Raw genomic sequence first — 72,089 nt, 5'->3', positions numbered from 1 at the left:
TTCCTACGAACATAACAATTTGTATCTTTTTGAAGACTGTTACACAATCCATCCGAATGTATGAGTACCAATCAGCTCTCTAAGACCTACAAGATTTCTATTATTCTCTGATGCCCCGTCATTTAGCAAATGGTGTGTACAATGTATACTTTCAATAAAACTAAACAAAAATCAACACATACTCTGGCAGCAACACAACCACCAACAAAATTGAAAGGCAAAAGGCAGTTTGTCATGAAGATGTTTGCTGAAAAAATAAATCCCATTGACATCTCAAAAGTACTCTTCAGAGAAAATAGTTTACATGCCTGTTTTTTTTCTAAGTAGTTTGCCATCTCTTTCACAGATAAAATGATGCTTTATGTTTCTTTTTACCCAGGTAAAATTTTTTCAAGAATTCTGCCAAATCCTTTGCATCTACAAGCATAATGATTGTTCAGTCGATGGTGGTACATTTCTTTTAATTTCATTGTAATCAGAAATACACGTTTTACTGAAAAAGCAGTAAGTAGGAGCACAAAAATGTCTGCTAATTAATATAATAATTATAATAATATCACTTATTGAGCACTTAGACAGCCCTGTGTTGTTTGTGTAGAGTGTCCTTGGTTGGTTGTTTTAGGGTTAGAGATTATTATCTCTATTTCACAGAGACGGTGGAGACTAAGAATGAATACATGACTTTCCCATAAACCTTAACCTTGCAAATGAGGAGTCTTGAACTTTCTTTAGTGTCTTTAGTGTCAAATCTCGTTTTCATTATACTATAGCAAATCCCACTTAGAAATAAACTTAGTTAGTAAATTTCATAATTTTTATCAGACTATTTTTCTTGATAGCATATATCTTTCTTTGGCTGCCTATTTTGAAAAGTTAGTATGAACTAGAATGCTTTTTTTTATAGAAATGTCTTTCAAATATTTCCATTTTGTTTTGCCAAATATTATTTTCAGAGTCTGTGGTTTACAAAGAAGTAAGTATCCCAGGGGTTTGGGAAACACCATTTTTCAACCATTATTTTCTCATTTATAAAAAGGAGGTAAGACTAGGCCATTTCTTATGGCTATACCTGGGATTAAGTCCATTGACAAATATAAAGCCCTTAGCACAGTGCCAGGGACACAGTATATACCCAACAATGTTGGGTTTGTTATGTTTTTCATGCAACAGGAGATAAAATGAGCAGATAAGTAAACTAATTAATATCAACCAATTACTTGGCTGTATGGTCACAGATTATTTAATGAGTGTTTACTGCAAGTTGTCCTATCTCATACTCACAGCAACCAATTTGGGTAGAAATGTAGTTCTATTTGGTAAGAAGTTGAGGATCCATTTAGGTTAACCCCAAATCCCATGACTAGTGTCTGCCAGAGCTGGCATATGAATTTCAATTCTGCAAACATGTCAATTAGTATACATTTTGTATCAAATAATAAAAAACCAAATCAATGGGCTAAACCATCAGGAAATATATCAGCAGTACACATCACTGGAATTCTGGAGGTAGGCCAGTTTCTGCTTTTCACCTAATCTAGGTGTTGTGACTCCATTTATTCATTTATCCATTTATCTACACATTTCCCACCTTGCCTGTCTTTTTGGTATCAGTACCATGTTCCATCAGAAAGTTGTCTGACTCAAGAATTTCAAGGGTTCATCTAGATGTGATAATATGCAAGGGAAGAGAACATGCTTCTCCCAGCCTTTCAAGCAATAGTTCACCAAAATTCAATTTATTGATCACTTGTCAGTCCCTGTACAATTATTTAATCCAGGAAAATGGAATTTTCTGATAGGCTTAGGACTTATAATGTACATATCCACACACATACAGTAGCAAGTAGATGAAAATCATAAGATATTAAAATATTAAATCTCTGAGAAAATATATTGCATTTCTTTCTAAAATGGGTTTTAAACAGTAAGCAACCAAACTAATTTATTCAGTGCTTATTCTATTATCCTCTGTGAGTCCTTGGGCCAGACTCTTGCATTAGAAGAGTAAAACAGGGAGACAGGTTATTCACAGGACATTCATCGAGTGAACACAATTTTTTAGCTAGCTGGACTTTGCCCCCATAGCTTACCAATTGCATGACTTTAGTGAAATGGCTTAACATCTTTGAGCCTCTGTTTCTTCATCCATAAAATAGGTTTCTGTGAGGATTGATTCAGACAATCAAGCTGCTTGACAAATTTACATTGTTGTCAGGGAGCTGAAGTAAAACTCAGGTAGAGAGAAGGTTGTGAAATCTGTTGGACTGGGATCATGTCTAGGCTTGCACATATTCCTAAGATTCTGTGCAATCTGAAAACAAAACTAAACTAAACTAAGAAAAATACACAAACAAAAGCAGCATCACATTTGTTGTGAAGATACAATAAGATAATACACAAAAAGTATTACGTCCATCATCTCTCTCAGAGTAAGCAGTCCATGGATATTTTTGTTATTAATATTACTATAGAAGTTCAATTTCTTTCATCAAAGAGTTTACTGTCCAGTAGGAAAAAGAGATGGAAGAGTAACAAATAAAACATATCATGAGGATTTTATAGGGCATGAAATTGTGTAATTTTGCAAGTCCACAAGAAGTCGCACTGTTTCCTTGAGGGGTCAAACACTTCACAGAAGAGGTGAAAATAAGTTGAGCAAGTATTTATGCAAGGCGTTTCTTACATGCAGAAATATGCAGGAATCTTGGGGGTGTGGGGAAACAATACGCTTAAGTTAGACAACTCATAGCACGGATGAGAACACGGGCTTTCATAGCAAGTCTGCACCATCTTATCCAAAGCAAAGATGTTCTGGTGCAGACCCAGCTGAGAAAGAAAAAGTGACAGAGAAAACAGATTTCCTCCTTATAATGTGTCAGGGAACTTGGAGTAGATTAAATCCCTGTAGGAAGGCAATAGAGAGGAGCGGCAGCTACTTTGACAGAGCTGAAATAGAGCCAGGAGCCCATTACTTTAATACTCAGAGAAACCAAACTGATCGGCATCAAAGCCATTCAGGAAAGGTGCATAGATTGATGACATGGTCCCAGGTGACATTTTAGAGCAACAGCAGGCTTTCAATCCTGGGCACACTTCCAACTGACACCCAAATTATCTTCAGATACTGCAAGTTCCTTAGGTTTCTGCCACAGTATATAGTGACAAGAGGTAGCTACACAGTAGGCACTCAGTCCTACTTCTTTACTAACCTATTTTGTAAACATAACCCAAGATTTGTTGTTAATTTATGTTGGGATTTGAGGACTGGAATATTATGTGTTTGACGTAATGCAATATTTCCTAGGCAAATGTATAAGCTGGATGTGGATTACCTGGCTTTCATTCTACTCTTTCTTTTCCACTCACCTCAAGAGTAATAGAATAGAAAAAGATGCAGGAAATTTCATCTAAAAGGACAAAAATCTTCGGGCCAAGGAAATGAGATGGAATTTGAGTAATGGTAAAGATGGACAACATCCAGACACCTATATGAAGCGTTCGCAAGAACGCTGATGCTGTGCTCTGAAGTTTCAAAATGCAACCATCACGATCACAAAAAGGCTGCCATTAGCAAACAGAAGAGGCCTTGGCTGAAATGGAAGATTGTGCATCCCACCCCATTCATATTCCAGGAAAACAGAAGCCCACTCAAAATAGTTAAACATTTATTGGAAGAATATAATTTTTCAAAATACAAACGTGTAATGCCATTCCCTGTTTAAATTACTAGTGACTACAATGGCTTTCGGAATGAAAATCTGTATTCTTTAGCAAGACATATAAACCTTTTCAACGTGTTCTTCTCATCTGTTTTCTTAGGAGCACTCTCCTTACCCCTCAGCGCACACTCACACTGTATCCTGTGCTCCAGTCGTGCTGAAGTATTTACGGTTCTCAGAAGAATCGTGTGGTTTTACGCTTCCCTAACCTTGAACATGCTACTGCACCTGGAATATCATTTCTCTTCCCCACCTGCCTATTCTACACCTAGATCTCTCCGAATTGTTCTAACTTCATTTTCACATCAGGTTTGAACATTTTTCCTGTTGGGAGAAGGTTGCTGAGATACTTATTTCTTGTTTTATTTTACTCACTGATAGCCTTTTTTACGAATTCCCTGGTCCATTGGTCAACAAATAATTGCCAGTCACGATCCTACATCTAGGTGAGAGAGTGTTTACTAAGTCACATATTGTCTTGCAGTCTGGTATTTTATGATTTACTCCCTATCACATTTATCAATTAGCATCTTAATTGGCTGTTGGCACTGGGGGAAAAAACCATTAGTGAAGAATCTTGGAGGATGGGGGCTCTGTATTGTTCATTTTGGTACACACAAAGCTGTATGCCTGAATTATAGAAGTGGAATCCATAACAGTGTGTTCAGGGAATAAGTGTGTGAATTAATAAATGAAAACAGGCTGTATTTGCTTCCCAGGGCAGTCATGTAAAAGACGCCCAAACTGGGTGGCTTAAACCCTTTCTGGTTGAAGAAGAAATACATTGTCTCATAGTTTTGGAAGGTTTAAATCCAAAATTAAGGGGTTGAGAAGGTCTTGCTGTCTCTGAATGCTCTAGGGAAAAATCTCTTCTATGTCTTTCTCTTAATTTCTAGTGTTTGCTAGCAACCCTTTGCAGTCCTTGACTTGTAGTTACCTCTAACCTTTGCCTCTAAATTTACATGGCACTTCCTCCTATGTGTCTGTCTCTGGCTCTCTCCTTTTCTTCTAAGGACACAAGCCATAACAGCGTAAGGGCCCACCCCACTCCAGCATGGCCTCATCTTAACTAATTATATCTGTAATAAAAATAATTCCAAATAAGGTCATATTCTGAAGTTCTAAGGAGGACAGGGAGTTGGAGACATGTTATGCAACGCAATACGAAGGTCTTTGTCAAAGGATACTCAGTAAGGATGGAGAAATACAAAACTTTCTGTTCCTTATGTTATGCTGAATTATTTCCAGAAAAATAAATAAATATATAACAAAGTAAGTAATCTAACTTTAAAATTATTCTAACATACAGAGTTATTAAAATTGGTAGTCATTGTCCTGCCTTTAAGATGATCTATACCTGGGCAAGAAAAATGGATCTTGATGAAGTGGTTTAGAACAAAAGATGTGAGGTTCATCTATCTCACATATCCACATATCAACAATTGTGTATAAAAGTTATTCTCTGAGATAGTTTAACAAAGGCTACGTACTTTATATATTTATACATACATAAGACACATGCATATGCCTGTGGTAAGCATGAACATAAATATATTCTCATAAAGAGGAAGTGAGTTGTAATTAGTGGAAAGAAACAGAGTTGATTCGCTGTTCTGTTAAGGTCACACAAACATGAATTACAATTTGTCTCCAAAAACACAGCAATATTCCAAGAGAACTATTGTGGCCCAGGAGTTACTTAGGTAATAGGGCAGTCTGATTCAATATATTTAATTCAAGCATTTTCAAGGTACAGTTTGAAATCAATATACATTAGATACTTTTATCAGGTGCTAAGATTTTCCAATAATATTCTAATTCATAGCAGCTCATGATGAAGAATATGAAAGGGCACACTTAAGCTGTGCTCAGGGCTAAATTATATTGCTTGTTATTAGAATCAACACCTAAATATAACCCAAATAGAGATGATATTGTTTATTCTAAAGATGAATAAGAAACAGACATCATTTGGAAATGTTTTTTAAGTTCAGATTCAAGTTTAACAATTTTTGCCTTGCATTCAACTGGTTTGAAACATGAAAAAAATGCTCTTTTGATTTTATCTGACAAAAATAGAGAAGAAAATTTTCTATACACACTACAAAGGACAGATACTGTGTTTAATACAGGAAAAAAATATTCTGAAGCAATGGTCCTTAACAAATATGTCATTTTTTTTCAATTTTTGACCTTATGATTTTTGTCTGTAATGTCAATTGTTCTTTCAAATAAAGGATCCTCAAAATGTGGAGTCAAATCTCTGAGTTATAATGCAGAATAATTCACTGAAACTTTTCTGAATAATCGATGTTGTACCCTCACTATTCTGAATTTCTTTATTGCCTTGCATTTCTGCTCATTCAATCACAGGTTGTGCTTTAAAAATGTAAAGGTATATCGTTTGGTAATAATGAGAAAACTTTGCTCCTACCAGCTGGACTGAAAATTTTAAAAACACAGATACAAAAGTATATTACTCAGTTCATAAAAACCTCTCTAATGAGACAGATGAAAATATGAATTGCTTCTAATGAGCTCAGAATTGCATATACTTCCCTTGGTTTAATTTTCTAAGTGTTCATAGATATTTGTTGTTGTGCTTATTATAAAACAAGAAGTGGCCACTAGGCTGTGATAAACCAATTTGTGAGATTAAAGTGCTGAACTTGAACAGTTTCATTAAATTCTAAGTCATGAGTTGAAATCGGAATTTTAAAAGCCTCTTTTTCTTATTTACACAAGACCCACAGCATTTATGCAGGCAGAAAGTAGTGCCAATTAATGCTGACTCTGTTGATGAGGTCTAGAAGAGCTCCTTAAAAATGCTGTCTTTTTACCCTATCTCCCCTTCATCTTTACACACACCCTTGCCCCTAAAAATGCAAAGCTTGAGCTTTAATGACATTAAATCTCAACACCCCATAATATTCCACGCCTATTTCCTGACTAGTACTCATTTACACATGTTTAAAAATAAGTTCTTATATGCCTTATTTAATGTGTTACACCTGGGAACTACGGAAAACCCATTTATCAGTCGAAGGGGAATTGATCATTACAATGTGCTATTTCTTATATAAAGATGAACAGAATTACAGTAACTATTATTTGTATGCAAACAACACCATCTAGTTAATTAGCGATGCTACTTAGAAATTACGGGTTTCTCAAAAAACTGCAGGGTGTAATAAAATAGAATAAAAGATCATTAGCTTTCAGTAATGAAGTTCAAGGAAAATGAGCACCGCCTTTCTTTATCCTGCTAAAGCCAAATTAAAATGTCTATCTGAATATAAGCATATACCATTTAATTTAAATGTAATGTAAATTTCAGTACATATTGAAACACATGGATATATTTAAATTTCTATCAGGCATCATCAAAATATCTTGGCATTCTCAATTTCATCTATTGCCATACTTATAATAGGTGGCCACCAGAATATTAAGGGGACAATTATTTATATGACTTGAAATATTGAACTGTCTTGACATACTATTTATCATTACTCCTATAGACCTGTCTTATTACTATTCTTTTCACATATATAATTTTACATATGTTTATGTACATGTAGTATCTACATGTACATGTGTGTGTATAACTTATGTATATCAGAGACAGACTCTCCACAGGAAAAAAGGAACATTGATATAGGACCTTTCTTTAGGATTTTGAAGTCTGTTCACTTTCCATAATCGCTTTTGAGACAAAAAACCTTAAAAGTATTACATGCCAATAGTTTGTGACACAACTGTCAATACTTACAGGATGAGGGTTTTGCTGTGTTTATTGTTCTTTAACCCCAATGCTAACATACATTAGGTGTGTAGCTCTGGATCACGTGAATTAATTTCAATATGGCTCAGTTTTCTCACCCCCAAGATGAGACTTCTACAGCACAGAAATGAAGTGAGGATATAATTAAATGGGGAAATCAGAATAATTAGTACAGAACCTAAAAAGTTATAGGCATGGGATAAATGTTAATCATCATCTGTTTCCTTCCTTAACAATGATGGCATCTCACTCCTGCTTCACAATGTTGATGAAAGTAATTTGTCCTTCAGTTGTGAGTATAGCTAAAAAGCCTCTAGTGTGTTCTAACGTACGGCACACTGCTAATTTTTCACAAACATTTAAAATAAGAATTATCCTTAGGAACCTGTGCAACCCAAAGAAAGACCCATGGTGGTGTTATTTTTACGTTATTTTGTATTTCAAAGGCATATAGTGGTATTTGGGTCCCCAAGTATCCTTTAAATACACACCACAACATGTATTTTTGGAAAATGGTTCCAGAGGAGACACAAATAGTTTAGAATGGCAAATGTACTCTCCGGGCAGGGGGCCACAACATGATGCCCAATGCAAAATATCTGTGTACCCTCCCTCCTGCTTCTGCCAGTGTTGCTAAGTCAAAGGCCCTTCACGTAATTTCGACGCTTGAGGAATTACATTCGCACCTGGAGACCCACTAATAAGCAGGATAAAACACCAGAAAATGTATCTACAAAGTCAACTCTGCAACACTCCATCAGGTTATGTTATAATAAGCTCCTGCTATCAAAACTGCTGCAATGGGAAAACACTTTCAGAGGGAAAAATTGGATGGCCTAGAGTGACTTTCAAACTTAGGAACCTCGTGATGTATGTTTTAAATTAAAGGGAGGAGGGGCACATGGAGCATCGCTGTACATTTCTCCTATGCTGTGAACCTAAAATTTCTCCAAGAAGTAAAATTTATTTTTAAAATCTATATGTTTTAAATTAAATTAAGTGTGTGTGTATGTGTGTATGAAGATATATAGATACATATATATAGATTCATGTATATGAAGACTCGACAACTTAAGAGAAACAATTAAGAAAAGAAAAATAAAGCACGCAGCTATTGTGCCTGAAATTATAATAACTGGAAACTGTAATGTAAAAACAGTTCACTTTGTTTTCAATAAGCTTATAGAAAGCACACAGTCATTTCAGCTGAGAAAAAAAAATGACGCTTACAACATTAACCTATACGTCAATCTGTGGAGCCAAGTAAAGGTTTCATTAATGTAAAGGAAAGGGCTGGAGGAGACGAGCAGAAATAGGCCATAGATTTGTATTCTTCTTCAATTTGCTTTTACATAGTTTGTTGTAATCTAAGAAACTGCTCCTCTTCCCGGAAGAGAATTTCTATATTCAACCTTCTTTAGTTGTTTTTTTTTTTTTTTTTTTTTCCGTTTTTGTAATAATATCTTACTTGGGATTTCAGTTAACCAATAGATTTTTTCTGCGTCTTACACTAAATACTACATAAGCATGGCCTTTAACATTTTTGTAATTGAAGACTGTTAGCAGAACAATTAGCATTTAAAGCTAGAATGACCTTAGCTCTGTGCGTCACTGTGATTAGTTTGGACTCTAGTATCAGGTATATCACCAAGCTGCCTTAGATACCAAGATAAAAAGCTTCTAGCTCTAGCCCAAAGGACATTGGGTAATAGTGTGATACTTGGGCAGTGAAACATAAAGGACAAACTAGTGTGATTATGTTTGATTTGTGTTGACTGAGAAACTGGGAAAGGTCCCTCAGACCTGAGACTACCAGCAAATGAGGATAGAAATGGTCTGTCGGGCTTGTCTCCTTTGTAACTGCTGTGCTATTTAAAAATCTAATTTCAGCGCAGTCTTTCTCCCCAGTGAGATTCTCTTAAATTTTATCAGTTACAGGACTCATTTATTAGCAATGGCAACAAAATAGAATGCAAGGAAAGAAATATTTGTTTTTGCTATTAAATAGGCTATTGTTGGCTTTAATTTAAAACATACATCATGAGGTTCCTAAGTTTTGCCAGGCCCTCTGCTTGTCACTGGGAATACAAAGATGAAAAATATCTTCTGACTTTTGTATGTGGACTACACTGAATCAGAATACACCATAACCAGCCTATGCATTCGAACTCACATGACATATTATCTACAAACAATGGTACATATTTCATACTTTTGCCGGATTTCAAATCACATATTAAATCTTTTACAAAATCTCACATTTAGTGGAGTGAAATTGCTCTATGTGATACAGCAGTGGCTGCATATATTATAAATCTGTCCAGACCCACAGAATGTACTTCAGGAGTGAAACTTACTGTAAGCTGGAGGCTTTGGATGATAATAAGTGCCCATATAGCCTCATCAATTCTAACAATTGTACCACTCTTGTCGGGGTGTTGATGATGAGGGAGGCTGTACATGTAGGGGAGGAGGAGCACATGGAGCATCTCTGTACATTTCTCCTATGCTGTGAACCTAAAACTTGTCTAAGAAGTAAAATTTATTTTTAAAAAACTATATAAATGCTATAATCTGTACATTTCTAGGTCTGCTTGCATTATGCTTTGAGATTTAACCAGTTCAATATGTGTCTTGTTCATATTAACTCCTACGTATGTGTTTACTGTTTGCCTCCTTATAAATATTTACTTTTTTCTTATTATTACTCACAATGTGGGTGTGAGTACTTTGTGCATACCTTCTTGGGCACAATTCAAAGAGTTTCTTTAGAAGTAAAATTCTTGGGTAATAACTAAGTATGTCTTCAGTTTTACTAGATATGACTCAATTGTTCTAAAAATTGGTTATAAAATTTTCACTCCCACCAACAGCGTATAAGCACTTTACTTGCCCAAACATAATTATTAAGATTCTTAAGTTTCGCCAATATCAGGGTGTGAATGATGTCTCTGCTTTAATTTGTATTTACCTGAATACAGTGGGGCGTCTTTTCATATATTAATTGGCCATCCTTGTTTCTATTTCTTTGACTTGCCTATCAATACCTTTGCCCGTTTTTCCTATTGGGTTTTTCTTTTTATTGTTGTTATTTGTAGGGTTTCTATTTACGTATTTAAAAATTTCAGATATCAAGTTTCTTACTTGGATTTTTTTGTGTTGTAAATATTTTCTCCTGGTCTGTAGTTTTGTAAGTTTTCCACTTTTGAATTACTATGTTAGTCACAATGTTTTTAATATTTTAAATTGTCTTAATATTTTCCTTTATTGTTTCTCTCATGACTTCTCTACTTTGATTACTTATTTCTCATTTTTTCAAAAGTGATAAAGTTTTGCTTTTGCATTTGCTTTTTAATTTAACTAGAAGTGGTTTTGTTTGTGGCGTGAGGTAGAGATCTCAGTTCCTTTCTGTTTGTCATATAAGTGCCTACACATGTATGGGTGTCTTTTAAATGGCCAGTTCCCTCTCACTAATATATTTTTCTCACCCTGTTCTAAATACCAAACTCTGCTGCTTTAATGATGCTTGATTTCGGATACGGTGAGTCTCTCATCTAATTCTTCCTCAGGATTATTCTGACTCCTCTTGCACTGTGCAATTCTCCATAATTGTCTTACATATCTTATATTGAAATTATTCATACTTAATAGTTGTGTTCCCGTGAAAATAGAATTGCCCTTCTAGTGCATTAATGGTTGTTCTATTATCTAAATGACTTATAGAAATGTTGGCTTTTAAGTTGATTTTGTATTTAGCAACTTGCTTAACTTTCTTAGAACTAAAAACTTATTTGTACAGCATGTTGCATTTTCTCATTAGAAAATCATGCAATTTGCTAATGAAATTTTCTTTCTTTCTTTGTAATTATTCCTTCTCCCTCTCCTTTCCTTCTACCTTCTGGTTTTCCTCCTCCTCTTTAATCTTATTATTCTCTTATCTCAGTGTCTAGACTACCTGACATAATGTTAAACAAAATTTGTGAGAGGGAATTCTTAATGTGTTCCTGAAATAATGGAAACGCTGCTAAAATTTCAGTATTCAGTATTCAGTATTTAGTATTCACTAACCTAGATATCTAGGTTACTGTACACCCCTTATTAGGTGACACAAGCTTGTTTGTACTTTTAGTTTAAGTATTTTCATATGAATAAAGTTTGAATTGGAATTCTTGCACAGATATGGAATTGATCCTAACTTCTTTTCTCTCTCTTTAATCTGTCCATGTGCTCTGTGTTGCCTGGCTTTGCTGTCAAAGTCATAGAACCCAGTTTGATTTCTTTGTTGTTGTTACAGTTTTCTGAAGTAATATGTGTACGATAAAGATGAATTGATACTTGAAATTAGGTAAAACTTACCTAAAAACGTTTTCTTCTGTTTGCATTTGAGGGGAAAATTTTTGTTGCAGTTTTAAATCCTTTAATGGAAATCCATTTCTTCAGTTCTTTGTCGCTAGTCAAATTTGGTAGTTAATATATTTCCAGAGACTAATATGTACATTCAAGCTTTCAAAAGTATTGTTCAGTTGTTCATAGAATATGCTTAGTAGTTTTTTTGTTGTTGTTATTGTTTCGAGACGGAGTCTCACTGTCTCCAGACTAGAGTGCAGCGACGTGATCTCGGCTCACTACAACCTCCACCTCCTGGCCTCCTGGGTTCAGGTAATTCTCATGCCTCAGCCCACTGAGTAGGGATCACAGGCATGTGCCACCACACTCAGCTAATTTTTGTATTTTTAGTACAGATAGGGTTTCACCATGTTGGCCAGGGTGGCATCGATCTCCTGACCTCGTGAACCGCCTGACTCGGCCTTCCGAAGTGCTGGGATTACAGGCGTGAGCCACCATGCCCAGCCTGCTTAGTAGTTTTTAAATGTCAATGTTTAGGCAATGATAACCTTTAAAATTTTAAACTATATTTGTTTCAATAATTTTGATCAGTCTTTTTACATTTGCATATTATGTAAGTATAATGTTTTAAATTTCCATTTGGTAATTATTTCTTTTTTTAATTTCATTAATTTATGCTCCTAGAGTGTTCTTTCTTTTACTTTATTTAACAAACACTTTTTTTCCCATCAGTTTTAGTTTGAACAACCAAATTCATTTTGTGTGTGTGGTTTTTTTTTATTTTAATACACCCATTTGCAGGTGCAAATTTACATGCAAGCACTGCTTTAGCTGTGTTTCACACATTTTGTTTTATGCCATGTACTGTTTCTCTTTTTATATTTCATATATTTCCTGTGTAATTTCTTTAACCCATGAATCATCCAAGAATTAATTTTGAAAGTTTCAAAATCAACACTTGTGTGAATTTAATTATCTTTTTATGTTGAATTCTAATGTAATTTCAAATTAGCAAAATATATATTCTGTCATATTAATTTTTTAATTTTTTATATTTTTGTGATCATATTCTTAATGCTTCATATATTAGACAAGATCTCTACAGTTCCTCCATATATATCTACAATTGTCCATTTTATACTAGATCTTCTATATGTTTCTTACACTTTGCAGCATTTGCTATCGGTTTATGATAAAGCAGTATTAAAATATCACATCTTGTTGGCTTTTTCTCTGTAATTCTACCAAGATTTGCTGTGATGTAATGTACATCTGTATTCGAGACAGCTGTATCTTCTAGGTTTATTTTACTAGTGTATGGTGTCTATTTTATTCTTGTTAAAGATTTTTCTTATGTTTTATTTTGTATTTTATTAATATGTCTATGGTAACTTTTTTGGTTATATTAGCAAACTAAATCTTTTCTCTCCGTTTACATTCAAATATTTTATATGGTTTTGTCTTTTGTTTTATCTTTTCTATGATAATCACAGGATGATGTATTTTGTCTTTTGGTGGATTTTTAATAATTGTATATTTTGTGCTTGATATATACCCTATTGAAATGTCTCTACTATCATACTGTCTTCTGTTAGATCTGTATTGTATTCCATGATCTTTCTGTCTTGTTTTCTTTCTGTGCTATTGCTGCTGATTTGAAAACTACAGATTTTGGGGGGAGGCAGTACATTATTATTAACACTATTACTGCTATTACTTAACTATATGTATTTTTAAAATATTGAAAGGTCAATAAACGATCCTTTTTGGGTCTGAAAACACTTGAAATATAAATGCTAGAGTCAAAATACGTAGACATAGATAGTGACTGTATCATTGATAAAGCCCTGTGAGCAATGTGACTTAGCTGTATGGCCATACAGGTTGCAAATACCTCAACTTTTAATTAGACATACTTCTGCTCAGTCATTAACATAGAGGGACAACCTCAAGACTCCCTCCATAAGGACCATGAGAACAGGACAATTGTTAATTAAAGTTGTCAACGTAGTCTACTAATTTCCCTGAAGTTTTTTTTTTTTTTTTTTTTTTTTTTTTTTTTTTTTTGAGACTGGAGTCTCGCTCTGTCGCCCAGGCTGGAGTGCAGTGGCCGGATCTCAGCTCACTGCAAGCTCTGCCTCCCGGGTTTACGCCATTCTCCTGCCTCAGCTTCCCGAGTAGCTGGGACTACAGGCGCCCGCCACCTCGCCCGGCTAGTTTTTTGTATTTTTTAGTAGAGAGGGGGTTTCACCGGGTTAGCCAGGATGGTCTCGATCTCCTGACCTCGTGATTCGCCCGTCTCGGCCTCCCAAAATGCTGGGATTACAGGCTTGAGCCACCGCACCCGGCCCTGTTTTTTTTCACATCTGCCATTTGGATTCATTTCTTCCTGTCCTTTTGTATTCTGGGAGCCTGAAGTCAGCACTCATTTTTATCCTTAATTTCTGAAATCCTTCAGCCATTATTATTTCAAATACTTTTTCTCCTGCATTGTCTCTATTCTTTCCTTTACATTTGCTATTAAATTATATATTTAATCTCCCAAACTATTATCTATCTCTTCTTTGGTTTCTTGCATTTTTGCTGTTTCTTTATTTAACTGTGCTGGATTCTAAGTTTTATACCAATTCATTTAAATTTAGTAACTTTCTTTTTTGTTTTCCCCCACACTAGAATTTATATAACCTATTTAGCATTTTTTATCTTTCAATGATTTTTTTTATTTTCATGATATGTATTTTAAAATGTTTAATATTTTTATTTTCATATTTTTTATTTTATTCTGCCACGTTTAATTTTATAATTTTATTCTATTTTTAAATGGAAGTATTTCATGAATCATTTTGGTCATTATAAATACTCATAGTTTAAAATATTGATCAGTGGTTTAATCTACTTTTAACTTTACTTGGAATGCATTCATGTTCAGATTGCTGACTTCATTGGCTGTCTCAGTACACACGTTTTCACTCTTTGAAATTCTCCATTTGTTTACTCAGTCACTGTGAGAAGAATATTGTTTTCTTTCTTCTTTCCCTCTTTTTTCTTCTCAACTCCTACATGTCCATCATGTGTCAGCGTCTCCACCCAGCTATCACGGCTCCTAGAAAGCATTCGATTTTTATAGTGTCATTTTATTACTTCTAGTAATAATTAGGGACAAGCCAGATTCATCTCTTAGTCAGGGATAGTCACAGAGCTTTAGATTATTTTCCCTTTAGACTCATAAAGCCTCTGTCAAACTGCATGACAAACTGACACGTCAAAAATAGCTTCTGCTACATTATGTTTTCTTCTATCGGTGAGCCAGAGTTTTAAATCCTGATTAATGAATAATTTTAATCCTCCTTTCCCGAAAGAAACTCAATTCCCAATGGCCAGAGTCTTCTTCTGAATCCATTGTCTAGAGACCCAGGGCTTCAGCCCTATTCATTGTTTCCCATTTCTGGGTGTTTCTACACACACACACACACGCACACGGCTTTTAGGTTGCTTTAATGATAAACCAAACATTTGTACTTTTTTGTCCATTTTAAATTGTTATTAGTGGGAATTTGGAGCACAAAGGTTTGTCAAAGCATGTATTCTTTGTAACTGGTTCAAAACATTCAGAAATTTGTTTTTGTTTTAACCTCAGCAGCATGGTACGATGAATTAAGAATATAAATTTTATATCTTTCTTGTATCTTTACACTAACAACAAAATACATTTGATGTAAAAATCTAGGCTTTGTGATTGTCCAATAAAAATAATTGAGAGCCGGGCGTGGTGGCTCACACCTGTAATCCTGGCACTTTGGGAGGCCGAGGCAGGTGGATCACCTGAGGTCTGGAGTTCAAGACCAGCCTGATCCACATGGAGAAACCCCATCTCTGCTAAAAATACAAAATTAGCCAGGCATGCTGGTGCATGCCTGTAATCCCAGCTACTCAGGAGGCTGAGGGAGGAGAATCGCTTGAACCCTTGAGGTAGAGGTTGTGGTGAGCCGAGATCATGCCATGCACTACATCTTGGGCAATAAGAATGAAACTCCATTTCAAAAAAAGAAAAAAAAAGAATAATTATGAAACTGCCACTGTTACACAATGGAAGTGAATCAGAGGCTGAGCCTATTTAAGTGCAACTTCTATATTTTATTTGAAATATAGAAATGTTAGCCCCATCACTTATTACTTGGACAATCTATTAATCTTTGTAGTCCTTGGACAATCTATTAATTACTGTATTACTTGGTTAATCTATTAATCTTTCTAATCCTTGTTATTTATTAAGCAAATGTAAACAATGATGGCTACCTCATGGAAATGTTATGAAAAACAAGTAAGTTCATGTTTCTGGAAGGGTTTTATAAATGGTAAAACACATAGGAGAAAGTATAAGACACAACATGATTATAGTTATTAATGTGGGTATTATTAGTGTTGTCGGTAGTATTAATAATAGTTTAATACAGTAAACTGTCAATACAGTTTAATGCAGTAAAATGTGACTTCTTGCTCTTTTTTTCCTTTGAAACAGATACGTAAAGATAAATGATTTTAAATAGAAAAATAATGAAGGATTTCATGAAAGAAAATACTTTCCTACAAATTTCATATGCAAATACAGGTAAGACATATGAGCAGTCAAAGCTTTTTTTACACAATTAACATTAATTTTGTCTACTTGTGAATAACACTGAACTACTATGAGAACCCTAAGAGTTGCTATATGGAAATGCACTGATAAAGACTGTCTTAGACTTTAAAGTAGGTAGAATTTGGTGATCTCCTCCATAAACATTAAGCTCAGAAAGAATAATCAGTCATACGTTAAAGGAGCTCACGAATCTAACAAAACGAAAAAAAAATTATAACATGATGTAATAAATATTATTAAAAGGCCAAGAGAAGATGCTAAGAGATCACAAACTAGTGGCATTTAACCTAGTTGGTGAGGCAGAGACTAAGGCTATTTATTTTATTCTTCTTATAGTGGGTCTCATTGATGTACTTAAAAATGAGTTTATGCTAGGTAATAGCATTGCAAAATTAAAATAAATTAACAGATAAAATAAGTCCCCATCAATAGGTCCTGACTGCACGTCCTGTTTTATGACAAGGGCTCTGTGACACACACTTTGACATGTTGCTTTAAAAAAAAAAAATTCTTCCTGATTTGAAGTTGAGTGCTTGGTAGATACTATTACTGAGGAACTAAGAGCTAACTATGTAGGGTTTTTCTGAACTCTATTAATCTGCAGGCTTGTGGGAGTCTTACAAGAAGCTGGTATAGGTAGGCAAAGAATAAATGGGGCGGATAAATGGTCTCATCTGATTTCTTGGGCTAAATAAATAATTTATGTGTAAAACCACTAGCCTATGATGATAAGGAAATGTTGCTGAATAGAAAACGAGATAATTTCCAAGGTGTGATATGCCATGAATTTAATTATGAATGACATTGATTTTGGATTCTCAAATTAAAGCATGCATACACATCTCTTTAAGGAAAATTGACAATTTCAGTGAGAAATGATTATTTCAAATTTATAGTCATCTGAATCACCCTATAATTTATCATAACCTAAGGGAAAGTTTCTACTAATGATTGGATCAATGATTTTCATATGAAGAAACCATGAGAACAAGAAGTAAAATACTTAGCAAGCAAAAATAACGTTTTTTATTTACTTTCATTAAAATTTTATGAATTTGGCAAATATTAGTTAGATTTCTTTTCTTGCCCAAATTTATGTAGCACAAACTCACAATTACAGCCAGCTATAAAGTTAATGAACATGCTGCAAAATTCAAAGTTAACAATGAGCCCAACTTGGAAATACTTCAACAGAAATTCAAACTGATGAAGTCAGCAGAAATGGGTGTATTTCTTGACTGGTTTGTTCTGGGGATATTTTGGAGCGTTATGTGGTTTTAACTTGTTTTATTGAAATCTATTTTCGGCTGCTACTGACAAAAGATGGGAAAATATTACTTTAGGTCTTTTCCAAAAATGTTATCAGTGTTTCCAGCCATGCATAATTTAACTATATTTGGGAGTCCAGGACCATATATAGTAGACTTCAGGGGGCATATGGGGATAAAAATATTTATATATGTATATAAATATTTAATACACTTTAATTTTAATAATAAAATTTGTATATTGAAGCAAATCTTTTTTGAAACAACAAAAAACACAAAAGATTGTCTTTGTGGTTTTCATGAGATAGTTGTTGGTGATATTAGTGATCATTTTTAAGATTGGGAAGGGATGACGTTATAAAATTAAGTGATAATGGCAATCACATTCAGGCCTATGGAATTTTCTAACAGCAAACTTTATTGTTATCTAGTACAGCCATTTACCTAAGGTATATTATTTTCTTCATTATTAAAATAAACAAACTGATATCCTGCAGGGGTTAAGAAACCTGTCCAGAGCCACATAGCTGGTAATGAAGACATAATCAGTACAGAATCTGATTTGGAGTCTATGCATGCCTTAGCTTCAGTATAAAATAGGGGGTATTCTGTACTATCTCTATTTTATACTAAGGCAGATCAAGGAGAATCTTTCAGTGTATAGTTTTTTAACAGAAAAAAATGCTTTGCTTTGGAATTAAAATTGATGTAGAATGAATAAAATGGACATCATCAAAGATTTTGCATACATTTTAGAAAGTATAATTGATGAAAATAAAAGAAAGACAATGAATTTCTGGACTTCAGTGACTTCCTAGACATTTTCGATATTAAATCTTTCCACTCATTTCTTCCACACATAGAGTACTGTCTGAAATTTAAAAGAACACATATTGAGATAATTTAAATAGAAAGGTTTTTTTTCCTTTTTTTTTGTGGAAGTTCTTGGAGAAACAATGAGTTGAATCCTTTTTATAACTTTAGATAGAAAGGCAGTGAAGCTTACAAATGTAAATGATTTCTAAACTGTACATTTGGTAGGAGGGCAGTTTCAGGGGAGAGAGCAAGGCAGCAAATAGAAATGAACATCCCTTTAACCTGGGAGCTTCATCCTCAAAACTAGATGTCTTTCTGAATGATGAGCCCAACATCAATGGCTAGCAAGTCAGGGATTCCTGTAGCTGCCCTCTAACTCCCTGTTGCAAGGTCAGGTCATATGACCAGCAGGGCTCTCACATCTTTTGCAACACTTAGTAAATTCTGAAAGAAAAAGAAATTTTGTGGAAGTGTAGAAATACTATAATTTCTTATGAAGAAAATTATTTGGTAGAGAGAGTAGAAGAACACTGGAGTTAGATAATGCATAGATTTTTGCCTTTAGCATGCATTGACTATACAGCATAGGCATTGACATGCATTTCAAGGAGAAATCTGGCATAACAAATGCTGTCAGTACTTACTTCCTTGGCCAATAGCATCTTACTATGATCACCTGCTGTTTTCTGCCTGAGGATCTTCACCGGGAGCATCCTAGAGTGCTAAGGATTTAATGGCTTGGGAGCTCTTTCCAATCAATGAGTTGGTTCATACCCACCAAGCTTCTTGCTTCTAGGTTTTATGTAAGACTCCAAGGTTCTCAGGAGTTTACGGGGTCTCACAGGACAAGAACCACTTGCCTATAACACATTTGGTTATTTAACATACCTTATTTGGGTTTTTGTTCTTTCTCTGTCTCATGTTCCTGACCACATGTCATACTTTCTGGAATCAACATCTGCATACCCTACTTAAACAGGAATCCTTTTCTCAGGCTTTGTTTCAGGTCAAAAACAATCTAAGACATTCAGTTATTTCATTTCCAAACATTTTCCTTGTGAAGGAGCTCCTAGTTTTAGCTCCAACATGTGAAAGGTTTGAAATTTGTTACTTCCAACCTTATACTAAGAGGAAAAAAAAACTGAACAAACTGTTTTTTAACTGCTTTTCTTGGGTGTGCTGGAGAACAGAAATCACATGGCAAACTGTTACCCTAATGCCTGGAGAGACAGGGACATTCATTGAATCTGGTTAACTGGAGCAGAAGATTCTGAAGCCATAACTGGTAAGAACATTAAACTGTCAATTTTGAACAATGGCTGGAAACGGAATAAGCACTATCAGGAAAGTGAGAAGCTCCTAGGAGCTGAGGTTTTAGGAAGGCCCCCACATACTGGTGAATCTTACCACCAGGGACCTCAATAGGCTGTGACATTGAAGAACCAAACCCATCATGGAAGGATGGAGAAGAGTAATCTAAATAAAATATGGCCAACTGTTCTCCATGACCATAACCTATGCTCTATGGGAAAGATCTCACCACAGTCATTCCATTCGGGAGAAAGGCATTTCTCCAACTCAGGTTAGGGGTAGAAGCTACAAAACACTTGTAAAGATTACAGCCAGGGATACAAATTCACTAAAAGACACATAGAATGTTTCACCACCTCCATGCCTTACCACCATACCAATGAGGTTCCAGTGCATTAGAGTTGGAGTTTTAGGACACAGATTCTCCCTGAAGATGAATAATTTGGGAAGCCAAAATTTAAGAATAGAGACAAAAACAAAGCTATCAAAAGAAATTTAAGTCGCTGGCATCTACAGTTACAACTATATCAATTGTCACTTGAAATGTAAACATTCTAAATGCATGTTTTACAAAACAGAGATTATCAGACTGGATAAAAATTTACACATAAATAAATAATACCCAACTGTACAAGAAAACAAGTGAAATCCAACTTTAATATAAAGACTTCGATAGGTTAGAAACAAAAGAATGGAGAAAAAAACACCACACTAACATGAATCAAAAGAAAGCTCAAATAGCTGTTTTAATTTCAGACAAAGCAGGCTTTGGAACAAAGAAGATTATAAGGAATAAAGAGAGGCATACATAATGATAAAGGGATCAGTTCTCAGAGAGGATGAAATAATCCTAAATGTGTATGCACCTAACAATACAAAGTAAAAATCATAGAAAGATAACTGGACAACCTACCAACATTTGAAGATTAAACAACATATTTCTATGTGACACACAGGGCCAAGAAGGTGTCTCAAGTGACTTTAAAACATATTTTGAATTCAATGAAAATTAAAATACAACTTAACAAAATTTGTTCCCGGTAATGAAAAGTGTTTAGAGGAAAGTGTATAGCATAAATGCAGATACAGTTGTAGGGAAAAAAGAGAGAAAGAACCAAAATCAATAACCTAAGCTTCAACTTTAGGTAACTAGAAAAATAAGAGAAGTTTAAGCCTTAAGCAAGCATAAGGAAGGAAATTTTTTAAATTAAATCAGAAGTTAATGAAATAGGGAATAGAAAAACAATAGAGAAAAAGAGTGAATTCAAAAGATTATTATTTGTAAAGATTAACAAAATTGACAAGTCTTTAGTTAAATTGACAGGAAAAAAATGAGAAACCATGCTCAAATTGCTAGGATGAGAAATTGGGTGATGTTACTATTGTTCTTACACAAATGATAAGGATTATAAAGGAATATGCTACTAAATAAGACAACTAACTTAAATTTGATAAATCTCTGTGAAGGCACATACTACCAAAACTGACTCAAGAAGAAATAGACAATCTCCTCTGCAAAAGAATTCCAAGTAATTCATGTCGGTACCTCCAACAAGAAGTGAAGCATCACTCTACTCTTTCAGTGTGCGCTGCTCATCATGACTTTCTTTCAAAGAGTACAATATCAAAGGTTGGGAATAGAGATAACGTTGCATTCAGAAAACCTTACAAACATTATCTAAATCAGATCATCAAGGTCAAAATCAACAGTGAGTAGTCATATTGGCTGTATGTGCACTCAATAAGGTGTGGTGAAAATATAACTTCTGTGGTGTTCCCTCCCAAATCTCATACTCCAGTGTAATCATGAGAAAAGCCTCAGGAAATTCTCAGTGGAGGAGGCTTCTACAAAATACCTAAGCAGTATTATTCAAAACTGCCAAGGTCATGAAAAACAAGGAAAGTTTGAAAAACTGTAGCACCCAAACAAGTCGATGATGATATGACAACTAAATGTACTGTACTATTTTAAAGCATTATTAATAGGATAAACTGGCTGTGCAGTATATCAAGCTCTCTGCACTGTTTTCACAATGTCACCATAAATCCAAACTGGCTTAAAATTAAAAAATGTATTTCCAGAATATTCTAATAATCCTACATTTGCAGACATGTTCACATATTATCTGTTTAATACTTATAAGCCTCAAATGCTGTCCTCAAATTAAGTCCTTTAATTTCTTCACTGCTCCTTCACTCCTGCTCTCCTTTCCTCCTTCATTTAGGACTAGAATTCACATTTCCAGAGCAGTCTGTGGCCAATTAGAGCTTGACATTGGAGAAATCACATAGTATCTATTTTTCACTTGACAAAAAATTTGTTTTAGTCAACATGAAAAGTTCCATACATTGTTGTTAGGAATACCATTTACTATGACTAGATAAAGCTAGCTATAGACAGAGAACTAGACAATCCAGGCCAAATTAGTTGATTTCTTTAGTCTCAAGCATTTCTCTCTAATAAAGTTGATTTTTGTACTTTTTCAGTGAAAATGAATTATTTATTTTTAAATGAGCTTCAGATACTAGCTCTTTCAATAAGATGTAAGATAAAGTAATTCTGCATATAGAGGAAAAGGACTAAATGAGAATTCATATCAATTAAATACCTCAGATTTGTCAAGGGCCATCTGAGGGCAGTAGTCATTATTATTTCATCCATAATCACACTGTACTTTGTGCTTTTCTGGGGGAGATGCATCAGAGTTTATTCAAAGTAGACACAGACTCAGTTGAGCCACTTGGGCGGATGGCAGCGACATTCCTCTGCAAGGGCTTGATGGGAAAAGGACCTTGCAGAGGCATTTAAGGCTGTTGTAAAAGTGGTCGTTGATTCCCCATGAGCATTCTCTCTCTCTGCTGCTCTCTTCTGTTGAAAATGTGCCCTTTCCTCAAAAGAATCCATCATAGAAATTATCAGTGCATATAAATTATCTGTGAACAGTTGTTCACCCTAGTGCAAGGTATAACTACTTCATGAGAAATAACTTTAGTAGCCCAAATGGAAGAAAGAATGGAACCAAAGAAAGGAAAGCAAAGTTTAGCTGCTCAATCATTGAGAATTCTATCTTATGCAGTCTCACGTTTCCTGGCAGAAAACTGAAGCCAGAATCCATATGTGTTATTTCACAATGCAATTTGGGATGTCTGTTGCAAAGAAGGATTTGAAACTTCCTAGGAAAACAATAGATGCTACACAAAGGGGCCATGCTATTTTTGTTACCCCAGTCATCAGTAACTGAATAAATAAGCTGGAAATATTAAAATACAAACTATTTATGAACAAGATGGAAGTTACTTATGCAGATTGTTTTCATTGATGAGAATTAATAAAGTCAACTGCAACTTAGCATTATTTTCTAATATAAGCTGTATTTGTAAATGTATTATAATGTTAGTAAATTTCAGGGAATGTATTCAGGTTACATAATTAGTTTTGGAGTTGGTTAAGTCATTTAAAGCTAAATGTAATATCATTGAATAGCACAAGGAAAAAGAAGAAAAAACTACTATCAGGCACAATAAAATTCTTAAGATTTTACCATTCTAAGGAAAATTCCTTTTTAAAAGGATCACAGAAAACTTAACTTTTTAGTTTTTCCGAATAAACAGCATTATGCATGTGCACTTGTTGTTTATGAAGCACATATACTATTACTGAAATTGCTGCTTGAATTTAGGAAACTGATGAAAATTAAGCTCATAAAAATTTAATGCCGTGAAACCCAAGTATGGAATATATAGTTAGGGTGTAGCTTTTCAAAGAAACCACATTAAGGCTTAAAAAAGAAATTACATTGGATTTTACCCACTAATTTTGAATATGAACAGTTTCCTTTGAGCAAACATGTAGCTTTTCCATGCCCACAGCTGCAGTGAAAGAATTCTGTTCTTAAAATATTGGGACAGGCTTAAGGTCACCAGGAAGGATGAGGTGAAAGATCCTGAGAGAACTGAGATAACTAAGCAGTTTCCTCCACAGCAGTGCCATTGTGTAACCTCATTTGAATGTTCAATGTAGAGTCATGCAGAACCTGTAGAAAACTGACAGGATTTGGGTAATAGAATCTTTTGTGATGAAGTCGGCCTGGGCCGTTTACTTTTGTAAAAGTGCTTTTATTTTTTTTCACACAAAATGCAAAATGCATGAGAAACAAAATTTTGCTATGCTTACTATTTTTCTAGTAAAATATGAATGGATAACTTGGTAACCTTACAACCAAGAGAGCACAGACAGTTATGCAAAACATTATTTAGGTAATTATTAAGCACTGTTATATAGCTGTTCCATTCTATTGTATATTGGTTTTAAAGGTTAAAATTACCAGATAAATGATAATATGACTATAATAATTTGAGAAATACCATGAGATTTTGAAGAACAAGATATTGTGCTAAGAAAAGACGAAAAATAAAGAAATATCCTGTAAAGGCAAAATATGCCCTTTGTCACTTACAAATACAATTTAAATAATTAGAACAGTTTAAATACATTCCTTTCCTCTGAAAGTAAAAGAGATCTAACTTATTCATTTTATACTATGGGCATGACACTAAGCTAAACATATAATACACATGAGTTCATAAAATAGTCACAAGAACACATATAAAAATATTAATATTCCCATTTCTAAGGTTAGGCAAGTATTTGAAAAGGTTCTTTCATTTCCCAAAAGTTGCACCCAAAGTAAATGGAAGAAATAGCATTTAAAATAATGTTTTTTCCAGGGCAGCCTCTTTGAACAGGTATATTCAACTTTACTAGGTCAATCAAGACAACGTACAATCAGGGACTAAGAAAAGAATGTTCTTCCTCTGGACAGAAAGTAAGGTTTGTTGATATTCCAAGTTCCTTAATATTGATTTTATTCGATTCTATGGCCATGGCATTTAATAAATGGATTTTAATACAAAATAGAACCTACTCTAGTGCTATTTCAAATTGTTTCCTTTCCAAAGTGTGCTCTCCAGAGACTCTGAACTTTCAGAGAGCTGGTCACCCGCTTAGATTTATATTCAAAAGATCTAGCACAGTACCAAGGACACAGTAGATGCCCAAGACATACATTTTACAAAGTCTCAACAACAACAACAACAACAAAAAGTATAAAATAGCACTGGTTTGAAAAGGCAATTCAGAACATCTTATTGTTTTCTTTCTCTGTTTACACTTCTCTTCTACATTTCGTTCACCCAAATTATTCTCATTTACATTTCAGAACATTTTCTAGTTATCCCTTATTTGGTAAAGAATTCCCTGAGCGATCCTAGCTTTCTGCACTACTTTTATATAACTTACTCACAGTACAACTATCCCATGTGCCACACTGTATTTTAGATATGAGGAGGATTACCCTGATGTTGAGAGCCTGGGCTCTGAAGTCAGACATGCTTGCATTTGGATCCAGGTCATTATTTCTTAGCTCAGTGACCTTGGGTAAACTGCCTTGCTACTTTGAGCCTTGGTCTCCTCATCCATCATTATTTTCTTTATATGGTTACTTAAATGACTAAACAACCTAGAATCTGCTGATAAGTTAATATAATATATATATTTATATATATATAATATAATATATATTTCCTGTACTCTAAAGGTGTGCTATCCATGCAATATATATAATGAATTTTATTCCTTGTGGCCAGTACCATATTAATTGGTAGCCAAATGATCTTCTAGAATCTTCTGTGGACTGTGGAGAGAAACAATACGTGTGATGATAAAAAACATGCCATTGTTTACAACAAATCAGATTTCCATTGTTTTTGTGAGAAGTCTCCTTAATGGCCACAATCTCCACTGAGTTTAAATTGCAATCAACATTAGCACCTTTCCTCACTGCCTGTGTGATGTAAGTATTCTTCTTTAAAAAAACCTTTGCTGGCACACAAGCATATTTTGTAAACTATACTGGCATACCATTATAATCTTAGAAAGTAGAAGACCCAGTATGGTTAGATTCCCAAGAGGAGAGGGTGTTGAATGCTTGTAATTTAGCTGGACTTGATTTAGAATTCAACTCAGGCACCCTTTAGCTGAGTGATCTTGAACAAATTACTTACTTAATGTGTCTGAAACTCAGTTTGTTCACCCATAACATAGACACTGATGCATTACCTACTATAAGGTGTACTAGTGAGCACTGAATTATCTACAGCCTCTAGTAGAAAGAACACAACACAGAAGACAAGTCATAGGTGATGTCTTTCCTCAGAGTTTCATTATTTCCATCACACAACCCTCACTTAATAGAGGAACAAATATTTATGTTTTATCGTTCTTGTCTCTAATTGGCGTCACCATTCCAATTCTCCCCGTAACCAAGTGGTTTCCTTTCTCTCTCCATAGACACTTATTATATCTTCCTTGATGCAATACTTAATAGGAAATTTCATGTTCTCCTCTGCCGTGTCTCCCTTGACTTTGGACTTTCATGTTTATTCTTTTCCCCAAAAAATGATTCTCACAGGTAAGAAGTTTTGACTAAATACGTGAACTTCTCTGATTACCTTTTCCCCACTGCCAATTCTCTTCCCTTTGATATGCCTTTGTTTCTTTTCTGAGATGTGTTAACTCCTCCATGTGGACAGAGGGAGGCAGAGAAGTAAGAGGACTAATATCATTAAAGGGTATATTTTAGTTAAAATGGTGTATGTAATCTGTAAAACGCCAATTACACTTCTCAACGACTGAACTCCCATTCAGAGCACAGGGAGCTGCGGCTTAGAGAAGTGGTGAAGTCATGTTGCCAAGGTACCACTGTCAGTGGAAAGTAGAGCTGGGATTTGAACCACATCTGCTACTCCAGAGCCCATGGCGTTTTCCACTTAGACACGCTGCCTTTTGCCCTAAATCTCTCTGTAGCAGAGCCACGGGTCAAGCTCCCATTCAGAGCGATGCAGCTGCAGCAGTCAAGGGAAAGGGAAGGAAGAAAAGCCAAGCAGCTCAGCATGAAGAACGATAATAACCTGACTTAGATTTAAATAATGATAACCCCTCAGGGACAGGTTCCTAGCCTGGAGAGTGATTATGCAAATGAACCCTGTGTGTATTTCTGAAAGTAACGTTTTGAATGGAAACCAAACACATTCACTGACTTCAGTGTTGATGACTATTTTAAGCTGGCTTCGCAAAAAAAGCATTCCATCGTGCCTGCTTTTCTGCCCTGTTTCAAAAACACACAGCCAAGGGGAAAGGGCAAGTGAGCTAGCATTTAATGAGTCCTCTAATGTGCCAAACACTGCCTTAGGCACTTCACAGATCCTATTTTATTTAAGCCTAACAAAGGGCCTGAGCATAGGTTTTGCTAGCCTCATCTTTTTTTTTTTTTAAAGAAAATCTAGACAAAAGAAAATCACGAGGACAACTGTTGAGTGCCTAGTATGTATCAATTTTATGGTAACAATATTTAACATTTATGACAAGGTAATATAAATCAACATCATCTTAATACCCAAAGTAAGTGAAAGATAGTTGAAGCAAGAAAAATTATACAATTACTTCCCTTAGAAATACAGACACAAAATTTCCTTTGCAATATCAAACCAAATCTATTGATTATTGATTTAATTATCCTAATATATTATGATTAAGTATGATTAAGTAGTGTTTGTTCCAAAAAATATACATAATTTAATTCAGTTAGAATACTAGTGTGATTCACCATACTGACCTATTAATGGGAAATGTAATCAATAGATTTAGAAAGAATATTTGATTAATTTAAAGATGTAGTTATGATTTTAGGAACAGAAAAGCATATCTTTAACCCGATAAATCTGTAGAATAAATGCTTGTTGAATGATTAGAATTTTTTTTTTAATATTTGTAACAAATAAAAGATTCCACTTCACTGCTTCTATACAATGCTCTACTGGAAGTCATAGGCATCAATTTAAAATAAGACAAAGGAACATAATTTAAGAACTGGAAAGAAGAAATAAAACTTAACTACACATTACACACAAACAAACACACACAGAGAGGTTTCTATAGCCCATTTGATTCTCTTTACCTTAAAAATTATTTATCATTTGATGAGACTTTCAAAAAGAAATAATCTACTATATTTACACTACTATAAAGAGGTAGTTGTAGCAATCTGGTTCTAAATTATTGATCTCTATAGTAATACAGAGGTAGTTGTAGCAATCTGATCCTAAATTATTGACCTAGATCAGAAACATTGCTATATTGTTGAACTAGTTCAGAAAGATTGCTGGATACATCAACACAAAACAATCATTTGAATCGCTTATTTAGTAACAAAAACATAATTTTAAAAGATATTATTCAAAATGTCAGCAAAAGAAATATGAATGTAGGGAATCAACCTACAAGAGATAGATACTTTTGTACAATAACTCCTTTAATAAAAGTCATAAAGAACATAAAATAAATGAAAAAGCATACCATGTTTATGGATGGGAAGATTTTGTGTCATAAATGCAGCGATACTCCCCAAACTATTCTAGACACTTGACTGTAATGCCAATCAATACTTTGAAACAGATCTTTATGTAGAAATTGACAGATGGTTTCAGATTACAAACAATAGTGTAAACTAAAAATAAAATTCTAAGCCCCCCAACCAACTGAATGGACCCCTCTTCTTTGGCCAAAGGCATTCTAAAATAAGCATGAAACACTAGTTCAGGACATTATAGGAATGGATGCTCAGACATGCCTTATTAAACCCTACTCCTTTTGGAAATGAGGCACAGATGACCAGGGTTTACATTTAAAAAGAGACCTCAAGACTGATAAAATAGACTCTTTAAATCTGATAAGAAACATTTACAATCTAGTCTCTCTGAAGCCTGCTACCTGGAGACTTTATCTGTATAATGAGAACCTTGGTCTCCACAACTCCTTATCTTAACCCAGACACTCCCTTCTATTGATTCCAAGTCTTTAGATAAACTCTTTTAACCAATTACCAATCAGAGATTCTTTGAATTCACATAGAATCTGGAGGCCCCTGACAACCCCCACTCTGAATTGTCCCACCTTTCTGGACTGAAACCGATGTACATCTTACATATATTGATTGATATCTTATGGCTTTCTAAAATGCATAAAACCAATCTGTTAGCCTGACCACCTTGGGCACAGGTTCTCAAGATTTCCTGGAGCTATGTCACAGACAATGGTGACTCATATTTGGCTAAGAATAAATCTATTCAAACATTTTAGAGTTTGACCTATTTCACTGACAATAGCTAAGACACTTTGAAAGAATGAAAGGAAACATTACTTAACAGGTATCAAGAATTTCAGTAAGCTAGGGTATCAGAATATAGGGATTTTGTCACAACAGTTAAAAAAAAAAACAGGATCCAGACACAGACCCAAGTACATTTGTAGTTTCATTAAAAGTCTAAAATGAAGTTTGGGGATGATTGATGGGACGTCTCTGTACTGAGGACCTCTGGATCTCAACATAAATTTCTGCCAGTAGAAGCACACTTCATGGTCCTGATATAGGAGTTAAGAAGAAATTATTTAGGCAGCTAGTGACGTTTTCCTTTTAATGAAAAGCAGCCCTAAATAATTTTCTTTTCTAACAAAAAGCAGCCTGTAAAATCAAGCTGCAGATGTAGATTAGCAAGCTGGAAGCTTGCACAGGTGAATGGCAGCAGCTGTGCCAATAGGAAAAGGCTGCCTGGGGGCTAGATGCGTGCAACATGGGGGCTCCATCTTCTCCTTTCCTTGTCAACCATGGGTAAAGCAAGGAGCAGGCAACATGGCGCCAGCCAAGTAGAGACCGCATTTGCATAATAAAAGATTAGGGTGAGGTGGCCAGCTTCCTTACCTGCTATGTAAACATCACACCTGGTCCAACCAATCTTTGGGTCCTGTATAAATCAGACACTGCCTCCTCAAGTCTATCTATAAAACCCTGTGCACTCGTCTATGGTCCAGAAGTCCCACTCCAGAGTCCCTCTCTCTCACAGGAGAGAGAGCTGTTCTCCTTTCTCTTTATTTTGCTGATTAAACTTCTGCTCCTAAACCCACTTCTTAAATGTCTGCATCCTTGATTTCCTTGGTGTGAGATGACAAACCTTAGGCATTTACCCCAGACACTAACACCTCTTCAGTCCCAATGACATCAAATTGACACCAGCTTATTTCTCATTCCGTAAATAAGATTCCTCATTAACCCTGCCACTTTGGTCTCTGAAAAGAGGGAGGCTCCTATTTCAGCATAGAGCCACTCTTTGGCAGGTTCTGGGTTCTTGTCCCATGACCAAGAGAAATCAGGAGAATGAGCAAGGCAGAGAAGAATTTTATTGAGCGACAGGAAAGCTCTCAACAAAGCTCTTGAAAACAGTGAATTATCCTAGATTGCTGTTAACTTTTCCAAAGAAAACTGAAATCTTTAACAACTGAATTTTTTTTTTTTTTTTTTCTGAAGAGGTCTACTTTTTTCTACTTTTTTTTAGGGGTTAAATATTTCATAAGACCCATGAGTTGAGAAATACATACATACAAAATATGTCCTTGTGATGGTCTCAATTCCTTGAATATCATCCTCTTTCCCAGACCTGGATTTCTCCTCGTTAGTTTGATATGGTATAATCATAAATATTTGGAAAGTATTAATGAAGGAAAATAGCCTGAACTGCTGTTAGCTGATTAGCCTCATATCACTTCAGTCACATCCAGACTTCAAAAGTGCATTAGAATACAAGGTCTTAATTCTTTTACCTTTCAAACTCATAATAAATTGACCTATATTCTGCTAATTTTACATTTCTTTTTTTCTAATGAAAGACAGCCAGGCCTCCTATTTCTTTTATTTGTCTTTGTTTCAATTATGTGTATACTGTCATAAAACTTCCCAATGCTAGTTGAAGCATTCTCCATGCTTTCTAAGACTAAAGCAAATGTCTATACTTGAATAGAACCCCATTTCTATACTTGAATAGAAAAAAATTATTTTTCTGAAAGTGATGGTTACAAAAGAATTGACCTTTTGGAGAGCGATTTTGTATTTGGAAGGGATAATTTTATAAGCCTCCTTAAGATGAGGCCTCCAAAGCATGAGTGTGTGTCACCAAAATAATACCATTTGTTTCTTGAGACAGTGGAAGGATTTTGTTAGTTGCACCAGAAATGTAAGATAGAGCACAAACATCAAACTTATAGAAAGCATCATCTTCTGTCATCCATGTAACTACTTCCCGATACAGTCTTCTAGTATTCTGTCAACGTGCCCATAGTTTCAGAAAAATAACTAAAAGCATGACATGTTTAGCAAGAGTGTGTTAGAAGATAAATACAATAATATTAATAAGATGACACTTTACACCAAATTTATAGTGGGAAATACTGAGGTTAAATCAAGAAGGAACCAGGTTTTACGGGAAGTTATATTTAATTAAATCTCTGTTGGTAGAGGTGAAGATTCAGTGTACATGTTTGCCATATAATTCAGCCAACTTGCATAAAAATTTGAAAACTTTTAGAAACCATATAATTATAAGCATTATTAATTCTACCCTTCTAAAATAATTCCCTGTCACCATGTTGATAAATTTCTTCCTATCTTTTTTTTTCCCTCTGTGTAAGTCTGTTTCTTACTGTAATCATAGTACCTATATAAATGTATATCTTCTTCCCTCTGTTAATAGTGTATTGCTTTTTCACTGTCATATAATCTTCCTCTGATTATTTCAATGGGTGCATAGAATTCCATTGAGTAATTCTACTATAATTTATTAATCTAAAAGAATGAATTTGGGAAATACTTGTCTTCAATTTTTTTTTGCATCAATTCAAGCTGAATATCTCTGTAAACTAATATCATATTCATAATTATTTCTTTCAAATGGAATTTGTGTCCATGTGTGTAAAATTAGAACAGTGTGCATATTTAAGGTCAATAATGTATTTTTAGATTATAAAAATTATTAAATAAGCATGTGCTATTTTCTTATACTTATTAAAAATAACTGAATTAGTTTGATATCACAGTTGTCTGAACCAAAATGGGTAACAGTTATGTCCTTAAATTCTATGAATATTAGTTAGCTTGTAGAGTAATCATTATTTCACCTAAAGACCTTAATCATAAAGGTATCAAAATGAGGACAGCATGGGACCTCAATTCTCATGGCCAATGTGAAACTAGATATATACAAAAATAGAGAAAAAATGAAGCACGAAGTAGAATATAGAGTGCACTGTCTTTCTCTCTATATCTATATGTAAAATACATGCACATGTATTATGTGCATAGAGCTATTATTAGTAGAGATTAAACAAGAGTGTACTTTTGGATACCAAGATATTTCCAATATGATATTTACAATGAATTAACAACATGATTCTAATTATAGAGGTCCTAGAATTTCAATCGCAATAGCCACAACATGATAGCTAATGAAAAACTTACTTTTTGTTAGATCCTCTGCTAAGAGCATTATACACATTATCTCAAAGAACAGTGGAAGGGGAAAGAAACATTTTCCCCTACCCATCTTAAGTTTATTGGCTGAAGCCCTGTAAATGAGACTGACAAAAGACAGACTAACAAGACATAAACAAGGAGAAGGTCATGAATGCAGGCATCATACACACATAGAAGCACTCAGTGATGAGTACAACTCATAGATATGGCTCAAACTTGGGCCCATAGAGCATCTTAACCAAAGAGCAATAATTGTGTAGGGAAGTGACAAGAAGAAATGACACAGGATTCTTTTGGCACCATTTTGCCAGCTGGAAATCTTCACAGCTGGCAGTGCCTCTGCCTAGGCTTCACTCCTGCCCCTGCAGCTTGCTCTGCCCACTGGGCCTGACAGAGGGGGCTCTGCTTGTGCTATGGCCTGGATTCTGCACCCACTGTAGTTCTGTGCTCAGCCTGCAGTAGGTCCTGCAGCCTGCCATGACTGGCTTCTTTTTTTTTTTTTTTTTTTTTTGAGACAGAGTCTTGCTGTGTCACCCAGGCTGGAGTGCAGTGGTGCAATCTCAGCTCACTGCAAGCTCTGCCTCCCAGGTTCAAGCAATTCTTCTGCCTCAGTCTCCTGAGTAGCTGGGATTACAGGCACCCACCACCATGCCTGTCTGCTTTTGTGTATTTTTAGTAGAGATGGGGTTTCACCGTGTTAGCCAGGATGGTCTCGATCTCCTGACTTTGTGATCCACCTGCCTCTGCCTCCCAAAGTGCTGGGATTACAGGCGTGAGCCACCGCACCTGGCTCCATGACTGGCTTCTGCCTTGAGTGTCAGCATCTGGACAAGGGAAATGTGGTGGTACCTGAAAACTTGGAGATGCCAGCAACTGTGGATCCCCAAGGGGTGTTCAAGCTTTTGCTTGGGGAGTCCTAAGGTCTGATCCCCCAGGAAGTGTTACAACTGTCATTTGTTCCTGCCACCTGCAGCTTCGGCAAATGGGGGTGTGTCAAAGCACATTTGGTCCTAAGCTGGCAGCTCAGCAAATCGGGCTGTGTGATGCCCAGTGGTTTTTTTCACTCCTGTAGCTCAGCAAGCAGGAGTGCACATTACAGCCCTTTTCTCAGCAGCAACAGTTTGGCAGGTTCTGGGTTCTTGTCCCATGACCAAGAGAGATCAGGAGAGTGAGCAAGGCAGAGAAGAATTTTACTGAGCCACAGAAAAGCTCTCAAAAATGAGAGAGGACCCAAAGTGAGTAGCCCTCTGCAAGGGGGGTCCAAAAGCAGGTAGCCATCTGTGAGGCTGAGTCTGGGGGTTTTATAGGCTCAGAGTGGGGGAGTGCATGCTGATTGGTCCATGAGTAGGCCTTGAAAAAACTCCATTCTATTGGCTAAAAGGCATCAAGAAAGTTCTCACTCTGGTAGTGAACTGCACCCAGAACTAGCAGCTGGTTTTCAGGCTTCAGGCTGTCTTTGGCTTGAAGGTTGGGTTTCACTGAGCGCTCATTTCTGTCTGCTTAGGAATTTGTCTGTCTCCTGCAACTATTAAAAGAAAAATGCTAAGCTTCTAGGAGCAGTAAATTGTGAAAAGGCAAATGTTTGAGCAAACTAATGGTAGATAAAAACTAATTAGTTACATTTCCTCTTGGAGACTCTTTTGGTGCCATCTCATCACTTGTAACAAGGTTGTTATTCCCTTCCTGGTACGGGAAGTAGGGGGGCACCTTCACAAAGATAAGAAATGTTCTGCTCTCAGGCAGATAGGTGGTGAGCAGAGAGCTCATCCTGTGCCTGCTTTTTCTCAATTGCCTTCACCTTAAGATAATCCTTATGCCACAGTGATGCATTTTGAGGTCACATACTCTGAATGTCTTCCGGATAGTTGCAAAAAACTTTTGAGATAATTGAACTTATTATCATTTTATAGATGAGATATTCATCTCAAAATTGTCTACCCAAGGTAAATAAACTCGTTAGAGGCACTGACTGGATTCAAAATTTGGGATATCTGAATCTAGACAACTCTTAACCACTTTTCTAAATGCCTAGCGGGTGTTTGCAGCTGCTTTGAGGGGATTCAGGTAATCAAAATATTTCACCTTTCCATCAGAAATAAAATATTCACTTTAATTTGGTCACACAAATTAACAAGCACATTAAATGTGTTTGCTCTGGGCTAGAATAATATCTTCTCTGTGCAAAACAATGATAAATGACACAAATCAGCTCACTGTCAGGTATACCTTTCTTTTGTTAATAAAACTACAGAGCACTTATCTGTTAAAAGATGAAGTCAGTGATCCCCAACTTTTTATCATCAAGGATGCTTAAGCCTAATCACTGTATTTGTGTTGTATTTATTCTTCCAAAGAATATAAGTTACTTTCCTTGTCCAGTTAATGCAGACATTTCAGAATGTAAGAATAAGACATGAAGCTGTTCTTTCTGAAACAGAATTTAACTCAGAATCCCAAGCTCACAGGGACTAAAGGGTCTAGTGCTTTCCCTTTGAATTCAAGTTGCTTCTGGGCATTTTTCTACCCTTTGGCATTTCTCTCTCCAACTTAATTGGATATCACATTTTAACACCCTCAGGTCTGTCTTAACACCACTGTTTTCTAATTATCTCATGTTCACTGAGCTTCCAGCTTCCAGTTGTATTGGTTCAGATGCTTTCAGATTGATCCCTATGTTGTACCATCTGCAAATGTGATTGCTACACAGTTTATTCAAATCTATCAGATCATTAATAAAGGAAGAAAAGAAAACAAACAGGCCTACACTGGTCCTGCCTCCCACTTCCACACCCCCACCTCCCAGCCAGTTCCCTTCAGGCCCAGACACAGTCATTTATCACCAGTCCGTGTTTGTGTCCCAGGAGCCGACCTTGCCATGTGGATAGGGCTGACATCCAAGTGTTCCTCTATTTGTCTTATGTAAGATCATAGGAAGAGCCATATTGGACACTTCAGTTAATCCAGCAATAGCAATCCCTCACAGTTTTATGGTACTTAAACTCAACTGTCATTTTACTTCACATGTGCGTTCTAAATATTCCAGAACCTGCAACAGGCACCAAACTGTCAGTTTTCTGAGGCTAGAAACTGTGGATAATTGTGATGCCAAGGTGAACTTCCAGTGACCTGTCTAGGGCCTGAAGCATAGATTTATTTAACATCTAGTTTTCTATTAGGTTGGTGAAAAGTAATTGTGGTCTTTGCTATAATTACTTTTGCACCAACCTCATACATTCATGCTACCAAAAAGGTTCATGTCCTTCAATGGCTAAAGCTCTAGTGGTAAAATTGAACTGTGTAAGCTAAATATTTTATGACAACAAATACTTGCTTAATAAGCAGTTAACTTTATAACCATCAGAAGGTAAAGCATTCCTTAGTTTTCCCATCTGTAAAATGGGTAAAAGTTGCTTGTTGATGATCACTCAATAGTACACGCATGCATATTTAAACACAGGCATATCTTTGAAGGAGCTGAAAAGTCACCTCTTCCCTAAAGCCTTCCTGAACTCACTCTCCTCTAATAGCTTTGGCAGTTTTTTTTGGTCCATTCTCATAATAGCTTGTGTGTATTTCCATTTTCACACATAGAAAATGCACAATACACACATAAAGTAGAATGTAATGTTTCTTCAGCCAGTTTGTGAATGTGAGCACAGAGTCAGCATGTTATTTCTTGGTATAATCTCCCACCATGCCTGACACACCACCTGATTTATTTGTGTTATCCACCAGATAAATCAATTAAGTTATTTAGCACTAGGATTAGAGCCAAACTTCAGTCTGTAAGTTCAGGACTCTCCACCATGTCATAATTTTCATCTTATTTCCATTTTATTAGACTACAGCCCATGTTTAGTTATGTTCTTCCATGTTTCTTGGATCCACTTCTATTTCATCATTATATGGTTAGAAATTAAATTATGAAGCATGTTTTACTTTAATCAAAAATGCTCTCTCATTTTTGAAAGCATTCATGTTTATGAAGTCCATGTCGTGGATTGTGTCCTAGAACTATCCAGGGCTTCCTAGAAATATCTAGTGTTCCTCAGTCTTGTAGTCTGTCCCCAGGTTGTAGGAGATCAGTCAGGGTGGTGGGAAAAGTTATAAGAAAAAGTTATAGGGAAAGATGCAAACCTTCTTGGAAGGCTGGGAGGTTTTCTAAATGCTTTAGAAAAGAATTATGGCTGAAGGCAGCCAAATTGTCTTATCTGGAGGATGAGAGCAAAGGGCAGATAACAAGGAAATGTAAGGGAGATTGTCTAGATAAATTTGTTTACTCCTGTCTCCAGAAACCAACTTTTGATTGTTTGCACACAGGGCTGCTCTCTACTCGGGGGGTCAACACTGTTTATTACACACAAATTGTGTTTGCTCCAAGCCTTTGTCATTAAATCTGTACTAAATAAATGCAAGTGGGGCCAGCTTATGAGGGCCGCACTGTCATCAGCGGTGCTGAGCCGTGAGGTCCCCTACCTGCCCTGTCAGGCAAAATACCTGTGTCAGCGTACTTCTTTCATCCGTTGCTCAGCCAGAGTCTGCAGGACAGACTCAACACTAGGTCACAATTTGAAAGAGAAAATAGAGCTAAAAATCAGTTGGCTTTCCAATTTTGTTTTTAAATTATTGACAATAAACAGCATTATGTGACATATGTGACATACAAATAATATTATGTGACATATTAGAATGTGAGATACTTTCACAAAATGTTTCAGAATTTAATGACTGCCACATCAAGTAGAGATAATTTTTATCCACCACAGGTATATTCTATTATGGAGTGATTACATTACTCAACGCAGGACATTTTTTCCCCCAATCATTAGTTATCTGAATTTCAATAGTTTGCTTTACAGGTTAGTTCAGTTGATTAGACCCTCATGCTAAGGAATCCATGATTATTACACAAACTCAAAGTTAGATGACTGTATACCTGGGTAGAGAGATCATACTATGTATTCTCTAATCCACAGTCCTTGAGATTCTGCATTTTAAAATACTTTCCAAATGGTTCTATCTGAGACACGCCTAATCAACAGTATTGTCCTTCAACTGTAAATGAGAGTCTTGGGACTAAAAGGGCCAGGGTGGTTCATTCAGGGACATACTCTGAGACTCAGAGCTGAAAATAGATCAGTGGTTCTTGATCCTGAAGCACATGGAAAACAAAGAAAAACAAAAGAGTCAAAAGCCAAAGGTGATTCTAATTATCAGTGAGGATTGAGACTCAATGAATAAGATCTAAATCTGATTCCCATTCTAGTACTCTCTGCACAAGTAATATATCTCTTTTATCTTCAGCTACTTGTTTTTGGAATTTTTGGTCACCAAATTCCACAGATAAAAATAAAATAGATAACAGATCTATGTGTTTAGCAGATCCAGAAGATAGGATTCCTCCCATGGCAGTTTGTGAGATGATATTGATAAGACACAAATTGAAAATCAAGTAACGTTGATAGAAACAGCAAGAAAGTCACTTTTCTTTCAATTTTTAAAATTTTTTTCTGATGATGTCAAAGATAAAGTCAGATAAAGTCCATTTGAAGTTACCGTGGTGTTATCTTATTTATCAATATCTTTTTGTATGAAAGAGAATGAGGAGGCATTGGCAGAGAGTCAAGTGTGTGAGTTTGTGTGTTGTGCATTGTATTTATTTCCATAGTTACCTTTATTTATAGAAAGTAACATGATAATAAGGTTAAATTTTCTTTTAAAATTAGCTTTCAGTAGTCTACTTTGGGAAATGTATTTTTATGTCAGTAATATTAAATATTAATTTTTAACTAGTCCAGGCTTATGACTATTCAGGAAATCATTGCAGGAATAATAATGACTGTTACCAAACATACTTTTCCATTCAATCAAAGCCTTTGACACTTCATTCAAGAACTCTCTTGTCTGTTACATCAAGGATCATGTCAAATATTCTTAAAGGGAATCTTCTGTTCCAGTAATTTTTGTGATAATCCCACCATATGTTACTATTTTGGAAAAGTTGGTAGAGAGATGAAAATATCAAAGTAGGCATATGTTTTTATGAAAGTTTCAGAAAAGTGTGTTTATTTTGACTTATGTCTAAATTAGATTCCTAACAGCTGAATGAAATGTAAATTAGTTGTTTTTGTTGCAGAAGATAGACATTCCATAAAACATGGTATCAATCATCTTAGAAGTGCTTTATTTCGGTCTGTGATGTGAGGGCCAGCATGATCACTCTTAACAGCTGATAAGAATGAACAGCAATAAATGTTCAAACACTCAGGACATGCATGGAAGTAGTCAGGTCGTGCATGTCCTTTCAGTCTTCAGGGTTTTTGTACCTACCACTCTCTCTAAACAGAAATCTTCCTCTTCTTCCTTTCTCCTTTTTTCCTAACCTGCATTTCTGAAAAGCTCCTCAGGTAATTTTGATCAACAGGCAGGTGGGAGTGACTGATCTAGTTCAAACTTCTTCATCTATAAAAAATAAATTAGCACCCACACAAAGCCTTCCTGATGCTACTATGTCAGATCTCTAGAGCACCCTGCATTCTTTTACTTTCATAGGATTGACAAAAATCACAACAAATCACAAAGTGGCATATGCTGAGAGCCTATTGAAGTTTTTAAGATTACTTTTTCCACATAAGTTCCTTGAGCATAAGACCATGTCTGTCTCAAGCATCCCTTTAACCCATTGCTTTCCTAGAATCGGGTGTGGTACATGACAGATACACAATATATCAGTGGTCCCCATCCTTACCGGAACCAAGGACTGGTTTTGTGGAAGACATTTTTTTCCATGGATATAGTGAAGGGGTGGGTAATTTCAGGATAAAACTGTTACACCTCAGATAATCAGGCAGGCATTAGATTCCCGTAAGGAGCACACAATCTAGATCTCTTGCCTGCACAGTTCACATTAGGGTTTGTGCTCCTATGATAATCTAATGCCACTTCTGATCTGACAGGAGGCAGAGCTCAGGCTGCAATGCTGCTCACCTCCTGCTGTGCCAGCCCAGTTCCTAACAGGCCATGAACCACTCCTGGTCTGCCTCCTGGGGTTTGGGGACCCCTGCAATATGTGTCTTCTTAATAAATCTGAAAAAGCCTTTCTAATTCTATAGGGACCATGACCATAAACACACAGTATTGTATTGGGAAGTGCTTTGGACTGTCCAGAATGTTAGACGAATGCAAAGGAGGGGTGAAACTTTAACATTATTGCCAATATCATTTTCTTCTCACTGATTTATTCAGGAATGCAGGTTACCTGACTCTTGGGTTTCCTGCACTAGAAGACTTAAAGCACTACCTCTGAACAATATAGAAAAAATGGACTAGATATATAAGTACCAAGGACCTAGCATAGAATACAGGTTATTATCTAAAATCATGAGCTAATCCAGAAGCTTCAGCATGTTAATGCCTGAGGGAGTAGAAAAAGAGACAACATAGGTTTTTATGATGGAATGGTTGCTAGATTTAGCAGAGGAAAATTCAGGGCAACTAGTTCAATTTGAATTTCAGATAAGTCACGCACACACACACAAACATATACATGTACACTTGGCCCTCCATATCTGTGAGGTTAGCATCCATGAATTCAACCAACTGTGGATGGAAAATGTTTGGGGACAAAAATGGATGATTGTGTCTGTACTGACATGTAAAGACTTTTTTTTCTTGTCATTATATCCTAAATAATATAGAACAGCTATTTGCATAGCATTTACATTGTATTAGACATTATAAGTAATCTAGAGATTACTTTTATGTAAGGGACTTGAATATCTGGACATTTTAGTATTCATGAAAAAGGGGATGTGTTCTGGAGTTGATTCCCATGATGTTGAGGAATGACTATGTAGTATATGTGTATCCTATATTTTTAAAAGCTCTATTCATTTTATAGCTCAAATTTACATTTAACCAGTTTTAAAAATGAAACTTAGGCATATCTTAAGAAGTGTACTTGAGCACTCAGCAATCCATGAATCCGGCAGCCCCAGACTGCAAGTGGCTGGGTGGTTGAACTCCACTGGGGAGTACAAGGAAATAACTTTTGTAAGGTGTTCTTAGAAACAGGACAAAAATATTTGATTGGTTAAAGTGGAAAGTTCTTAGTTAGAGTTTAGTGGGCAGTTTTCGATTGGCGAAGTCTCTACTTAGGGGTTAGTTCATGGTTTTTGGATAGGTTCCACTTAGTTTTGTTGTTTTGTTTTGTTTTTTACTAGGGTATGAACATTCACTGTGAGTTGAATTTCAGTTTGCTTGATTAGAAACTCAAGTTGCTGGAGCCCTCTCAGCCTAATGGCCTCCCAATTAATTATTTTAACACTGGGCATCTTACTTTTCATCTGGAACACTTGTACCATAGGGTAACAATAACACAACAATAACAGTAAGATACTGTCTAGAGCATGATTTCATTCAGAAAGTTTTGGCTAAACCTTAGAGGCAGGAACTTTATACACTGGAGACTGACTAGAAACTGGGAAGGAGGAGAAGAGAGTGTGGAAAGAAGGGTCTTAAAATGGAGAGCTTAATGAAGAAGATATCTTAGTAATTTGTTTATCCTATGGGTGAAAGTTCTAGCTGAATTACAAATATTGGCAGGAGTAGCTTCCATAAAAGTCTCCAGTGTTTACAAAATAGCTGAGGGGAAGTAAGGAATATTCAGTGTTTCAGTTGCCTTGTAGTTTGTCTAGACAACAGGTCACTTGCTCCTGGGATTTGTGGGGATGAGTTGAGATGAGTTTCACTGAGTTAATATGATCCCAGGGTGAAGCAATTGGCCAGATGAGGGGTAGAGAGTGTTTAGAAAACAGCTTGAATTTCACAAAGCTGGAACAAATATCTTATTGGCCCTTGATCTGAGCTTAGATTAATTTTTTGTAAAAAATAACAAGATTATAATCCATGCTGTGGATCATTTAGCTCAGATTTTAGAATTAATCATAGGGAACAAACTGAAAGATTGATAAACATAGTGGAAAACATAAATGAGCAATCAGGGTCAGGAACTTTGGCTAAGACATATGCTGCATGCAAATTTAATATAATAGATATATATAAACATTTTGATGTTTACTCTGTACCCAAACTGTTTCCAGAGCTCAAGTTCTATTTTCATGGCAATCCTTTTGCAGAAGGTATTATTGTTTTCTCCATTTTACTGATCAATACATTGAGACTTAAATAGATTAAATAATTTGCCAAGATTCCCTGGCCAGTAAATGACTGAGTTAGGTTTTAAACAAGGTACTGGCACCACAGCTTCCAAGGGATAAACTATCATTTTATTTTTTCCTTGAGTCATACTATCTGATATGGTTTGACTGTGTCCCCGGCCAAATTTCAACTTGAATTGTATCTCCCAGAAATCCCACATGTTGTGGGAGGGACCCAGGGGGAAGTAATTAAATAGCATGGTCTTTCCCGTGCTATTCTTGTGATAGTAAATAAGTCACACAAGATCTGATGGGATCAGTAAATTACCAGGGGTTTCTGGTTTTGCTTCCTCCTCATTTTCTCTTGCTGCTGCCATGTAAGAAGTGCCTTTTGCCTCCCGCCATGATTCTGAGGCCTCCCCAGACATGTGGAATTGTTAGTCCTATTAAACCTCTTCTTCCCACTCTGCGGTATGCCTTTGTCAGCAGCATGAAAAAGGACTAATACACTACCCTGTAAAACTTTATTTAATTGTAACCTTTGATGGCAACATGGGCAAAATAACAACCTTCACATTTCTCTCAGTGCTACCCAAGAAATAAAAATAGTCCAAGAAGAGTGGTAAATGGCAATCAACACTCTATCCAAATGTAGGGAGACACAGAGATCAGTAGGAATTATAGAACAGTGGCAACTCCTTCCTCATCTGAAAAAGAGCAGTGTCTGCTCTTCTCTAGGAAATTATAGCCATGTATAAGTGAGGGTCAAATAGTGACAGAAATTGATATTTCAAGGGATTAAAGAAATTCAGATTAGTATGTAAAATCTCTGACTGAATCTTGACAAGAAGGTAACTGATTTCTGTTTTTCTTTTGTTTTGATTTTAATAGCATGAGGCCAACAAGGTATAACATGCAACTCAGATCTTGCATGAGTTGGCTTTGGTCCAAGAAGGACAGTATGAGACCTTAACCCTCCGTTGTGCTATGCAGACCTGGATTGCTTTTTTCTCAACCTGCGTAGAAATTCCAGAGTGACTCTACACCTCTTTCAGAGATGCTCTCCTAGGATGTGACTGGTACAGGGCCCCATTTCAGCCCAGGAGAAGAAGAGCTAATGAGACTACAGTGTCACATTTATCTCCATTCCCCGATGTGACTGATGGTGGAACTTTCATTTACAATTATTTTTGTTTAATCAAAATCAACGAGGCCTTTGGCCAATGTTCTTTTAATGCAAAGTTAGTAAAGGACTTAACTAAGTAATGAGGTCATTCAAGAGTCTATTTATTATGAATAGCAACTATTCTGTGGAACTACTTTCTATAACTATGGTGAAATTTCTACTTAAAATTATATTGTTTTATTTTCTCTTTTCTTTATAGATACAAAAGTGCAGCCATTCTGTGATCCCTTTGAAAGGACTGTCTGTGCATACAATGAGACTTAGACATTAGCACAGGTATTTCTATCATGGACTATCACCATTTCTAATGTACTTCACCTGGAGGGTAAATAGCAATTGGTTTTCAGGGGCAGGAGAAAAAGTTAAGTTGAGGCTGATGTATCCTTTAAGGGGAAAAGACAACAACCAAAAAGTCATGTAACAATTTTGTTTATTTATTTTTTTGATACGAAGTCTTGCTCTGTCACCCAGGCTGGAGTGCAGTGGTGCTATCTTGGCTCACTGCAACCTCCAACTCCCGAGTTCAGGCGATTCTTCTGTCTCAGCCTCCCAAGTAGCCGAGATTACAGGCGAACACCACCACACTCGGCTAATTTTTCATAGTTTAGTAGAGACAAGGTTTCACCGTGTTGCCCAGGCTAGTCTCAAACCCTGGAGCTCAAGCAATTCACCTGCTTTGGCCTCCGAAAGTGCTATGATTAGAGATATGAGCCACCATGCCTGGTCAACAATTTTTTGAAAAGTATTGCTCCCTTTTATTTAGTACTCTTAATTCTTTTTATTTATCTTTTTTTTTTTTTTTTATGATGTCTTTCTCTGTTGCCCAGGCTGGAGTGCAGTGGTGCAATCTTGGCTCACTGCAACCTCGGCCTTTTGGGTTCAAGAGATTCTCCTGCCACAACCTCCCGAATAGCTGGGACTACAGACATGTGCCACTGCACCTGGCTAACTTTTTCATTTTTAGTAGAAACAGGGTCTTACCATGTTGGCCAGGCTGGTCTTGAACTCCTGACCTCGTGATCCGCCCACCTCGACCTCCCAAAGTGCTGGGATTACAGGCGTGAGCCACTGTACCTGGCCACTTTTGATTCTTGAGTAACTCAATTAAGTAAAATACTTTCTGGTTTTAAGTGAAAAATAAATTAAAGCTCAGAGAGATTAAGTAACTTGCCTAATATCTCACAGCAAGCTAGTAGGAAAACTAAAACACAAAGCCCTCTTTCTCTGGCTGTGCTCCCCGCTTCCTCCCTGAACCGCATCACTAAATACATCAGTCCTAACCTTAAAGAGGGCTCCAACACACAAGGATTCACAAATATAGAATTGAGTAAAGAATTGATTTAGAATTGGAAAACTTGTTACAATGAAATACAAATTTAAAAAAAATGACAAAACATGCAAACATCACAAAATCTGAGAAGAAAAAAATGTAATCTCTGTATAAAATGACTGTATATCTACAGATACAACATTTTTTTCATAAAAATTTTACTCTCTGATTGCCTCTTTTAATGACAATTATTTTTGTGGGAATTTTTTTTTATTAGAGAGAGTAAAACAAATCAGTCTCTCCTTTAAAATAGTTTAAAAAATAAATTAATTTAAAAATTAAAGCTATTAAAAAATTTTCACTAACTTAGAACAGCCATTGTTGTTGTTTTTTGTTTGTTTGTTTTGCTTTTTTTGAGACGGAGATTGGCTCTTTTTGCCCAGGCTGGAGTCCAGTGGCACGATCTCGGTTCACCGCAACCTCTGCCTCCCGGATTCAAGTGATTCTCCTGCCTCAGCCTCCCAAGTAGCTGGGATTACAGGCATGTGCCACCACCCCGGCTAATTTTGTATTTTTAGTAGAGGTGGGGTTTTTCCACGTTGGTCAGGCTGGTCTTGAACTCCCGACCTCAGGTGATCCACCTGCCTCGGCCTCGCAGAGTGCTGGGATTACAGGCGTGAGCCACCGCGCCCAGCAGAACAGCCATTGTTTGTAATATCATGAAGATATTTGATATTGTTAAATTTGGGGGAAACTCTATCAAGTTCCTTTTCCATAAGTTTAAATGCTCAGAGCATTTTGAATTTCTCTTATACAATAACTGGTTTTAAATACTCCGAATTGCAAATGGCTGGTACATATGGAAATCTGTAGGTTACATGATTAGCCTACTTCTGATACCAGTGAGCTTCCTTTTGACTAGATATTGATTAAGAACTGAATTCTTCGATTTTCCCTGAGCATTGCTGATGATTGGGAACTGTTTTGCAGGCTAGATTCTGCATCCGAATCATTCAGCATTGCTTCTCCTTCACTATGTAACTCTGTTGCCTGGCACCGTTCAGTCCGACATGTTCATATGGTAATAGGACCTCTAGACTTGCACTTTCCTACCACAACCCTTGCTGAGTTAACATGGCAGAGAGAAAGATAATTCTCAGAAGCCACTCCCACACCAGGGCAGCCAGCATTAATTAAAGCTGATATAGAAGTAACTGAAAACCACTTAAATATAAACTATTAAAGTAAAATTGAATGTATTCCCAATTCAACTTCCCCTTAACCAGATTCTCATGTCAAATGCTAGCTCCCTAAAAATACCATCCAAAAAAGTTTTTCTTTTTTTTTTTTTTTTTTTTTGAGACAGTCTCACTCTGTCACCCAGGCTGGAGTGCAGTGGCTTGATCTTGGCTCACAGCAACCTCTGCCTCCTGAGTTCAAGCGCTTCTCCTGCCTCAGTCTCCTGAGTAGGTGGGATTACGGGTGCCTGCCACCATGCCAGGCTAAATTTTTGTATTTTTAGTAGAGATGGGGTTTTGCCATGTTGGCCTGGCTGGTCTCGAACTCCTGACCTCAGATGATCCACCTGCCTTGGCCTCACAAAGAGCTGGGATAACAGGCATGAGCCACCGCACTCAGTCCCAAAAAAACCTTGTTAATAAGACTGAGGGCAACATCTGTATACAGTAAGGTTTGGAGTCTAGTTTAAGACAGATCTTTCAATGCATGGCTGGATTAAGGTTGAATAAGGATCGTTATATAATAGTTTAGGATAGATGGGCAGAGCAAAATGAGAAGTTTGAATCCAAATTTGAAGAGCCTTGAGAAGTAAATTAAACTTCCTAAATTGAACAGTTGGGTGTTCACTCATTTTTTTTTTCAGGATGCTCCTGAAACTAGCAACATTTTTTTGTGACTTTTATCTTCCCAGACAAGGGTTTTTTGTTTTGTTTTGTTTTATTTTTGAGACAGAGTCTTGCTCTGTCACCCAGGCTGGAGTGCAATGGCGTGATCTCGGCTCACTGCAAGCTCCACCTCCCAGGTTCACTCCATTCTCCTGCCTCAGCCTCACGAGTAGCTGGGACTGCAAGCGCCCACCACCACGCCTGGCTAATTTTTTAATATTTTTTAGTAAAGATGGGGTTTCACCATGTTAGCCAGGCTGGTCTCGATCTCCTGACCTCGTGATCTGCCCTCCTCCCACAGTGCTGGGATTACAGGCCTGAGCCACTGTGCCAGGTCGACAAGGGGTTTTTTAGAATAAAAAGTTGTGTTACTGAAGAGTAAAGTCATGTTTTTGAAAATGTCCACATAGAAAGTCATTGTCATGTAGCTAGTAAGATGTACAGGTGTCAATGATTTGGGTTCTTACTCCAAGTATTAATCCATGGCCTCTCCAAGAATGCTTTCAGGATCAAAGGCAAACTGAATTCATTGTGATTTAAATCATTTACTTTAGAAAAAATTACAAAAATATGTGGTGATGTGAACAGGTGTCCAACCTACATACAACAGGTGCCCTTCAGTATTTGGAAGGGGTCCAGGAAAGCAAGGTTTAAATTTCCTTAGCTTCATGATAAATGTCAGGAATCAGACTCTTGACCACTGTGTTATCTTACCACGCCCCCACAATGCCCCTAAACCTGATTAAAATAAAGAGATTTAGCTCTAGTCTAAGGCAGGTAGATTGAAAAACAAACTTGAGCAAGACTGCACTGAACCAAAGGCTATATTCTAAGAGAGCCTCCAATCTGAATTCTGTGAAGGTAACAAAGAACCATCACCCTTGACTCTTCTCCTCTCCACTCACCCCCGCCAGGTCCTTTTAATGGGTATACAATTTTTCTGGTAATGTGAGCACTTCAGTAATCAATGCCCTTTAGCATTGTGAATAGAAATAAGTAATACCATTACTTATTAATGACAGAAAAGTGCTAGGATGAAACATGTTTTTCGGCATATTTTCTGATTAGATGCAGAGACATTGCCTTTTATCTTGACTACTGGGGCACCTTACTTATTTCCTCTGCACCAGGCAGGAGGAATATGATACGCACACACACATACACACACACACACGCGCTTGCACATATTTCTCTCCTTAATCTTATGATTCTTACTGAATAGACACTTACTTGGCCTAAGTCAATTAACAAATATGAATAACTGTACTGTGCCAGGTACTCATTTTTATATAAATTTACTTCATTTAACTTGACATTTACAACATTACTATAACATGATTCTTGCATTTTTCCATTTTATAAATGAAGGCATCAAAATTCAGATAGTTTTACTAGTTTATCCAAAGTGGATATAGGACTCAAAAGATCTGATTTCAAACCTCAAATCTAAATAAATTGCATTTACCAACATGCCATGACCCCTTTACAGAATAATATATGTTTTGTCAGGTTAAAAATAAAGGCTAAGTGGTTTTATGTGTATTTGTTTGTTTATTCATTTATTTATTAGAAAGTTTAATCATTTTTATCTCTAACCATTAATGAACATTAAACATGGCCTCTAATTGCCTGGAATGTTTAAAGTGATCCAGTTTGCTTGACTCCTTTTACTTTATAAGATTTAAGGAAAACTAGCTTAAATACTCCTCTTTACTATACCTGGAACATCTTCAGAGATTTTTAGAGAGCTGGTATTTTACTTTGTTATTCCTTGCTCCAATTTCAATTTCTGATTTTTACTAATTCTAAAATTCCATCATACCTTGATTACTGCCTTTTTCTCTCTTTCTGGTGGCTACTCAAATGCATAAGTCAAACTTTTTCCTCCTTTTATAAAAACTCTGATAGAACTTATTGATAAAATTTTGGTGTACAATTCAATGTGTACTAACATTTTTAAAACGTTACTGACAGTGTTATGTGTGTGCTGTGTGTGTGCATGTGTGTCTGTGTATACATGCACACATGTAAGGTTGGAGTGGAAGTGAATGAAGGTCACAGTTTTGTACTGCAGAGACTGTTAAGCAGTAGGCTACTCTAACATTTCAAGTTTTTTGCTTCTATGGATACCCTGTCCTCAAAAACTAGCCCCCAGCCTTGTTACCAGGCTCTTCTCTTTGGCTCACTTGCTTCTCAATCTAGTTGAGTTCTTCCAACTCTTGTTACACTATTGGGGAATGTGTATTCTTGTTCACTCTAGATATGAAATGGAATATAGAGGAATATTGCTAGCAAACAATGTACTGTATTAGAGAGTTTCTCTAAATAGAGTGTCATTTGCTTGAAATCATGTCACTTCTTTAGAGGACAAGCAGCGGCGATTTCTTGTTATTTGAAGAACGGCGTACACACGTACACACACGCACACACGTATTTGTGCCTCACTACAAAAAGATGCAGTAGTAGTGGCCAATCTAGGTCTCCAGACTCCCTATCAATAGTTCCTAAATTAATCCTGGCTTCCCTTGAGCAAGTTAATTTAACCTTTCTCTCTTTCTTTAGGGCTTGAGGGGTCGGCTTTCCTGGGATTCGGGAGGGGAGTGCTTGCTGGGGTTCGTTCTGTGTTGTTCTTTCTTTCTTCTTTCTTTTTTTCTTTCTTTCGCTCTTTTTTTTCTTTCTTCCTTTCTTCCTTCCTTCTTCCTCCTTCCTTTCCTTGCATCCCTCACTCCCTCCTACCCTCCCTCTCACCTCCCTTCTCTTCTTTCTTTTCTTTCTTTCTTTCTTTCTTTCTTTCTTTCTTTCTTTCTTTCTTTCTTTCTTTCTTTCTTTCTTTCTTTCTTTCTTTTTTCTTTCTTTCTTTTTGAGGTGGAGTCTCGCTCTGTCACCCAGGCTGGAGTACAGCAGCATGATCTCAGCTCACTGCAACCTCTGTCTCCCACGTTCAAGAGATTCTCCTCCCTCAGCCTCCAGAGTAGCTGGGATTACAGGTGCGTGCCACCACTCCCAGGTAATTTTTGTATTTTTAGTAGTGATGGGATTTCACCGTGTTAGCCAGGATGGTCTCGATCTCCTGACCTCATGATCTGCTCGCCTTGGCCTGCCAAAGTGCTGGGATTACAGGCCTAAGCCACTGTGCCAGACCTTTGTACATCATTTTATATCACTCTTTAAAACACTACTTTTAAATAATTTCCAAGTTAATATTTGTGTAATAACACTTGAAACATTTATAAAGTGTAGTCTCTGATCCTATGAGCCATAGAGTAATCATTATCACAGTCCTCTTTGTGTCTTGTAAACTCTAGTTTTTGATAAAAACTCCCTAGCTTTACAAGTGCAACTATTTTTTCAGCACAATAAGTTATTAGCTACCTGGAAACATATGGTAATCCAGGTGTAAGCATCCCTGGATAACTGCCCGAGCAGCTGAATCCCCACCTGGTATTCTGCTTTTGGCCTGTAATCAAATTCTTCCTGCATTGGACCACTTGTTTTTTTCTAGATACAAATACCATTTTACTTTCGGACAGAGTGTTTGTCAAGAATGGCATTTACATTCTGTTGTATCAAAACATGTATTGATATTTGCTTATTGGGGTTGTTATAAAGAGAGAATACACAGAGAAGAACATAATTTTGGACTACTACCTCATACTATAACGGCAAGTAATCAAAATTCAATCAAATATAAAGAATAATGTTGAGGTAATGAGTATTCTATGTATGAGAGAGTGTGTGTGTGTGTGTGTGAATGGATCACTTTTAAAGTTCAGGGATGCATAAGTGTTCTAAGGCTCTTAGTGCTTCTTGAATCTTAGTGATGACAAAAAATCATTTAAACTGGGAAGGACAGGACTTCAAAAATGAATAAAAAGGAAAAAGTGGATTATTGGTTTCCACTCACTGAGATTTCCAGGTTATATACTTTTTCTACTGAATCAGAATGTCAATTTCAAAATAAGTCTGCAAGTGATGTGACAACTGTTCATCAAGCACTTACTAGGCACCTGGAAGATCTTTGTTTCTACTCAACAGGGAACTTTCATATGAGCACTGCCATCTCTGTGATTTTAATCCAGAGGAATTGTAAATTATTACTTACTATTTATTTATTAAAGTTGATCTCAAATTTCTATCTGAAACTGGTGATTCCTCAAGGATCTAGAACTAGAAACACCATTTGACTCAGTAAACTCATTACTGGGTATATACCCAAAGGATTATAAATCATTCTACCATAAAGACACATCCACGCACATGTTTATTGCAGCACTCTTTGCAATAGCAAAGACTTGGAACCAACCCAAATGTACATCAATGATAGACTGGATAAAGAAAATGTGGCACATATATACCGTGCAATACTATGCAGCCATAAAAAGGATGAGGTCATTCCTTTGCAGGAACATGGATGAAACTGGAAACCACCATTCTCAGTAAACCATCACAAGAACAGAAAACATAACACGACATGTTCTCACTTATAAGTGGGAGTTGAACAATGAGCACACATGGACACAGGGAGGGGAACATCACACTGGGGCCTGCCAGGAGGTGGGGGACAAGGGGAGGGATAGCATTAGGAGGAATACCTAATGTAGGTGACGGGTTGATGGGTGCAGCAAACCACTATGGCACATGTATACCTATGTAACAAACCTGAACGTTCTGCGCATGTACCCCAGAACTTAAAGTAGAATAATAATAATAATAACTAATCCTTCATATTATAATAATAATAAACTAATTTAAAAACTAATCCTTAAAGTATTATAATAATAATAATTTAAAAACTAATAAAAATAATAAACTAATCCTTGTGTTCTACTCTTCAATTTACAACAAAAAGAAGAAAGACTGTGGTCTTTGAAGGCAGATCAAAATTCCAACTCAGAAGAGTCTCTCGCTTATTTTTACCCTCCTTGTTCTCAGCAGCAAAGTAGGGCAAAAGCAATTCTCTCAGAAGGGATATATGGAGGATTAAGTGGAAGTGTGTAACTCGGTATTTCTCCTACTATAGAAATTTTGTTAAGTAATACTCTTGTTTGTCTATTGGCAGCCAGAGTTTTTGAACAAGTCAATCACTTGTTTCAGGGAATATAATAAAAGGGTCAGTTACTATAATACCGATTTTATTAAAAATTTCTTTAAGAATATTAAAATTGTAGTATATTAAATATCCAAGGTTAAGGTGAGAAATTCCTGCAGTTCCACACTTCACCAATAAATGTGTTTAATGTTCTGAGACATTGAAAATACCATTTCCAGTTCCTAAATAAGACAAATAAAAAGCAGTAATACCTATATTTCATAGATGCCTATCATTCAATTATAATTTAAATTAACCATTTATGAGAGTTGTGTAATCTCAGCTATATAAAGATACCAAAGGCTAAGTGCGAAAAATCCTTAGCAAAAGAGTTCCATTTCATCCCAGGCATTGTAGAAACAAAGCAAAACAACAAAAATATAGTGGCTTAGATTAGCCTCTCCCCTACCGCCCAAAATAGATGACACTATCAGGGCACCAAGTAGTGTATTCATTGTTTTTGACACCTTTCAAATATCAAACATATTTGTGAGTGAGGTACAATTAACTCTCATCCATTGTCTTTTGCTTACTAGAAAGTTTCCAGAGTTATAACATTGATATAATGGTTGGAGACATTCTAAGCTAATTTTGCTTTCTTATAAATGGTAAGGAAATTAAGAGAGTTTGCTGTTTTTGAATAACTAATGAAGTGATTCTTGAACTTTGCCTCTATATATCATTTTCTTTAGCACATGACTGTGACTGACTTTCCTTTTTTTTCCCCTCTATGTGCTCCCTTAGTTACCCTAGACACACATAAAAGAAGAATCCATTCTCAAAAAAAGAGGGAATTTTTTTTTTCTATTAAAAATCATAAACCCATAGGAAGTCCAAAGCACAATTTTCCCATTGAGTCAGCTCCATGTTCAAACTTTCCACTTCCTCTGGGTGCCTGGGAGTTCCAACTGTCATTCATCGATCTCTTTTCTCCCTTTATCTTACAGCACCTAACACATTTCTTATACTCTCCCATCTCTCCCTCCAGGGTCCTACCTCCATTCTAATAATAGATCTTGATCTCCCTACAGTTTGATTCTACTTCAATTTCAGGAATCAGTAAAATGTCCTTATCTTTTTATCCCAAGAGAATTCACAGGTTTTTCTGCATTTCAGAGTGACTTATACAAAGGATGAGGAAACCTTTTCCTAATGCTTTACACCTCTCAGATAATAACTTCAATATGTTAAGAGAAGAACTCCTCAGTCTATTTATCCTATCAAAAGCCACCATAAAGAAAGGAGAACAAGGTTGAGTGGAAGAAGAGGGTTAGAAGGCAGTATATGCCTTGATGCCAGACACCTATCCTTGATTTTAAAATTTTATAATAGACATTTCTCAAAAATTGCATTCACTATTTGGGAAAAATTACACACATGTACATACACATGTGACATACATACAGTGTACAGTATTGTAAAAGTGACCTCCTTGAAAGAATTGAGTTGGAGGAATGCCTAGACACTCGGCTACAAGGTAGGGTAGACAGAAAAAATGCAGAAGAAAGGTAAAAGCACAGACTGGATCTATATTCTTGCTTACCACTTGTAATACAAAACCCATAAATATTTTATTTGAGTGTTTTTGTTTCTGATAAATAAAACCCTCATTTGGAATGACATTTTATCTTATGTCCTCAAGCATTTGCTTGAGTTCCTATTTTCTTTCCCAAATAAGTAAAAAACAGCCCCAAGGCCTATGAACAATTTGCATGACAAAAACATCATCTTCCAGCCTGGAACCTTCCCAGGGGTTTTGATTGGAAGATGAGTGAGGTTCATTCACAAACTTCAGAGACAGGTAGGAGAGTACAAAGCAAAAGTTAAGTGCCCTAATAAGGTAGTTGTGAAGGCTCATCAGCTCCTTGTGTTTGATAGGTTCTGTCACCATTGCCAACACAGCTGCTAAAAAAGGCTGCCAAAGAGGAAGAAAATGAAAGAGGTTGAGATTGCAGTCGGAGAAAATATTTTACACAACTTAGCACCATCTGCCATTCTCTTAATCTTTGTTCAGTGAGGAGTGGATTGAATGTGGATGTCGACAATGACTCTGACAGCTAACTTTTTTGTTGATATAATCATTAAAACTTGCGGACCCTGCCTTACTAAAAATGCACAGAAGAGGTAAAGAACATTCCATATTTGTTTTTAGCAAAACAAACCAACCGATCAAACGAACAAAAACCTAACTTCTATTATTTTATTTATGTCGCTTTAATTTACTTGGCTGTAAGAGTCTAATGGAGGTGTATAGGGATTTCTTAGCAGGCAGAGAATAGTGCAATTGATTCTATGTATGAGCCTTCTGGGTGTGTGTGTGAAGTGGGAGAGAAGGGAGAGAGGTGGAGAGAGAGATTAATTCAGACTCTACTAACAAATTAGCATGTCTTTGGCCTCTCATTTCTCTTTAATTGTATTAATAACAGTTGCCCCAAATATATGTGATGTTTCTTGTGATATGCTTTCTTAGTTAACAACATTATTGGTAGCAACATTATTGATATCTTTCCTCTAGCAGATAAAGTGAGTTAGTGTAAGTAAAGACAAGTTTTTTTTTTTTTTTTTTGAGAAGGAGTTTTGCTCTTGTTGCCCAGGCTGGAGTGCAATGGCACAATCTTGGCTCACCGCAACCTGTGCCTCCTGGGTTCAGGTGATTCTCCTGCCTCAGCCTCCCGAGTAGCTGGGATTACAGGCATGTGCCACCGGCTTATTTTGTATTTTTAGTAGGGACATGGTTTGTCCATGTTGGTCAGTCTGGTCTCGAACTTCCGACCTCATGTGATCCGCCCTCCTCAGCCTCCCAAAGTGCTGGAATTACAGGCATGAGCCACCGCACCCGGCCCAAAGACAAGTTATTAAGGAATGAGCAGGATATGTGTAATACGAAGGACAAGTAAATTTGAGGTTTTGTGGGTTCAATGAGTCTAGGGGGTAGGAGAGTTTTTGGCCTCTACAGAGTTAGGGAGAGGAAAGAATCATCACCATTTGTCTACCCTTAATTCCCGGAGTCAGCGTGTGCTGGAATCTTGGAACGGGAGCCCAAAGCTACAGGAAGGAGCCAGGGATGGGTGCTCTTTTCCTCTCCTTGAGAGGATGCACAGAGGCTCAACAGCAACGTGTCTGTAAACCTGAGAGCGTGTGTATGCCACTTCACACCCAATCTGCCACCCTGATCATCCCCAAGATTGCCCTTGCTTTCCTGGTTCCTAGGATCTCTAAGAAATGCAATGGCTGCTTTGGCCTTGTGTTGCTGTTAGATACTCTTCTGCAAAAGCCAGAAAAAGTAGTCAGGTAGAGTGACTGCATATTTGGAGGGATCTGAATCCCATCTTTACATCTTCCAAATATATAACCTCACACAAATCCAACTATACACATAATTCTGTTTTCTCTTCTGAAAAATGAAATTAGTATACATCTCTCAGGAGTTTGGGTGTGAGTGTGTGAAAACAAACTATAGGCACATATAAGAGAAACTTCAGCAAGCATTCATTCATCTGGGCCCCAGAAGCACAGTCTCATTTCATTCTATAAAAAATCCTGATAAAAATGAATTAACTAATTGGTTAATTACTTAGTTACTTACTAACTAGCTTCCCTTCTTCCCTCTTTCCTTTTTCCTTCCTTACTTCCCTCCTCTTATTCCCTTCTTCCCTCCTTTTCTTTTTCCCTCCCTCCCTCCTTCCCTTCATCTTTCCTTCCTTTCTTCCTTCCTTAATTCCCTTTTCAAGAGGGAATTACCCAGTAATCACTTGTAACAGAAACTATATCAATTTTGTAAAAAATAAAAATTATACTATAATATCTCTCCAATTCTGATTTATAGGTAGTAGTCGGTCTTAGTTGTTTTAGGAATAAATCAGAAATATACAATGAAATTCAGCAGCAGCATGAATGTAAATATTTCACAATGTGCTGTTCTTGAACTCTAACCTGGAGACATTCAGTCATTCTGCCTTGATTACAAAATAATTCTATAATGGTATTATTGATATTTTTACATAATCTAGGATGAAACTATTTTGCTTCATTAGGTATTCAATTTAATTTATATATTCATAATATTTGAATACTTTATCAACATCTTCAACTTCTCTTTTTTAACAATTCTAAGGCATTTTAAAATTTAATGCCACGAAATCAAAACTAACATTGACTTATTTTTAGCTTATGTATTTTTTCTAGTGTACTGTTGCAATACACAGTATGATTAATACAAAGAATAGACTTCAACATCATCTTTTATTTGATAATGAAATTGTTTCACCTGAAACACTAGCTGTTGTTTCGAATAGTTAATTGACTATGTCATCAGCTGTCAAATTAGTGCATTTTATGAAGCTTTTATCTTGATTAAAAATTTTTTCAGAAAATAATTAAAACCTAATTCACTAGTCTTTGTTGTAATGAATTATCCAGCAGTCAAACTTATAAAAATATCTCTAAACATGTCTGGTCTGATTGGCTTTCTGTATTTATTAAATGACACAGTGACTTAGTCTATTGTGTGCTGAATCCAAATTTTGTGATTTTTATTAATAAAAAATATTTACAGAATAGATCAAAGAACTGTGAAATGAATTCTTCTATTTTTTCTATGTTATGTCATCAACCTATAAGTGCCATTTGAAATGGAAACACTATATTCATTACCCACATCTGATTTGGTTTTAATTTTTGAAGGCTTATATACAAAATAATATTTAAACCTAGAAAGTTTTATAAATAGAATTGATTATTTTGTTTGTTTTTATATTGTGGTACAATCCCTTTTCCAAGTTGTCATGCCTACCACACATGCCCTTTGGTGAAATAAATCGAAAATGATGAGCTTGTTACATGAACTGGTTTTGCTACTGATGACAGTGAACATAGGCATCAACTATGTCCAGATATTGCATCCATAAGATTATACATGTATTTCATATATTAACTCACTGTATTTTATCCTAACAAAACATCTGATATCTCTGCTTTCATTATTTCAAATTTACAGATATTAAAACTAAGGCTTAAAAAATATCCAGTGAATTTCCCTAAGTTACACTGAATGTGACTTTGCAAAGATTAAAACCATAGCCAGTGTGATGCAAAAATGTGTCCCTTATATGAAAGCCTAGTTAACTAGTCTCTTCACTCTGCTGGGTACAGAGCATAGGCTGGGTACCATTTAAACACTATTCTTGTCTTTCTCATCCTTGGCAATCTTATCTATCATTTATATCTAGTTTGTTGTCAGATTTGTACCAACTGTCAATAGACTATTTCTATTTCTAAGATTTTGTATTTGCTTCTAGTTCCCTAGAACTTCAGACAGCTTTCATGGTTAAAGCTATTTTACACTGCATGAAGCTCCTTTTTCTCCCATTTCTTCTTAACAAGCAGTTTTATTCTTTCAGCAATAGCCACTGCTGCATGATTGAACTTGAAGTTCAACTTCTTGTTTTCAATTTGGGGCTTCTCATCTTCAATTTGAAACTTATTGACAAACTCCTTTGCTAAGTACTCAAAGTTTTCCATCTCTCAGAGGCCTGTTCTGTGCACCCTTTGAAGATCACCTTTGCGTGAGTTTGTATGAGCTTCTTAATGTAGAGAATAAGCATAGTTTTTTGGTTTTTGTTTCTTTTTTAAGTCCTCATGAGAAACTCTTGCTCAGTCCTTAAAGGAAGATATCAGGAAAACGTGTTGGCAATCCTTTTTTCTGTGTGTAAAAATGGAGCTGTATTTTGAACTTGGAAGATGAAATAAAAATTACAGATTGTTGTCAATGACCACAAAAGCTTAAATATTTAAAATTAAAAATGAAATAATAAAGCCTTAGAAAAACATAGCATTTTCAGCAAATTAGCTAAGACCACGCCAACCAAAATCTCTTTATTTTTTAACAGCTTCTTTGAGACATAGTTTATATGCATACAATTCATCAATTGTACATACAATTTCATGGTTTTTAGTACATCCACAAAGCTGTAAAACTATCACTAAAACAACTTTAGGACATTTTCATCATCCTAAGGAGAAACCCCCATACCTATAAGCAGTCATTTTCTGTATAATGAAGAACTAACTTTACCCCAAGTGAGGTCTGACCTTTGCCTTCAGCTACTGGGCGGTGATCTCTAGGCGCCTGTAATGTCCTGCCTGATAGGAATATCCTTGTTTGCCACTAGATAGTAGATCAATGTGATATATGGTGAGGTCTTTGGGACATGTCACATCAGTTTCAACCTCTCAAGGAGTTAGAGACTAAAGGTATCATCCCTAACCTCCAAAAGGGTCTAGAAACTCAAGATCAGCCATGCAGATGGCACATGATGAAGCCCCAATAACCATTTTGGACACCAAAGTCTTGGATAAGTTCCCTGGTTGGCAAAACTCTATATTATCACACATCATAGCCAGGAGAAGGTAGCACTGTCCAAAAATCCACAGGAGAGGATAGCAGAAAGCTTTGCATTTGGATCTCTTTTAGACTCTGCTATATGTGTCTCTTCCTTTGGTTGATGCTAATTTATATTCTTTTATTTTAATAAAACCATAACCATAGGTGTGGCATTTTCCAGAGTTTTGTGAGTTGTTCTGGCAAAGTATTGAAACTGAAGGTTATGGTGGGGATCCCCACAATTTGTACTGGGCTGATGTGAAGTAAGGGTGGTCCTGAGACCACCCAAATCTGCAGATGGTGTCTGAAGTTAGGACACTCTTGTCAGGACTGTTCTCTCAGACTAAAAATTGTCTGACTCAGCCGGGATTGGTGACTTAACCCTGTAATCCCAGCACTTTGGGAGGCCAAGGCGAGCAGATCACCTGAGGTCAGGAATTTGAGACCAGACTGACCAACATGGAGAAACCTTGTCTCCACTAAAAATACAAAAATGAACCGGGAATGGTGGCGCATGCCTGCAATCCCAGCTACCTGGGAGGCTGAGGCAGAAAAATCGCTTGAATCCAGGACATGGAGGTTGTGGTAAGCCAAGATCGGGCCACTGCACTCCAGCCTGGACAACAAGAGTGAAATACTGTCTCAAAAAAAAAAAAAAAGTTTGACTCATCATATTTTTCATTTCTCTTCAAGCTCTTTTCACCCCCAGCCCTTGGAAATCACAAATCTACTTCTTGTGTCTATATATATATCTGCAGCATTTCATGTAAATATAACCATATATTAGGTAGTCTTTTGTGAATGACTTCTCTTAATTAGCATAGTATTTCAATGTTCTTATTGTATACATACTTCATTCTTTTCCATGGCTGAATATTCTACTATATAATTGTATCACTTTTTATTTATTCATTCATCAGCTTATAAGCTATTACATTGTTTATACCTTTTAACTCTTGTGAGTAGTGCTTCTATGAACATTTGTATATATGTTTTGTTTGAACAGAGCAAACATCTGTTTTCAAGTCTTTAGTGTCTATGCCTAGAAGTGAGATTGCTGGGTCATAGAAGAATTCCACGTTTAACTTATTGAGGAAATGTTAAACTTTTTACCACAATGCCTGCATCATATTGTATTCTCACCAGCCATATACAAGGATTCCAATTCTCCACATCCTTGAAAGCACATTAATTTTCATCATTTTGGTTATAGCAATCCTATTGGGTAGGAAGAGATATCTTATAGTGTTAATTTGCATTTTCTTAGTGGCTGATAATACTGAGCAACTTTTCATGTATTTAACAGCATTTGTGTATCTTGGGGAAATGTCTACTCATGTCCGTTGTTCATTTTTTAGTTGAGTTGTTTGACTTTTCACTGAATTATAAAATTTCTCTGCACATAGATAATAGACCCTTCACGGATATATGATTTTAAAATATCCCCTCCCATTTTATGGGTCTTTTCACTTTCTTCATGGTGTCTTCCAAAGCACAAAAGTTTTTAATTATGATGAAGTCCAATTAGCATATTGTTTTTAGTTTTGTCACTTGTAGTTTTGTTGTCATATCTAAGAGGACTTTGCCAAATCAAGGTCACAAATATTCATGCCTATATTTTATTCTAATAATTGTATAGTTTTAGTATTTATGTTTGTGTCTATGATCTGTTTAAATTAGTGTTTGTATATGGTGTGAGAACTTCATTCCTTACGTGTGACATGTGGATATCTAGTTTTCTCAGTACGATTTGTTGAAAAGGCTATTTTTTTCCTCATTGGATTATCTAGCAGCATTGCTGAAAATTATTGACCATAAATTAGAAGATTCATTTCTGAATTCTAAATTCTATTCCATTGATCTATATGCCTATTTTTATCCAAGTACCTTGCTGCCTTGATTACTCTAACTTTGTAGCAAGTTTTGAAACAGGAAAATGTGAATACAACTTTGTTCTATTTTTCAAGAGTGTATAGCTCTTCTGGATAAAATATTCTAGTCTTAATAGCTATTGATTATTTCCTTTATGTGAATAGATGGGTGGGAGATAGATGCATAAGACATGTTGATCTACCGAATACATGCGTATCGACCTTACTCAGTCCCCACACATATGCAGTTCCAGTGAGGTTGTAAGTTGCGAGAAGACAGGGATGGGTAGGTCTAATTTATTTTCAGAACGACAGATTTCACCTCTTTCTTTTTATTACAATGACTTGCTTCTCTGAGTTCAAAGAGGAAATATCACAACCTAGTGGAATGTTACTGAAGATTTCATGTAAGTGGTGCCATGTCATTCACATTTTAAAACAGTGCTAAGATTTCGTTGGGATGAAGAGACTGCTTGGGCTGGAATATAGAATTAAACAAACAAAACCCATACCAAGACTATCCAGAAATGATGAAGCAGCTGAAGGTAACGTGTTCAACCTAACAGATGATAACAAATAAAGGGAATATGAATAATCCTAATTTTCAACATGATTACTCTTTCATTGAGGAAGTACTATATAACATAAGATCCAATTAATATTGCCAATTGAAGACAGGAAAAGTAACTAATATTTACGGAGTTTCTACTGTGAGCTAATGCTTTATATTCATCTCCTTTAGCTGTTATCTTAAGAAATAGCTTGCAGGATAAACATTAAAAACTTTTAAACATATAAAAGTCCTAAAGTTCAGAGGGGCTAAATTACACTAGGTCAAGCAGCATAAAAATATTTCACATGGGGTTTTTACCCAAGTCTTTCTGATTTCAGATCCCAAGTTCTTTGAGTGAACTGTGATGCTTGGGAAGGTAATCAATGGATAAAAAAAGTGCTATAGATGTGTTGAGGATAATTTAATGAAAGGGGCATGGGTTATGAATGCATTGACCTAGAAAGCAGATTTTCTTAATGGAACATCATGGGGTTGGATATGTAACCGATACTTGCTAGATTTTTCTTTTAGTAAAAAAAGGAATAAAATAATATTTCAAAATTAGGTGATTCAACCCAAAACAGATATCAGTACTTCATTGTAAACTGCCTATAGTATTTCTTTTGTTTCACATATGAAGTCATATCCCTTCCTCTTCTATACCACACCTCTTTTCAATAGAATTCATTCACTGTAATTGACTGACAGTCTAGCAAAACCCAAACTTCAGTATTAAAATATTTTCGATTCTATGTGATCATAGGCAAAATGCAGTTGGAAAGAATAGAAAAATATTCTGAAGCCACTAACAAATAAACTCAGTTGATTATTGAATTTTTATTGCAGTGTAAAGGAGAATCTATTTCATTTAAAAAAATACCATACAGCTCATGACACACATTCCACAGTTCTTGTCATATAGGGATGCACAGTAATTGTCGAGAAACTAAGAGAAAAATGAGTAGTGTATTTTGACATTTTTCTTCCAGAAAGGGGGATATTATTAATCATCCCTGTGGGTATTTTGATGCCTTGCAGACTAAGGGAGTCTTCAATTGTGTATAATTTGGGGCATACCCTAAATTAGCAGTAATCTATTTGTGGATACATCTTTTGTACCAAGGTAGTTTCTCACTTCCTCAGTTATTTAATTGTACTTCGAATAGTTTTGGCAGGCAGCTCATTATGTATTCTCCTCACTATATTTTATTTTTATTATCCAAAGTCACTTTGAAATGAAACGGATACATGCACCATTGACTTTAATAGGATTTTGCATTGTAAGAATAATATACAGTACACTGTATTGCATAGAAATATCTTGTGGGAAAAGAATAACAGAGTTAGTGTGGAATTCCACAGCGTATAACTCAACAGGCAGTCATAACTACAGGTTTATAATTTTCTTTAGGGGGAGGTAAAAAAATTGAAGGGCAAGTGGTTTTAACAAGCCCATATATGTAATATTCATTGTAGAAAGTACCATTTGGAATACTTTGTGAATGTGAAATTGAATTTATAGAATGCAAAAGAGTTAAGAAAACTATAAAAACTTTGTACTGTATCCAAAGTCATTTCTGACAAGTGGGAAACTCATTTAACAAAGATTTCTTTGTAACTACAGTTTCAAAATGATTTTGTAATAATGCTCAGAACTCGATAAAACATCAGCAGTATAAGCCTATTGACTTTCTTATGAGGCTAGAAATGAACAAAACGTGACCACGTTAGAGCAAATTAGTTATTCTGGGAATTAACAGTTATTGAGCAACTTTTCAACATCTCTCAGGATGAACAAATACGAGGTGGTAAAGAATCATATGTAAGAATATGTGCTTCTGAGTCAGGTTTCTCTTGCCCCAATCTACCTGATTGGCCTGGTGCACATGAGTTAATCTTCTAAAACTCAAGTTCCTTAATTACAAAATGTTGATAATGATAACATAATTCATAGAGTTATTAGCAGGAAAAAATAAACTGCGATATGAAAAATGATTGCCATAATGTCCAGTATACAGTAGGTTCTGTACAGTCCCTGTTATAAGTCCCCAAATGTATACCACAAAATAGCCGGGCTACAATATGCTGAACTGCAACAACAAACACAAGTGAGCAAATAAACGAGATATGGGGCCGGGCACTGTGGCTCACGCCTGTCGTCCCAGCACTTTGGGAGGCCGAGGCAGGTGGATCACCTGAGGTCAGGACTTCAAGACCAGCCTGACCAATATGGAGAAACCCTGTCTCTACTAAAAATACAAAAATCAGCCGGGCATGGTGCCAGGCACCTGTAATCCCAGCTATTCAGGAGGCTGAGACAGGAGAATTGCTTGAACCCGGGAGGCGGAGGTTGCAGTGAGCTGAGATGGCACCACTGCACTCCAGCCTGGGTGACAGAGTGAGACTTCATCTCAAAAAGAAAGAAAGAAGGAAAGAAAAGCAAGCAAGCAAGCAAGGAAGGAAGGAAGGAAGGAAGGAAGGAAGGAAGGAAGGAAGGAAGGAAGGAAGGAAGGAAGGAAGGAAGGAAGGAAGGAAGGAGAGAGAGAGAAAGAAAGAAAAAAAAGTAAGAAAAGAAAGAAAGAAAGAAAAGCAAGCAAAGCAAGGTGAGTCACAGGCAGGGTTGCTCATGCCTGTAATCCCAGCACTTTGGGAGGCCAAGGCGGGTGGATTACCTGAGGTCAGGAGTTCAAGACCAGCCTGACCAACATGGAGAAACCCCGTCTCTACTAAAAATACAAAATTAGCCAGGTGTGGTGATGCATTCCTGTAATCCCAGCTACTCGGGAAGCTGAGGCAGGAGAATTGCTTAAACCTGGGAGGCGGAGGTTGCGGTGAGCTGAGATTGTGCCATTGCACTCCAGCCTGGGCAACAAGAGCAAAACTCTGTCTCAAAAAATAATAATAAAATAAAATAAACAAGATATGATGGTCACATTTGTTTGTAAATCTCAAACGGGAGGTAATATATGAAGTATTTACTCATGGGCAGTCAGATGGTAAAGGCTCTGATAAATACTGCTATAATGGGAATGTTTACTCTATTGAAACTGAAGTGTATTAAAATAAACTTATGAAAAATAGACAAAAAATTAAGTAGCATTTTGTTATCCTTTGTGTGTCAAATTGCTGTTTACATAGGTATCATCTATTGTTGTATGTAGACAAACATTTTTTAAATAATATTTCCTAGACCATTAGTTGGCAGTGTTGTCATGAGAAAACAGTCACATGTTCAAACAATTTTAGTAAAAAGCTCATTTAAATTAAAGTTAGCAGTTTCATGTTTGATATCCTTATTTATTTCCCAACAGCTTTGTGACCTTCTAGACAGTGATGCTTAAACCATAGGATCTGGGATTGTGTGTAAGCCCATTCTTGGTGTTTTATAAAGAAATATCTGAAGTTGGGTAACATAAAGAAAAGAGGTTTAATTGGCTCACAGGTCTGCAGGCTGCATAGGAAGCTGAGCAGCATTGCTCTCCTTCTTGTGAGGCTTCTGGTGACCTCAGGAAGCTTCCAGTCAGATGGAAGCCAAATGGAGAGCCAGTGGTATGACACAGCAACAGCAGGAGCAAGAAAGACAGAGGGGAGAGGTGTCATGCTCTTTTAAACAACCAGATGTCACGTGAATTCAAAGCAAGAACTCACATATCAAGGGGATGGTCCTAAGCCATTCATGAACTATCAGCCCCAATGATTCAGTCACCTCCAACCAGGCCCCACATCCAATATTGGTAATCACATTTCAACATGAGACAGCATTCAAACCACATCGGGTTGAGAGACAGGAGAATAATGAATTTGGGATAAAAACAGAAAAATGCTGCTTTTATTGGAGATACTTCTTCCGTGTAGTCTGCTCCAGGTGGTGGTGAAATAACTGTGGAATATTGCATTGTTTTTCTGGACAACACTCTTTTTCGATGCAGAAACACAATCTGTTGTCAGTGGAGGCTCTTTTCCAGTCATCAACTCATCTTAAAACTTTAGTCAAGCATTTAGAAGGAACCTTCTACTTTCATTTACTCCATCAGTTTGTGACCATCCTACACCCTGACTCCTCTGAAACTGCCCCCATGAGTCCCCAGATAACTATCTAACATCAAGGGTTTTTTGTTTGTTGTTTGTTTGTTTGTTTTTTAGAAATCCTTTAATTTCTCCATCAAGCCCTCATTCCTATTTTAAAAGGAGTAATCAGAAATTTTGATAGTAAACCATGTTGCTAGAATTGACTCTTTTGCCTTATCTTTGTATTAACTCCCTTTAAATAATTGTTACCTCAATATTCGCGAAGTGCTATTCTCTTTTCAAACTGATACACCAAATCTTTAATATCTAAGTAGTGGTTTTTTTCAAAACACAAGTTCTAATTTTTTATTGTTAGATTTTACAGATATTAAATTGATCTGAAAACTGTCATAGTAGTTCCCAACACTGTTTCTGCGTTCTTCTTGTTGTTGACCAGTGATGGATTGTGGGTAGGTAGCAGTCTGCGGACCGGTCCTCACTGCCTTGCCATGTCCGCACCCCTGCCCCACGGGGACAGCCATTTCCTGCCTTTGACTGGAGGGCAGGAACATTGGTGGGCTGAGGGCAGGCTGTGGAAACCCTTCCCCATGGAGACTCTTCCCCACATGAGGGCAGGTGTGGAGTAGGGAGCAGAAATCCCCACGTGAGTCTCATATGTGCTCTCTCTAAGATTTAGCATTTCTTAGATAGCAATTTTGGTACTTAGGAGCCGAATCTTCTCAATTTGGTTTTGGGTACAGGACTCGTCATCCACAGAAAAAACCGCAGTGGTAGACATAGGAATGGCAGAGCCAGGGCAGTTTCAAGGACCTCAGCAGGCCAAGTTCATGGACCCTCACTTAGGCCTCCCGTGTTAAGGTGGCTCAGCTTCCGGCTTTCTCAGTCTCTTGGCATAAATCATCAAGACAGAGATTCTGTGGATTCAGTGAGGGAAAAGGTTCACCTTAGTTCAATTAGCGGCAGGCCGAGAGATGTCTCAGAGCCTGCTCTGCTCTGTAGGGGCTGTGGAAACCAACTCTCTGAGAAAGGAGTTAATGGCAGCCTGGGACCCAGGGCAGACCTGAGTGCAAGCTGCTGCCTGTGGAAGTTGCAAAACAATGTGCCAGTTCTCAAGGAGGAGAAAGGTTTTTTTATTTTCATATTTTTTAAGTATTATACTTTAAGTGCTGGGATACATGTGGAGAATGTGCAGGTTTGTTACATAGATATACACGTGCCATGGTGGTTTGCTGTACCCATCAACCTGTCATCTAGGTTTTAAGCCCCACATGCAATAGGTATTTGTCCTGATACTCTCCCTCTTCTTGCCCCCCACACCTCGACAGGCCCTAGATGTTCACCTCTCTGTGTACATGTATTCTCCTTGGTCAACATCCACTTATGAATGAGGACATGCGGTGTTTGGTTTTCTGTTCCTCTGTTAGTTTGCTGAGAATGATGGTTTCCAGCTTCATCCATGTCCCTGCAAAGGTTATGAGCTCATCCTTTTTTATGGCTATGGGCATTTGTGTTGGCTATTACAAGTCTTTGCTATTGTAAATAGTGCCGCAATAAACATGTGTGTGAATGTGTCTTTATAGTAGAATGATTTATAATCCTTTGGGTATATGGTCAGTAATGGGATTCTTGGGTAAAATGGTATTTCTGGTTCTAGATCCTTGAGAAATCACCACACTGTCTTCCACAATGGTTGAACTAATATACAAGTAGTGTTTTATTCTAAACCACACTTCTAGGTCCCGCATTTCCCATGTAGGTTAACCTCTATATCTACCGTGCATCCTTCCACCAAATTTAAACTTAACATTCCCTCATACAGACTCATCTTCACCTCTTCCCTTCCTGTTCCAGTTTTTCCAGTAAAAAATATTTCAATAAACCTGTATACTCATCTTTTCTTACCCATACATGTGAAAAGTGACAAAATCTTGTCATTTCTATCTTCCTACTAGCTTCCAATCTCTTCCTCCCACTATGCCGGTTGGGCACATTATTTAATTCTAGCCTGAACTATTTCCTTTATTCTCCTTTCGTCAGTTATACAACTTTCTATTCCATTGCAGATATTTTTGTCAAATTTCCCTATCTAAATCATACATTGAATTATGTCCTTCTCCTTCTTTATATCAGTCAAGGACTCCTCTGCCTACAAGATAACACTGGGATATATCACCTAAGAAACTATGGCTTTGCTGTGTTTCTTCCTCCCTCCTGGATGAGCCTCACTACCTACCAGGTTTCCCCATTGTCTTACTCACACCTGGTGCTCCAGCTGTTCCACATAGACTGGGCTCTCTTTCACTTCTGCACCTTTATTTATGCTTGGAAAATTTTCTACCACTGGTTTATGTGGCTTTTTTTTCAAGACAGGGTCTCACTCTGTCACCCAGCTACAATAGCACTGTAGCCTCGACCTCCTGGGGGCTCAAGCAATCCTCCTACCTTAGCCTCCTGAGTAGCTGGGACTACTAGTGTGCACCATCATGCCTAGCTAGTTGTTTTGTGCTTTTGGTGGAGATGGGGTCTTGCTCTGTGGCCCGGGCTTGTGTTGAACTCCTGAACTCAAGTGATCCTCTGCCACCGACACCCAAAGTCTTGGTATTACAGGCGTGAGCTCCTACACCTGGCCATGACAAACTTTTATTCCTCATATCAACACAAATTCCGTCTCCACTGTATGATGAACAAAAAGAATCACAAGTCAAGTTTAGGACCACTTTATTTTGGGCCTAGTGCGTATTCTACCTGTATTCATGAAAAAGTTTCTCTTATCCTTCCTTACATAGTATTTTATTCTTAGACTTTAGCATGACCATAGCACAAACTTTTGGAAAACACACACACACGCACACACACACACAAACAGAAACACTGTCATTGAAAGAGACAGCTACATTGAAGAAGAAGATCTTAAAGGGAGATAATGTGATTTTTAATTTGAGATATAATGCATACTGTACTTTATTTGAATAGACTATTTATTTAAAGAATAATATTCCTTGGAAGTGATGAGTTCCCTATCTCTGGACAAAATAATCCAATTAACACTTGTTGACAATGCTGTAGAATAGACTGCAGTATTTCTCAATGTGTTAAAAATTTAATAGTAGTTCCATAAAAGATGATGTTTGAGGTAAATACGCGCAGCAAATTATGTGTTACCTTTTTGATAAGTAATACTTCTAAATTTTCTTTTCATATCAGTCTACTTTACTATAAAGGCAAATTAATTAATGAATTATTAATTGATAAGCCTGTATATGGGTAATTTGAGGATACAGAAAAATTATAAATGTTATACAAGATGTACCCATTTGGATTACAGTGTGTTATAATTCACATTAAAAATACCAAAAGATGACTTTTGAAGAATCTTAAAGCCTTAAGTGATTTTAAACTTAATCTTTCTTTTTCATTCAAGGTTCAGCATCCTAGTCATTTTTCAAGTAGGATTCCAAAGTCAATGTGAATATTATGCTTATTAGGTTACCTAGTTCAGCGCTTATTTTCTAAACCCTTATGTTTGAATGACTAATACCCACATTAAGGAAATTTATCTTGCAGCCTTGCAGAATCAATTTATATTTAGAAGAACAAACAATTCTTGTCCCGTGATTTTCCTGTTGTCTAGATTTTTCGTGAGTTCATCTCTACCTAGGAATGCAAATGCTCTTCAAGTTGGCTGCATGGTTATGAAAATGGATGCAACAGTCTGTGTGTGTGTGTGTGTGTGTGTGTGTGTGTGTGTACCTAAAGTAAGAAACAGTCTTATGGCAGTTGTCATAGCAACATGACACTGTTTCCCAAGGAACAAAGTAAATAAGCACTTTTCACATGAAACCCACAATTGTCTTGACACTGTGACATTTTCCCCTAAAGCAAGCCCTTAAATCAATAAAAGGTTTCAGTGCCAAGGAGGGGAGCTTCATGATTTATGCAGTTTGAGGTAAAATCCCCACCAAAGCACTTGAATACTTGCAAAGAAGAGACTTCTGTGGTCAGTTATGCCTCCACTGCCTAAATTCTGAAGAGAAGCTTTCAATAGATAAGGCCAAAAAGGTCACACTCATTCATTCATTCCTTCTTAGGTATTTTCAGGAATCGTTATATGGATATTTTGGCCAGTGCTACAGAAATACCCATGTAACTGTGCTGTGAAACGGATCTTAGAGAGTGTCATCCATGTAAAACCGAAGAAAGCCCTAGGATTCAAGGTGTTGTTGAGATCTCAGAGGGATCTCAGACATCATCTAGACTAGCATTTCTTATAGTTGTTCTATTCTCACCTTCAGATTTTTACATATGCTTTTTATGCTATAAACCATAGTTTACATAGTTTTTAAGACTTTTTGAATTTAGGTGCAGATTTTTTATCTCAATATCTAGTTCATGAGAGGTGCCATTCAAATGGTAGTTATTATTATTTTTAATAGTTTTTCTTTTCTCCTTTGAATCATGAGCCACTCAAACTATGAAAACATTGAGATGGGGAAAACAAAAGCATCAAATCTAAACAAAAAAGGTGGAAAGCATCCCTTTACCTAAATCCTACATGAAGCTGTCCAGAGCATCATTTTCCTCATTAATTTGATTTGCATTTAACATCATTCTTACACATTTTTCCTAGAATGTTTAAACAGTTTAGAAAATACCATCATTTCTTTTTCCTAAGTACTTTGTTAATGAGTTAATAGAATAATATGTGTGATGTGTGTGCTAATCTGATACTTATTTGAACTTTGTTGCCTGCCCCCTCTTTTTCTTTTCTTTTTCTTTTTTTTTTCCAATGACTAATTACTATTTAGGCACTCTGCAGTATTTTCCAGGGAGTTTAACTAACCGTTGTAAATTAAACTATGAGGCCATGTCCTCTTAATTGAAGTAGAAGTGCAAATAATTGACCTTACACTTAAATACTTCACTTTCAAATAACAGTGTCCCATTCTGGCAAGACAGAAAAAAATAGCCTTTTGTCAGCATACAGTTTGCTTACTAAAAGCTCAGTAAAGACTTATGAGAAGAGGATATATTATATAAACATATACCACATTGAAGGTACTCATATTTATATTTCTTTTTATGAAACATCACAATCCCTGTTTCCATAATGGTATCACTGAATAATATTAGGACATTCATCAACTTATTCATTTCTCTTTTCTGATAATAATCATTGGTGATCATTCTTTAAATTATGTTTTAGAGTCATTTGCCCCAGCAAAAAAACAAAATTTTGATGAAAGCATGTTGTACGTCTATGGGGAGAGATGTTTCAATTTCAATTAAAAGTGAATTTGAATATTAAATATTCAAATTTGATTAAATATTAATATAAAATATTTAAAAATTAAATTTGATTAAATATTAAAGTGTAAATGCTATAGTAATTTATATATTTTGGCTATTCGGAAAGATTCTATTGGTGGCTCTGAAACTTTGTTTAAATGGCACTCTTGAGCTCATAATCTGTTTAATAAACAATTGAATTGATAGTTTTTTATAAAACTGTTGTCAATTTTAATTGGTTATTTTAGTTTCTATTCAACATGAGTATTTTCTAAACTCCATATTCTAAACCATTTTTAATCTGTTTTTTCTCTCCTTCTTTTTAACTAACTCAACCACTGCAACCCAAAATATGACTCATAGACCAGTTGCTTCTCCATAAATAGTTGGTTACCAGAATCAATGAAATAAGTATCAAACTTTTGAGTAAGAGTTCACAAATGTTTACAGCCATATGACGTTGCTATTCCAACTAGGTAAGTGATCAATAGGGTTGCATTCAGCAGAGCCTACAGCAATTTGGTTTTCTGGAACACGTTGCAAGCTGAATATTAGTTATGACACTCGGATCGTGTGTGATCCGTGGCATGTTGGAAAAGGGAAAACTTGTTATTTTTCACAGATAACTGAAGAAACATTGGCATAATATACCTACTATCTTAAGTATTTACAGAGACAGAATCAGAAATGTCTGCATTGTAGATTCATGTCTGCTCTTTCTCTTTTGTGCCCACATGCAACATACTTACTTTTTTTGACCTTATCTCTTTTATTTCTAAACTTGAGATTTAAACTTCCACTGCAAAAATGTAAGAAAACTCAGATTCTCATTAGCTTTTGTTCCCTTTTCTGTATTCATGTTTAATGAAATTATTTTAAAGTGAGTATGGTTTTGTATTTAGTTTTTTCCACTTGAGTTCACACTTAAATATGTGTCAAGCATTTGTTATGATCTTTATAAGTGAGCTTTTCAATTAACAATTCAATTTTCAAGTAATATTCTATTATGTTTCTGCATAATTTGTTTAACCAATTAACTTTTAGACATATACAGTTTCCAGCATTAAAATAACCAAATCTTCATGCACATAGTTTTCTGTCATCAGGGTGATTTTTTTTCTGTATAAAAATTTTAAATTTAGATATAAATCACATATGATGATATAATATTCATACCATAAAGTTCACACTTTTAAAGGAGCTATTCAAAGTTTTTATTCTATATTCAGAAAATTGTCCAGTCATCACTATTACCTATTTCCATAACAATTTCATCAACCCAGAAAGATTATATTTTCGGTTCCTATAGGCATATACCTAGGAGTGGTATATCTGGGTCATATGATAAATCTCTGTTTAACATTTTGAGCAATTAGCAAACTGTTTTTCAAAGTGGTTGCATTATTTTATATTCCTACCAGCAATGTGTGAGGGTTCCATATTCTCCACATCTAACTCAAGTTTCATTGACTTTTTTTTTTTCATTTAGCCATACTAGTGAGTGTGACGTGATGGATTATTTTGATTTGCATTTCTCAAATTACTAATGATGAGCATCATATGTTGAACATCATGTATTTATTAGCCATTTTATGTCTTCTTTGTAAAATTGTCTACTCAGATCCTTTTCCCAAATGTAATTAGTTTTTCTTTTTACTGTTATGTTGTAATAGTTCTTTCTATATTTTGAATACTGCACTTTTATGGGAATATTGTTTATAGATGTTTTTCTTATTCTGTGAGTTGGTTTTTACTTTCTCGATAGTGTCTTTCGAAGCACCAAAGTTTTTAATTATGGTGAAATCAAATGTTGTTATATCTGAGGGATTTGTCAAGCCAAGATCATGAAGATTCATGCCTAGGTTTTTTTCTAAGGGCATTACAGTTTTAGCTCTTGCATTTAGTCCTATCTTTCAGTTTTAATTAATTATGGTATAGTGTCAGTAAGAGGTCCAATTTCATTGTTTTTTGGCTTGTGAATATTCAATTGCACCAGCACTACTGATTGTAAAGACATTTCTTTCCCTATTGAATAGTCTTGGCACTGTTGTTTAAAATCAACTGGCCATAGAGTTGTTGGTTTATTTCAGGACTCACAATTCTATTCAATTCATCTATGGTTATATCCATATGGTCAGTACTATACTGTTTTAATTACTGTAGCTTTGCAGTACATGTCGATATTGGAAAGTACAAGTCCTCCAACTTTATTAGTTTTTAGATTTTTGTCTATTCTGTGTCCCTTGCATTTCCAGGTGAATTTGAGGATCAGCTTATTAATTTCTATAAAAGGATGGCTAGAATTTTGATAAAGATCATGTTGAATTTGTAAATAAATCTGAATAGTATTGTTATCCCAACTATATTATCTTCCAATTCATGAACATGATGTCTTCCATTTATTTATGTCTCTATTTTTTTAACAGCATTTTATAGTTTCAGTTCTTTCACCTTATTTTGTAAAATTGATATCCTATGTATGTTATTACTTTTGATGCTAGGGTAATGAAATTCTTTTCTTAATTTTATTTTCAGATGGGTTCATTGCTGATACATAAAATCTAGTTAAGTTTTTATATGATCTTGTATTCTTCAACCTCGCTAAATGTATTAATTTCAATACTTTGTGTTTGTGCGTGTGTATATTCCTTAGAGTTTTAGACATACAAGATCGTGTTATCTGTAAAGGAGAGTAATTTTATTTCTTTCTTTTTATTCCAGTATGGAAATTGGTTATTTATTTATTGATCTGTCTTTTTGCCTTGCTAAATTCTCAGTACAATGTTCAATAGAGGTGTGGAAGCAAATACCTTTGCTGTGTTCTGACTCAGAGGAAAGCTTTATGTCTTTCACCATTAGTTATGATGTTATTAGCTATGGGTGTTTTAAATATGTGCGTCATCAGGTTGAGAAAACTGACCTCTATTTGTAGTTTGTTGACTTTTTTTTTTTAAATCATGAAAAGGTATTGGATTTTTAAGTACATTTTCTGCAGTTAGTGAGGTATCCATGTGTTTTTCTTTTGGTCCTTTATTCCATTACTGTGAATCATGTTGATTTA

Source organism: Rhinopithecus roxellana, chromosome 20 (genome assembly GCF_007565055.1).
Source record: "Rhinopithecus roxellana isolate Shanxi Qingling chromosome 20, ASM756505v1, whole genome shotgun sequence".
NCBI classification, from domain to species: domain Eukaryota; kingdom Metazoa; phylum Chordata; class Mammalia; order Primates; family Cercopithecidae; genus Rhinopithecus; species Rhinopithecus roxellana.
The sequence above is the reverse complement of the archived record's forward strand: the minus strand, read 5'-3'. Positions refer to the sequence as shown.